Source organism: Diadema setosum, chromosome 2, assembly GCF_964275005.1.
Source record: "Diadema setosum chromosome 2, eeDiaSeto1, whole genome shotgun sequence".
Classification (NCBI taxonomy): Eukaryota; Metazoa; Echinodermata; class Echinoidea; order Diadematoida; family Diadematidae; genus Diadema; species Diadema setosum.
Window position 1 is genome coordinate 31,989,843 of NC_092686.1, and position 72,089 is coordinate 32,061,931.

Genomic DNA, 72,089 nt, shown 5'->3' on the forward strand with positions numbered 1-72,089 from the left:
TAGCGAATTAAGCATACTAAATTTTAAAAAAAAATTATGATAACATATGACATACAGACATGGAAAATTGGTTATCATTACAAATATTGAGTGGAACTACCTCTTCACATTGACATTCCTTCACCACCCCCCCCCCCCAAAAAAAAAAATATATGAAGGCAGATTTATAGGTTCTACATGTAATATACAAAGTACCTTACATATTTTACCCTATGACATGCAAACACTTCCTAAATGTAACCTATCTGGTTGGTGGCATACATGAAGGTACCTGCATAATCTCGTCACAGCCAGCATTTTAAATGTCTGTTAGCTGTGCGCACTCAATTCATTGTCACTGTATGTGTTGCAACTACACATTCTTTGTGTGTTGTTCTCTACATGGTCAACAATTGCACACAAGTGACAACATGACCATGTGTGTGCAATAAATTTTTGCCGTTTTTCTTTAGTTGATTGTTCTATTCCCCTTTTTAATAAAGCAATATATAATATGCAGTGCAAAACTTCGTTTTGATGCTAATCAATGTTTCCTCTTTTCTGGAATCATCTCTTTAAAAAATGTTTCAATTATATACCATACAAAAAAAAATAAAATAAAATAAAAGGTCACCACCCCTGCTCATGCGGTTTGTCACCTAATGCATGACTTAACATGAACACGTACAGTACTTTAATAAAAAAAGATTCACATAGCAAAATCTTGGAAAATAGAGATGTATTACTGCCAAAACACAAAAAAGGAAGCAAACAAGGATTTTGGTACCAGATGATGTTGGCTACCCACGTATATCTTATCATGGCAAGTGGCAATGTTAGAAATATGTTAAAAGACAAAGAGAATTAAAAATATCAATAAATCATACATAAGTAGTTAAAAGAACAAATGCAAAGATTCAGCTGAGGTTGCATTGCACTCCAAGTTAGTATCATATCAAAAATAAAAAATAAAAGATAAAATAAAATAACTTTTAGGTGCCCATTCTGTTGATTTATTAAAGAGTTGGTCACAGCCATACATAAATATTTCTATTATCATCATCATTATTATCATTTTTAGGGAAATTCAGAGGAAATCAACTTGACAACCATGCAGGGTACAAGCCTCAGTCTCAGTTTACTGGATTGTAATATACATATATGTTTGTATATATACATTTTTTTCTTGTTTTTATCTGAGAATCTTTGTGGTTGGCATAATGTTTCCATATAAATACATATATGCATTTCTGAGATTTCTGCTTCATGATCAGAATTAGGATTGCAAATAAGTTGCTTTCTGTCTATTGTACTTTTTCGGTCTGTGCATAGACAAATACATGTATTATGATTAAGCTTTCTGGGCAAAACTATTTCACGAGGTCATCACATAATATCATTATGTGAATGTAAACACAAAAGTTGTGAGGAGATGAAAATACATAGGTAAACAAAATACAGAGTAAAATATTCACACATTAAATGCATAATCACTTACTATAAACTTTCTCCATTCATACATCCACATATGTACCTTTGAAGAATACAAGGTTTTTAAGAACACAAATTACAGAAATGACTATCACCACTGCAGGACCATACCTCATGCTGACAGGTTAGGGATGTAATATTGCTCTGAACCAACCATTCAAACCATTATTTTGATAGTTTGTCTCAAATACATTATTTGTTTTGAATATTTTATAGAGCTTTCAGAACCAAGTAGAGCTACAGACAGTTTAGTTTATGCTGCATTTTGTCTTACTATATTGTGGACTCTGTATTTCAGGCAGATAACTTTTCAGACTCTTGATTAAACTGAAGATAAAATTCTCATAGGGTTCGTTCTGATAAGAAGTGTAGAAAAAAATGCTGCTGTAAATCCTTAGTGAACTAAAGTGAATGAAGATGTGTAACCTAATTTCAGCCAATCATTATCACAACAGGCAAGCGCATTAAATTGTATTTCAACTACAAAGATTAATCATTAGCACAGGCAAGTTGTTACGCATAAATGGCAATTAATAAGTGGTGCAACGCAGCATAATGATAACACTTTCACTGGGGGGGTTTAGTTTGTGTTCCTTAGTGAAAGTGATCTTCATGTTATACCTTTTGTTTGTTTGTATTTCTTTAAATTCATCTGTCATGAGTCAGTTCCTTGCTTCTCAAGAACTGCATCATGATCTATCACTTCAAATAACAGATTTTAATTCGTGGTATATGATGAGTGGGACGTTGGGTTTCCCATAACCCAGCTATGAAGCACTCTTGTTCGCCTGCAAGACAACAAGTAATAATGTTAATGATGATAGTAATGATGATAATAATAATATTAATAATAATAATAACAGCACATGATTATAGCAATAAGAATATGGTATCATATATATCTGTATGTTTTTGAATTCTGTACAAAGCCTTAATAAAGGCAATAAAAGACCAAGTGATTTTTTTTTTCAATCAACGTGAGATGAGTTGAAGACGGAAAAGATGCTGGCAACACGGATGCTATCCACAGCAGTTCCAACCGTCAACCCTTCTCGTATTCAACGACAGCTTGCTCGTCTCGCCCGTTGCCAGGGACGACTCGCCACCGTGGCGACGCTTGAGTTCCTGGCCTAGTTTCCAGAAGGTCTCATCAATGTTTGTGGAGTCCTTGGCAGACGTTTCTATACAGTCTACCATCGCGTGGTGACTGGCCAGCGCTTTGGCGTCCTCATAGTCCACCTCCCGTATGTGTTCCAAGTCCTTCTTGTTACCTGCACGAGAACCCACGGTTAGATACCAGGTAATCATCAAAATCTTCATGTTTTCACCGAATGAAACAATGCTATTGGGATTATGAGCAACAGAAATATTGGATATATACAGATTAATTCATGTATCATACACTAATGGTGCTAAAGTTGATAGACCCAGGGCCCTGTTTTATGAAGAGTTAAAATTGATTATACAGTTGATTTCAACTGTATGTCTATGTCAGCCTGTGTGGCAAGGAAATTTAAAATCGATTTTATTTTTTGATAAAACGGGGCCAAGGTGAATCACATTGATGATGATGGTTAGCATTATCACAAAAAAACCCTATTCTTGATCATTGATTTGTTGTCATCCTAATTATCAATTGACATTTTAGATACAACTGGCAAAGGCAATTCAAGAAGTTCTCAGATAGTTTGGATTAGAACGTACCTCACATAAAATACCACTGCCTTCAACAATTTTTGTGAGGGAAGCATGCAATCTATGTGCATCTCACAACTGCCTTCACACTTAGCTTTCTGAATAAAGAGTCTGTATTTGACTCACGGCAGAGCAGAGCTTTACATCACTCCCTACCACTATCATTATTTCATTTGATAACTGGTGTATGGTGGCAACTTTACATTGTGGACTCTGCTTACATGACATCTCATCTTGTCCCATTCATTTTTTTTTTTTTTTTACCATACTGCATGACGACAAAGCATATCAAGTACTGTACTGGCTTTGTATCAGTCTGACTGAGCTCTTTAATCATTTGTTTATCCATGCAACTAAATCGTCCCAGCCTAAATTGAAACATTCGAAGATCGTTTCTTTTGCAACATTCTTCAAGACCATCTATGCTCAATTTCCATAACTTTCACAAGATTCACTGTTTGTTAATCATTACATACCAACATTCAGCTAGATTGCAAGTAGTACACATCTATATAGATGTGTCATAGCAATCTAGCTGAATGCTCCCTTGGAATCTGCAGTTGTCCCTTACATCCTCACCTAATAAAACACAGACCACACTGCCACCCGCATACTTCTGAACATCTTCGATCCATCTTGGGACGTTGCTGAACGTTTCCTTCTTTGTGATATCATAGGCTATGATGACTCCATTTGCACTCCGGTAGTAGCTTTGCGTTATTGTCCGAAATCTCTCCTGACCTGCAGTGTCCCACACCTGGAGCTACATTGGCAAAACATACCATTGTACAGGAACGCATTAAAGGCCTGTTGAAGCAGTTGCAGTACAAATTCCGTAAATTAAATCCCCAAATCCACCTTTAACCTCAAACAAATTTATTAGACCAAAGCACAACCACACAATTTGTAATCAGTACACAAATTATAAGGAATCATCCATTATCTGTTGCAAGTACTTGTACATAACATAGATTACATAAAATTCATGATATACACGTAATACACATAATATGCAGGATAAAAGTTTAATCATCTTGATAATTTGAAACAAACCATCAACGTAGCAAAAGGACTGGAAAATTAATATGAATTGATGTGTGACGATAACGTAAAGCAAGCTGGCCATGGCATATTTTGACCATTAACATTAACACTGTCCAAAATTTGACCGCCAACTACGTATAGACCACTCTCTAGATAAAACCTATGCTTTTTGTGTGCTGTTGTGTTGAACTTTGTCACTGGAGGTCAACCCTTGGTGTGAGCTTTTAAAAACAATTTCATTTGTTGCACCACACCATACCATGCCATAGTAGCGTTCGTCATTCAGCACTAGATGGCGCTCTTGCGTATCTTGTATGTACATCGTTTTCTACACTCGCAGTGTGTGCAATTTCTGAGCCCATTTGCGACGATCGCTAGCTGTAGCAGTTATGACGGGTGCATTGATATCATTCTTTTCAAAAGTAATATGGCCATACTGCAAACAACATGTTCAAATCACAAACCTGCACTACTTTTGCCATCCTGTACGTGGGTTTGCGTCTGCTACCTACCGCTAGTAGCCCGAGGAGGACGATCTGTTCGGCATGCTAAGTCGAAATTTCGCACTTATTTGTCGTGACCTTTGGTGTATTTTGTACTTAATCCACATTATGGCAGTATCGAAATTTCACTTTTTTCAAAATTGAAATGTTTTCTTATTTTTTAAAAGGAAAATTTATCGAGCGCAAGTTAGCGCATGTGGCAAGAACGGTACATGAAATGAACCTTGCAATGCCTGTTTCAGTGAAATTGGCTGCCCGATCGGAGCCCGTGAAGAGCTTCGCGCTTGCAGCCGCGGGAGTCGCTAAGGGTGTTGTGTGATTTACGACTGCCCACAGATGACGCGCGCTGGCTCAGCTCTCTACTTACAATGATCGGCGAATCGAAGCCGCTCGCTACTGCAATGGGAAAATCGCAAACGCGAAAAGTTATTAAAATGCAAGATTTTAACAAGAAAACGAAAAAAATCGGCTGATTTCAACACTTTTCATGTCTATATTAGGTATCAATCTACGGATAATTGATCTCATTTCATGGCTTGGTGTACATCTGATTTTTATATGAAAAACGCTAGCCATAGGCATAGCCATGTAGGGGTTGTCCTAAATTTAATTTACATTTATTTTTATACTTTCTTCTTACCTCATCTAAAGCTTCAGACTACAATTCACGTAAACCACATTTTACAGCGATAACAACGTTCTGCTATGCTACCCCAGTGTGAGTGATGGCAATATCATATGACATCAATGACTCACTCGTGACTGAAACATGGCCACACATACAGTTAGCTGTCAGTGCAGTGTAGGAGTCGCGTTTAGAAATCAACAGTCCCACATATTCATTCTTGTGTTTGTTATACCAACCTTAACTTTCTTGCCATCTATATTCAATGTTTTCATCGTAAAATCGACGCCTATGGTGCTGTGCTGCTTCTCGAGGAAAGTCCCAGACTTGAAGCGTTGCACCACACATGTTTTGCCGACTCCTGCGTCTCCAATTAACACAATCTTGAACAGGTAATCAAAAGTCTCGTCTGAGCTATCGACGTAAGACATTGCTGCTGATGTTGGCTTGTTATGGATTGGTAGACACGACATCAGCCACACGGCGGGTGCACTCCGATACAAACACAGCAGCTCACGACACAGGTGTAGATTCGAACACTGGTCCTGTATTGTGTCCGCTTTTTATGACCACATTTCTCTGCCTCACCAACTGCCTAAACGTTCGGCGCTTGACAGCGGAAAAATAAACGAGCTTTATCCGTGATATACTTGCACAGGACAACGGAAAAGTAGGATCACATGCGTGTTTTTATGCATATGCGATTTCATGAAAATGAGATGAGGTGACCCGCGGCCGTATGCCGTATCGTGCGTGTGTGGTTGGTACGTACTGGAGCAGTAATGCCGTCGCGCCTCGGATGATGGCTGCGACTCGTGATTGCATGCAGAACACACTGCGTGCCTTTATTATGCGTACACAATTCCACGTAGGCTGCTAGCGCATCGGTAACTTATGGGTGGAGCAATGCCATTTTCTTTTAAAGAATGTAGGTCTATGTTTGCGTTAGTGAAGCACCTATTCAAGGTGACTCAAGGCCTGAAACAGGGAAAAGACCGTATTCAAGGTGACTCAAGGCCTGAAATAGGGAAAAGACTTTTACGCGATTATCAGGCAGTGGCCAAGTAGAAAAACGCGTCGTGTCAAATCCTTGATCCGGGCCACATCATCACTGTCGAGGTCGCGAGCGAGGGAGCTTCCCCTTGAACCCCACCCACCCTGCACCCGGGGGGCCCCCACTCGACGGTCGACTGTGTATTTTGCTGCTGTTATGAGCGTTTTTCAAATGCTGATTTTCACGGTCACATTAAATGTAGTCAACATTCTGCGCTAACTGGTCAGCTGATTGCGCCGGTGACACGACATTTCATATCAATGCTCCTGATTGCTCCAATGTTATTTTCTCCAAGGACTTTATGTTAGGGTTAAGGTTTAGGGTTGTGGCTTAATGAGGATTAGGATTAGGGTAGGGGTTATGTTTGTGGGTAGAATTTATGTTTGGCTTAGCGTGCAGGTATTTCAGATAGGAGCATGGTTGTCTCATGAGCAAGTGTCATGGAACCGATTGCGCAATATCGAGCATGACCTAAATAAAAAAAAAATATATATATATATATATATATATATATACATATATATATATATATATATATATATATATATATATATATATATATATATATATATATATATATATATATATATTACATGTGCAATGAGTAGTTATGAGTAGTTGAATTAGTGAAACTGCACACGCAATTAGCAAGATAGAAAATATGATATAAAGTTGGTCATAAGAAAGTGTGTCAGCATGCATAAAAGACGTACAATTCCCAGAACATAATGAAATGGAGCACAGAATCGGAACGCTGATGGAGAAACGGGCACAGATAAACACAAATGTAAAATGTGTTGTCGCGGCCTATGCATAGGCCCAACATAACAACACAGCTGGGGAAAAAAAATAGAAAATAGAGGAGAGATAACAAAATAATCATAGCCAACTTCAAGAAATCTTGATAGACTGTGGAAAGCGGGAGCACACACGGATGTGACACCATCGGCAGGGGAAAATATACATTGTGACATTCCTCCCGAGTCCTGCCTGACTCCTCCTCAGGGCCTCACGCCCACTTCCCCCTCGCCCCCCACTGATGCCGAGAGAGGGTTAAGTTCTTTACACTGCGGGAATAGTGGGTATCCGCCTGCAGCTCTCCTCCCAGCAAGCTTGGCTTCCCCATCATGCCCCCCCCCCCCCGCGCCTTCAATTGGCATCCATACGTATCGAAAACGTATAATACGTTGAACAGAGATGTTGTCTTGCATTATTTTGCTGTCGATTTGTCTAGTTATTCTCACTCTTGTTGTTGTTGTTGTTGTTGTTGTTGTTGTTGTTGTTGTTGTTGTTGTTGTTTGATTGAATGACTGAACGGCGTTTTACAGTCAGAGTGAAATGTAAACCAAAAACATTGTTATTTTGGTCTTTTACAGTTGCCCGCTAAGTGTTCACTTGCTCTTGTGCCGGTGAGATTTGTGTTTGAGCGTATATGTTTTATTTAATTCTCGCGTGTTCCGTGTCCTACATTATTCACTTATTTTCAGTCATTTACTCATTCAATCCGCTTGTTTATCAATTTTTTATTCATGTATAATCATTCATCCAATTACTATGGGTCTCTTTGCTCTTAATTCTCTCTTCGCTGCTCACTACATCCCTTGCTGAATTCCTATTATTTGTATCATAATAATAGGCCTACATCAGATAAAGGAGCCTGCATGGGATAGTGTGCCAATAGTTTTCACATTTTGCAGTCCATTAAGCAAGATTTATCTCAGGAAATAATGATATACCTGAATGTATGAATTGTTTTCAGTATTCTAGATTTAGGAGTCTTAGACCCCGTTTACAGTGCGAGGCCGGGCTCGGCCGCGGCTCGGCCGCGGCCGAGACCGGCCTCAATTGCGCGGCCGAGCCTCGCAATTTTGTCCGTTTACACTGCTGGGCTCGGCCGCGCTTTTGATTCAAACCTTTCAATATTTTGTCGTAGTGGCGCTCTGCTTGTAAACAAATGCAATTTGGTATTGTCTGGTTTTCAGACCCTTTGCCAAATGAATTCCGTGGCGACGAAGTCGCCGTTCGGGCAAAGGCCTTTGCCGAAGGAAAGAATCCTTTGCAGGACAAAACCACCTTAAACTATACTAGTTTTCGACGTTGAGGGGGTTAATATCCTGAATAGCGAAAGATACAGGCAGAGGGTTTGGAAGCCAGACTAAAATTGGCCGCGCAATTGGCCGCGCATTTGGCCCAGTTTGCGTTTACACCAAGAAAAGGCCGGGCTCGGCCGCGGCTCGGCCGCGGCCGAGACCACCTCCAGAGCGAGGCCAAATGCGAGGCCAATTTTGGCCTCGCATTTGGCCTTTTGCGCGTTTACACTGAAGCGGGGCTGGGCACGGCCGCGGCCGAGCCGCGGCTGAGCCTCGCACTGTAAACGGGGTCCTAGACCCCGTTTACAGTGCGAGGCTCGGCCGCGACCGAGCCGCGGCCGAGCCCAGCCCCGCTTCAGTGTAAACGCGCAAAAGGCCAAATGCGAGGCCAAAATTGGCCTCGCATTTGGCCTCGCTCTGGAGGTGGTCTCGGCCGCGGCCAAGCCGCGGCCGAGCCCGGCCTCTTCTTGGTGTAAACGCAAACTGGGCCAAATGCGCGGCCAATTGCGCGGCCAATTTTAGTCTGGCTTCCAAACCCTCTGCCTGTATCTTTCGCTATTCAGGATATTAACCCCCTCAACGTCGAAAACTAGTATAGTTTAAGGTGGTTTTGTCCTGCAAAGGATTTTTTTTCCTTCGGCAAAGGCCTTTGCCCGAACGGCGACTTCGTCGCCACGGAATTCATTTGGCAAAGGGTCTGAAAACCAGACAATACCAAATTGCGTTTGTTTACAAGCAGAGCGCCACTACGACAAAATATTGAAAGGTTTGAATCAAAAGCGCGGCCGAGCCCAGCAGTGTAAACGGACAAAATTGCGAGGCTCGGCCGCGCAATTGAGGCCGGACTCGGCCGCGGCCGAGCCGCGGCCGAGCCCGGCCCCGCACTGTAAACGGGGTCTCTATCTACGGGGTCGGTGACTCCTATATGAAAGCTCTTTATAGGCCCTTATAACTGGCCTCTGCGTTACTTTTCACATTAATTGCTTTCAATTCATACAATGATTTTTTTAAAGGTTAACCACAGACACTCAAACTGTAACCAAACATTAACATCAGGAGAATGCATCAAAATTAACCAGAAGCACTGATTTCGTGATTGAAGAAGAAGAAGAAGAAGAAAACAACAACAACATAAGTTTTTGAGATAGCATGATGAAATTATTCAAATGGATTTTGTCCAGTTGATTTAATACTTACCAGGTTTACTTTGAATCTGCAGTAAGTTCCGATATTAATCAATGCTTGGATACAATCAATATGTTCTTTTAAGATTAGGCGTGCAGTCTATCTGGGGCCCGTGGAAGGGCTCACAGACAGTGCATACAATCCACTTTTTGGCGCTAAACAAAAAAAAAAAAAAAAAAAAAAAACCCAAAAAAACAAAGAGAGAGAGAGAGAGAGAGAGAGAGAGAGAAATGATCCAAAATTAAAACAAGCCCATTTTATCCGATTTCGTACGGACTACGGAGTGTCTTCTAAGGATATTGCATAGCTGGTTTTCATCCCTGTTTTAGATATTCTCCATAGGTTGTTTTGTTGTTCTTTGTGTGTTTTTTTTTTTGATTGTTGTTGTTGTTGTTGTTGTTTTGTGTTTTTTTTTTTTTTTTACTCTGCGCGACCAGTAAACACTCAAGGCAACATCAGTACACTAACCGTTATGGTTGAGTCGTATATTTAACCAAGGAGGTTCAAAGAGATCGATTGGGTTCCAACTGGCTATTATAGGGTCATTCTTCGCTAAGTGTATATTTCTGGCCTTACAAATTATTGAAAGAAAAAGTGTCTCATAAATGAAAAATCTTTCATAAGGTGGGAAAATCACAATGAATGTTGATTTCATTTAATACGGACACAATCTTTATGGGGTGTTTCCTAATTTAAAATACCTTTCAATTCTTAGTGTTGCAGTAATAAACATATGCAAAATGTGACGTGACGGAGATGACATTTTGTAATTTATTCTAATATGGCATAAACAAATTTAAGGATATATATTTAATGCAACTGAAAAAAAAAACAGTAGCGGTGGTTAGGACTTCCAGTACGAGTAACACCATACATTTTTAATATCACTTTATTGTTATTTTGTACTGAAGAAAAAATTCCCTCAACGTGATCTTCGTCACTTTTCGTGACGGAGATGACGTGACGGAGATAACGGGTATAACAATTAATGGCCTCATCATCTTCCTAATCCATTCACCTGCCGTAAGAACCGTGTGTACTGGGAGTAGAGGGTATGATTTTCTCTCCCGTTATGCCACCAAAATTATAAATTAATTTGATTTGATATGTAATCTTAAGCGTTCGGAGATGACGCTGAATAAGGGTACGGCCTGACTTTTGTCACAAATTTCAAACAAATTGTAACTTTCTTGATTAAAGTAGGAGAAAAACCAGGTGAGTTCTTCAACTTCAGCATGTAACTGTCGTGTATAGCACTAAAATCGATACTTATAGGGTACTCGACATTTTTTCGTTAATGGCGCCCTAAATGTTCGTGACGGAGATGACGCAAAATGGCGGGACACACAATTTTGACTTATTAATTTATTTTTTTCTTAAATCGTTTGATATTGATATATCTTATGCTGATAACTTAATAGTACGCTGTGAAATGATTAAGCATTTAACAACGTTTCAACATGCTTCCATCTTGAAATGCGACATAATTTGTAGTATCAGTGGGACATGGGGTTTTCAGTGGTATACGGATACGGGAAAATTGAAATAATAGGTCAGGATAAACAATTCATCCCTTTTTGTATGTTATTTTAATTATATGAATGTAAGTTATTGCAAACAGAACAGAAAGTAATGAAATGACCTTTTATTTTTGTATATTACCTTTAAACTCGCGGGACACAGAAATATACACTTAGCGAAGAATGACCCTATCATTATTCAAACAGCCGTTAGTTTCCTATGGAAGAACAACGAATTCTACTTGTGCATTTGCGCCTTTGATGATCGTTTTGATGCCACTATTTCTCTGAACAATCATGAATGATGAACAGCGATGATTTTTTTTTTTTTACTTTAACATACAGTGTAGATTTATTTTGCTTGTTAATCAATTAACTCGTTGAAGACGAACTGATTTAATAACTCGCAATTTCCATTAACCTGTAAGCCCGAGAATACCCGGGACTACAGTCTTCAACGGGTTACATGAAATGAAACTTCACCTGTATACTAATGATAAAGCGTATCAAAGAGAAGTAAATCCCGTCTAAAAACATTCGTAAAAGTGTAAATCGGCATGTTATGTTGGAAAGTCTTTGGACTTGTACCCTCCTTCACGGAAAGCCAATTCGATCACTTTCCGATCACTTTCCGACAAATGAAACTGATATGAATATGATATGTCATATTATATACATGTGTATAGTTCTTCATGAATTGATATATCAAATTAGTGTTCAGACATGTCACAGTTGAATAATTTTGATTTCTATTTCAGCGACATTTGCTCAGTTTCTATTCGCGCATACCCGTGTCTTTATTAGTGTGTGCCGCTCGACTCAGCTTTTATGTAGGTACATTGCACGAGTAGGGACGGCGAAAAGTAATTACCATTATAAAAGACATATTTTCCTTTTAGAGAGTGGCTGTATGGTCATTATGCAATAGGACGTGAATCCATTTGTCTTCCTATCTGTGGGGCAAATCCAGTTTAGCACACATGCTTCAAATATTTTTGAGCGGCGGCATCGATGGAATCAAAGGGCGTATTACTGTTGAGGCTCCATCTCTCAAACCTCCTTGATATAACCCAAAGCAAGTTTCTATAATAATATAATCAGGTGTGCATGCACCAATGATTCTAACAGCCACACGTCTAGCTCTAAGATTATATAGATGCATGAATGTGTTTAAAATACACATGTACACATGTACTTCACTATTCTTCTCACACTCTTTTTCTGTAGATATCAAAGTATATGGGAACTTTGTACCGCGAGTGCCTCCAAACTTAATTGCGATTAGAATTCTAACGTTGGTTGTTAATCTTCTGACATATAACCCGATAGTAAGCAGACGGGTGTCGGGGTGTCCCGAGTAGGGGAAATTTTGAGAAGAGATAACAAAATGTTCCACAGTTTAGGAACAAAACTTTTTAAAGATTCTAAACCGTAAGAGAATGATTATGCATGAAATTGAAACTACATTGTACAAGTAACTTTCCAAAACTGCACAAGGTGATGTGAGAATTCTGTGCACACCCCCTCCCAGATACGAGCCTGATCTAATCTTATTTAAATTTCTTCATTTTCTCCTGTCTCACCCAACTTTTATCCAAAAGGAAATCTACATTTCATATTTGCACCCATCAATGTTGGCCAAAATGACTATGACTATTGTAAAATCAGCCGAGGTGATGATGGTGTCATTGCATAAAACCTCTTCCATTAATTTTAACATAGTAATATACAGAACATGTGTGTGTGTTTGTTTTGTTTTTTATATTTGATCAAGCATAACAACTCACCTTCTAAAAAGAAGTTATTATTCTTTAATCATAAAAACTATGTAAAATAAAACTTGATAAAATGTGAGTGCAGACCTGCGTGTGGCAAATTTGTGAAGGGATACATTATTTCATTTAAATGCTATCTCTTCTTGTGACAGATATGTCTGTGCTTTGAAAACAGGAAAGTATAAGATTGTGTATTTTTATTGTTTGTCTACTTCTATTCAAGAGGGAATATTCTCTGGTGTAAGTTTCACTCACATAGTTTCACTCACAGTTTCACTTATTACTATATTTCACTTATTATTCTTTAATCATAAAAACTATGTAAAATAAAACTTGATAAAATGTGAGTACAGGCCTGTGTGTGGCAAAGTTGTGAAGGGATACATTATTTCATTTAAATGCTATCTCTTCTTGTGACAGATATGTCTGTGCTTTGAAAACAGGAAAGTATAAGATTGTGTATTTTTATTGTTTGTCTACTTCTATTCAAGAGGGAATATTCACTGGTGTAAGTTTCACTCACATATTTTCACTCACACAGTTTCACTCCATGTGCATCACAGATTAACTCCATTTTCTCACTTTGGGCCTCCATTGCACCCATGAAATCAATAACTCTGTCCTATAAGGACTGTCTGCATTTATTGTATTTTTTTTTTCAAACTTCATGTACATTATGTTTGTCTCTCACACCATGCACACAAAGCACTGCTCTTTGTATCCATATAAACACAAAACCAAACATGATACAAGTATGAAATATATGAAATGTTTGTGGTTACCAAGAACTCTTCTTGTTTTATTTCACCCCTCATAATTGTTTCACACGAGATTACATGAAGACAAGACTCACATGATTATTGACTTCTTGCAAGTTCAATATTTAGCCAGTTATAAGGTTTTGACTTTACCCTGTATAAATGTTTGAAGTATGCTCAGGTTGAAAGAATGTTAAAACACATGTCATATCAAACCAGCAAAACATACAATGAAATTATTACAATTCATACTGTAGAAAAGAAAAAACATAAATAAAAAAGCAGACAGCGTAATTCAGTGTCATATTAGCAGAATCACTGACTCCTTCATGTTGGGTAAAGCACATGGATAATAAATCTTTATTTCAGTTCTCATTTTCAGACCCAAGCTGGACAATGCAGAAACACTATGCAAGTTTTGACTTAAAATAATGATTTTTTTTTTCTTCAAATGATATGTTTTTCCTACAAAGACTTCTACGATAATCATCAGTGACTCAAACTCTTGAAAACAATTCAATGAAGAAAAAGGACCACATTGAAATGAATAAGCAACAAGTTGCCTACTAAAAGCCATCACTTCCTATTCTCAGGCAACACATCAGAGTAAAATTGATCAGGGCAACTAGTGATAAAGTGATATCTTTAATTGGCTTGTGCTCAGTGCAGCTTGAAAAGTTGTACTCTACCACCTTCCTGAATATTTTCTCTTCACATTGTATCCTCTCCTGCAAGTATTCCACACAATACTGAAAAGCCGTGCCATTTCTGCAACAATGACCTTGATGGCAAGTACAGTTCGACCTCTCCTATCTGGCCTTCCCTTATCCAGATCTCTCTATTATCCGCATGCAATGTCGACATGTTTTTTTTTTTTTTTTTTTTTTTTTTTGTTCAATCTAATAATTATGGGGAAAAGGAAGATTTCAAACTCATAGCAAAATTCCTACCCAAACTCACATGAATTACATATTATTTACAACTTAATTAACAAACATTCACATCTAATTTTCATTTATATAACATGCATACAGACGTTCACTACCCCAAATCACTGCTAGAACACCGACAGAAAACTTTTCATTAAATGAGGTGATGGTACGGGCAATCGTTCTTTGGCAGTTGCGCATGTATTAATATTGAGTTTCCAATATCCGGCCAAATCCCTTATTCGGATGAGCACCAGTCCCGACATCTCTAGATAGGAGAGGTCAGACTGTGTACAGAAACTAACTGGTAGTGGGAATTATATGCTGAGTGCCACGGCCCTCATGTATGCTGTACCGTGTAGTTATGAAAGTTTTGAAAGGAGAAGTCTTATTTTTATCACTTTATAATGACATCCAATCAAAAGAAAAATCTTTAACACTTTCACAATGCGCTACCATTATAAAGCTTGAACTGTTTCCACATAGAGCTGTTTGAAGACATTTGGGAACTATGGAGATGAGACCTTAGGAGAAGTTTCCTTTCAGTGGAAAACCCCAAGAGATGTATGATGTACAATTAGATGGGCAGTTAAGTAAATCCAACAGACATCAAAAGATGTCATTCATGACAAGGCAGGAACACTGCCAAGATTATATCATGCTGCAACACAACCTTTCTGATCATTGCAGCAGCTTCTCTGCATTAAAAAAAAAACATATACAAAGGTAATGAAACATGGAGCATTCAAGACTGTAGTGAGAACAGCATACCAAAGACAGAAATGAAAATAAGTTTTGCAAGATTGCATAAAAAAAAGTAAGTTAACAGTCACACTGCTGAAGAATAACGTCATGTTTGCTACTGCTGATATTCCAAAAGGCTTCTACGACTACAGTTTTCGCACATTTTTGCTATGAGTACTCAATTATACTTCAGTCTATTCTTGCTGCTTATATTCCTGTTGTGTGTTCAATATTTTGGCAGACTGTGATCACACATTTCACCTGAATCATACCATGGCCTTCAATAACAAAGAGGTCCTCAGGATTAGAAACTGGGTTTTCATTATATCAGGCACTTGTCATATCAGCTGCCAAAAACTATACAAAAAAACAAAAACGAAACAAAACAAAGATGTTGGTTTCAATGAGACCAGGGCAAGAGTTGGTTACTGTTAAATTAGAAATGTTTGCGTGCATTTTAATTTTGCAAATTTTGCAAGACGCAAGATTTGCAAAATTAAAAATGTACACAAAAGTCCTTGTCAATACTACATGCATGAAATGCCAGTGGTAATTTAAACATAGAGTGTATTTCATGATGCAAAGAAGGCCATCAGCTCCACTTCGCGACAATTTCATGCTACGAAAATATCTTGCTTTAAAGTTTGCAGGTTTTCTGTAGGTCTCTTGACACTGAGTTTGCACTGGATCTTATTTTCACTTCACCAGTGCGGGATATGATCCTGTTTTCTCTCTTTCATATTACCTCATAAGGATAAATGATTACATTTTTGACCTTTGAACTTTACTCCCTTTGGTCAGTGGGGGGTCTTCCATTTGCACAGAGTCGATTGAATATTGATGAGAGAATCAACATATCTCACTCTGCTCACCAGAAGAGTGAAATGACAAAAAAGGAAGAAGAAAATAAAGAACATGACACATTGGTCATAAGATGAAAAACATATTTAAACAAAAGACAAATTATGTAAATTTTGTTTTAGTTTCAGTTTCCAGGTGAAAGCATGATGCAAATGTGAGATGTCATGCTTGCCAGAAAAAGAATTTTTGTCCCTGTTGGATATCAAAACAAATCTGACAGCTATCCTTGTGTGGTTGCCGCCAGCTTTAAATGACTTGGTGATAATGTCTCGAATTGGACTTTCAATTTCTGCGGCCACCTAGTCGCTAGCCGCGATGACCGTTTCATACCAGCACTGCACCTGCCTTGAGCAGTGAGCATTTAATTGCACATGTACCATCACATGTCAGGTGTAACAACATTGGGTAAGTATTTAAAACCTTAAATACCACACACCAAGTGGATTGCAAGATCTTCAACCCATAATAATATCCTCTGCATGACCCTCTCTTGTGCCCAACTTCAGGAATATTCATGCATGCCATATGCATTATTTTAGTAAGTATGAAGTTCCATCACAGAGGGCAATGACCTCGCTCTGTCTGACAAGTTCCTTTGAAGAGAACTTTCAGCAGTCAGTTGAGTGAGTTGCTTCCTTAGGGTGGGATTTCACGGAGCACGCGAACGATTTGCGAAGGACGCGAATGACAAAATCCAACATTCCGAAAAGTATTTCTCCGAATGTTTTCCGACAATGAACCCGAAAACTATTCTTGCGCAATTTGTGCGAAGTTTCCACGACATATGTGCGAATGTCGTGTGTATCATTGCTAAAGTACAGCATGTTACGAACACGAAGAACACGCGACGGAAATGCGAACAACGAAAATTTTTCAATAATCATGGGAGAAAATGTACCCAAGGAGAGGTGGAAGCTGTCTTGAGTTGAATTTTTTTCTTTCCTCTCTTTCTCCTTTCTTTTTCTCTCATTTCTCTATCGTGTGCTTGCCTACATTTTTTTTTCCTACGACGTATCTCCACTAGTAAAGCATTTGATCGGGGTTTTTTTTGCAGTTCCTCCAATACATAATCTCTATAGTTCGTATGAAATTTTACATACTTTAGATTAATTTCAAGTGTATTCTGCGATTTTTTTTTTTTTGTATATCAAACATTTATTTCTCTTTGCTAGTCTTCAATTTCTTTTGTTACTATAGTTGTTAATAATTGCTTGATGTTTAGATGTATGCTACGATTTTTATTTGTAGAAAACGTATAGGTCATACATCCCCCAACGTGCGCTAAACGTTCGCGAGAATGTCTCAAAAGGCACGCGAACAGTTTGCGATTACGTCGTAAAATGATCGGAAAATCTTCGCAGATTTCGCGTAACATACGCGAGACATTCTCCAAAGTTTCGGAGTCTGTTTGGGGTTTCACGAACATTTTGCGAACATCGCGCGTGTCTTGCGAAGGTCTTGCGCATAGACCGAGGCTTTAAAGACACTTTCGAGAACAATTCACGAGCAAATCACGACCAAGTGCGCGGAAAAGGTTCGCAACAAATTTCAAACTTTCTTGAAATTCTCGCCGAAGTAAAAACGACATTCGCGAACAATTGACGACGCTTCCGAACCCTCACGTTTGTTTGGCGATCGTTTGCAGACTAAAATGCGAATGCTGGATCTTGCCATTCGCGTCCTTCGCAAATCGTTCGCGTGCTCCGTGAAATCCTACCCTTACAAGCATTGATTGCTCATTCAGCTGTCACATTCATCAAATAAATTCACATCAATTCAAATAAAGCATAAATCATCTTTGTGAGACTTCATGAATATTTATCACATGCCAGAGACTTCATAAATATTCATCACATGTTGGAGACTTCATGAATATTCATCACATGCTGTATACACATTATTTCAACTGGTATCAAGTTTGGTCACATGGGGCTATGACCTCACTCCATCTGGTGAGCTCTTTAGCAAAGCTTTCCACTGTGGTCTCTGAGGAGTTGTGCACTTTGCTCCAGGAGGATATGAACACAGCTGCAATCACATCAAATCATACTGAATCACACCAATCTCTCCATGAGGAGGGCTCGACATGAATATTCAATGCATGAAGAACATGCATATATGCATTGTTTCAGCTGGCATCAATTTCCGTCAAAGAGGGCGACAACCTCGCTCTGTCTGGCAAGCTCCTTTGCAAGCTTGCCGCTGTGGTCTCTGAGGATTTGTGCACCGTGCTCTAGGAGGACTCGAACACAGCTGCAATGTTGGCACCCAGCAGCAATGTGGAGGGCTGGAAAAAACATTCAAACACATAGTGCGGTACTGATGAATAGATGGCACATTTCTACAAGCCTTAGCTTCAGTTATTGTAAAACCATAAATTTTTGCATTCTTATGAATGAAACTTTCACAGATTTCGCGAGGAGCCAAGATCCGCAAAAGTAAAATACACACAAAAGTCTTTGCCTACACAATGCACTGAATGTTATTACAATGCCGTACACCATCATTGTCGACAATTTGAGAAAAATTCATGCCGCGAAAAAGGTCATCGGCTCTGATTCACAAAAAATTCATGCCATCGATGTTTCTGGTTTTACATTAGCATTCACTGAAACAGAAACCTCTTGGAAGTCTAGATGCAGAAATGTTGATCACGAAAATTCAAATACTTTATGGATCATTTGAACTACCAAAGTGAAGTCAAAATTGTAACAACTTGTAAAAGATTATGCATGTAATGATGTACCAAGAAATGGGTACATAGGACTCACACTTTCTTGAATTTATCAAAGATATGTTTGTTAGACTTTGATTTATGAAATTTTGATTTTTTTTGTTGTAGTTGTTGATTGTGGGAATTTTTGTTTTTCTTTTGCCTTTACTGTTCCTCTGTCTGAGATGCCTTTTTATTTCATGTGGTTAGGACAATTAGGCAGAATTACATAAGTTACATTTCTGGTCATTTCCATATACTGTTCTAAGCATTAAGGTTCAAATCAGGCCACTGTCAGAGTTATCTTTAAAAACAAAACAAAAACAAAAAATGCAGAGAAGGAAAAAAAGTCCACTGTATAGAATGTATGGGCAGCAGAGTAACAAAAGAAATGCAAGGTCAACAAATTATCATATGAAGTAAAGGACAAGTTCACCTTCATAAACATAAGGATTGAGAGAATGTAGCAATATTAGTAGAACACATCATTGAAAATTTGAGGAAAATTGGACAATCGATGCAAAAGTTATGAATTGTTGAAGTTTTTGTGCAGTCACCGCTGGATGAGAAGACTACTGCAGCGTATGATGTCACATGAGTACAACAATATAAGGAAAATATAAAGAGAATTTCACAAAATATCATCTTTTGAAAAAAGTACACATTCCCTTGACTCTTTACTGACATATGTTATGGGTAATATTATTCCCCCTGCCTTTAGAAAGAGGCAAGTCAAGTGCTCTTTTATTATGTGAAAAAAGTGAAAATATGTTGAATTTTCTTTACATTTTCTTTATACTGTTGTACGCATATGACATCACAAGCCGTAGTAGTCTCCTCATCCAGCAGCTCCAAAACAAAAATTTTAAAAATTCATAACTTTTGCATCGATTGTCTAATTTTCCTCAAACTTTCAGTAATGTGTTCTACTAATATTGCTGCATTCTCTCAATCCTTATGTTTATGAAGGTGAACTTGTCCTGTAAAGACAAAATGCTGAAAATGTGGCCTTGTGATAGTAATGTCATTTGCTTCAAGAGCTCTAAGATCAAGGTTTGTCATACACAAGTATTCTTGTCTTTATGGAGGTGAAAAAGCATAACATTTTCAAAATTCCTTGGACCAAGTCACATGGCATGATTTGATGGAAATTTTAGGATGGCAATATTCACAAAATAAATGTTTGAATTGGGCAGTACAACTTACGTGTTCTACCTTTGCTGTCAACCACATTAGCATCTGCCCCAAGTGAGAGAAGATCTTCAATGAGTTGGTCTTGCCCTTCCTGCCGGCATTAATGAAGAAAGTGTAATTTATGTAACCATGGAAACCATTGTCCATAATTGCAGTTTCGACACCACTGTCTTTATCTGCAGTTTGGAAATATTGTACATATGTGTGCAAGTACTAGTTTGTCTGCTGTGATGCAAAACCACCACCAAAAAAACAAAAAAACAAAACAAAACAAAAAACCTACATAATGATTGAAATACATACCTTTGCTGCAAGATGCATAGGAGTGTGACCCCCGGGAGATGTGAGCGTGTCCACTGCCACATGGTGTTGCCGGACAAGGAAGTTCAGTGACCTCTGGTTTCCTGCCTGAGCGACCAGATGGATTGCTTGCCGTCCAAGAATATCCGTTTTGGTGAGGCTGGCCTGGGAAACATGTAAACAGAAACAGGACTTGGCAATATAAGAAACTGAAAGTCAACACCTACTCCATTTGCCACAAGCATGTTCATTCATATAGCCCCCCTCTCCCTCCGGGGAAAAAATGGTCATTAATATACAATTAAAAGAATAAACAGACAAGGTAACCACACCAACAAAATAAACAGACTCAGTTTGTGTTATCCGAATGTGTCCTGAGCAGGCACCATGAAATAGAAGCTCATTGCACAGTTGGTAGCATATTTCAATTTTGTAAGAAACTGATACGACAACTCACAGATTACCACTTAAAAATCTTGAAAGTTTAATGTCTACAATGTCGTAGGACTAACTCTTCAAATGCAATTTATATCAACGTCAAAATTGTGTCTTGTCAATATATTGCCAAACATGAAGATGGTGAGAAGAATGGCACTTGGAAAGGTTAAGGGTCATGAGTGTTCGCCATTCAACTTTGGACACTGCAACAGCAAGAGAAATCTCCTACTCACCCTGTGTCTGTCGATGAGGATCTGCGCAACGTCGACATAGCCAGCCCGGAGGGCATCCATGAGGGGAGTGCTGCCACAGCTATCCTGCTGGTCCACCAGATATCCACATCTCTCCAGCATTAGCACCACTGCTTCCAAGCGCCCATGCAATGCTGGTATCCGCAGGATAGAGACAGAGAACATGTCGTACTATGTCATTTGTGTTGATGAGGCCTCAATCAAGATCAAGCGACAGCTGAGGATGGAGGTCACCTGTACTTTTGTTACTCCCTTTTCAGTTGTGAGAGTGTCAATCCTCCTCTTCTTTCTCTCATGATTATGAAATGATGTATTTCCAAAATCAAACAATCTGAGCTAGAGGATCATACTTTGTAACATTCCCCTTTCATCAATGTATAAAAACATGTATCATGTGTTCATGTTTGTTGGTCTCTTCGATTAAAATGCAGAAACTAAAGTTTGTTTGATTTCTACAACTCTTTTTGTCTGATTTCACAGTACTTATTCAAGTTAATTCAATCATTCACTACATTAAAGGATACTACATTGTCTTCGATGAATGAAAATGTGGTACTTGATACCATATCATTAACTTTAGTGTGATTGAACTAGGATACACTGGAATTGACACATACATTACTGTCATAAAACTATCACACTAGATTTGATGGAAAAGTGCAAAAAAAAAAAAAGGAAAAGAAAAAGAAGTAAGTTACAGATCATCCATGTACACAGAAACTGATTTTATTGAAAAGTAAAATTGAGCATATTTGATCATAGCTGATATCATAAATATTTCAATGTGTTTGCATGCAGAAAACTAAAATTGTATGAAAGTGCCAGAAATGATAAGTGTTATTGAGTGGACTACTACTAATTACTGAGCTAGCATGGAAAAATTATTCCCAAGATACATTGTATACAAGTGACCCCCTCATCAAAAAGACTTTGTACTCAAATAAACAAGAAAACTGAGGCTTCACATTGCAGTACAATAAGAATAATAGATTTTGCATTGTGAACATTTTTACATGGCGACATCAAACTAGTGCAAAAATAGAATCATGTCATTTGTTTGTTTGTTTTTTGCTTGTCATATATACTTTTCTTCTTCTTTTTTTTTTGGATCTTGATTCCACAGAATCAAAATAATGTGAAATTCATCTAACCAGGCCGAGCAGGAAAGGTTACTTGTGCATAAATTTCTGTGTTTACAGAAGCAGCTAAAAAAATGATAAGGAACATCTTGGTATTTGCTCACAAGAGTTTTGTCCATCATAATGAAAGCGGACTGTGTTTCACGCATGCACAGAGACTTAAAGGCATATCACAGTAATACTCTAATTGCAAATACACTTTCTTGCATACACCTCTGAGGCTGACGTATATTTATCATTCACTGGCTAATTTTTCTCACCCGCTGTGTGCAGTGGTGTGCGACCATTTTTGCTAGTGGTATCCCACAAGTTGCTGCTGTGGTTGAGAAGGATGTTCAGAATGTCAACGTGGCCCTCTCTGCAATGCACCGTGTACAAAATCAGGAAGCAGAACTATTGAATGACAGCTGTGGACACGAACATTTTCACCACACCAATCAGGGTGACACTTGAAGATTCATCATGATTTTCTTATTACCCATGCTACCCCCCCCCCCAAAAAAAAAACAAAAAAAAAAACATCAACAACAACAACAACACATTTCTAGAGTAACAACAAGTACAGTGGAAATGAGTCTTGGTATCACTGAAAGAACAATATCCTGTTTTTTTACAATGGAACAAGGGGGAGCTGTGGTATAAGGCCTGATGGAGTGTTCCAGATTCTTCAGCAAGAATTCCTGAAGCAATAATTGCCCTTAGGAGGGTGTCTTACAAATATTCCTAATAACAAACTGTACTGTCGGGATGGTCATAACGGTAAAGCTGCCAGGAGCAGTAATACCAATGATGATGAGACTGCCCTGCAAAATGACAATGTCATCTTCATCGTTTTTATTACATTACACCACATTCTATTTTTAAGGTTGGCACGGCAACGAGAGCATCAACTGATCAATCATGACGTGCCAAAAGTTTTTGAACTTCCATTAAAAAATAACAAAAAAATCACTGCCCCTCAGGATTACCTGCTTGCGATGTGAAAGGCATTCCAGCCATCTTTGTTGCGCAGTCTTGGATCGGCGCCACCACAGAGCAAACGCTCCACAACCTCCAGACTGTCCTTTGTGCAGGCGAGATGGAGAGGAGTCCTGGGTTGTAGGGATGAGATGCAAATATTTAAGAAGGATGAGAACAAGGCACGCATATTAAAGCCCGTCTGCACTAGTCATTATTTTGATGCCAGAACTTTTTTTGTAAAGAGCGCCATCTATCAAAACTTCCGGTGGCCGGGTTACATCCACGGAACTCTAGTCAAAACTCTAGTTCTGTGGTTACATCGTTATTTTATACTGTGGCTGCGCTGATCGCCGCCTGCCGGTCAGCGCACGATCTCACAGCAGCTTGTGCGCATACGCAGAGCCGAGAAAACACACACAAGCAGTGCATAATTATGGAGGGGTACCGAGAGCCCAGCCCGGCCCGCCCGGCGCGGCCTCGATCTTTCGGCCGATCGCGAGGGAACGGGTTACTTGTCGCGAGAGAGATCCACGACAATCCACTCACTCAGCCCAATGACCTACTCACCAGCGTAGCGAGCAGAAAAACATCGCTGGGCGGTGAATTACTAGTACTGTAATGTGGCCGTCGGTTTCTTCGTCGGGCCAGCGAGCTGGGATTTGTAACTTCTGAACTATAATTATTCGCCTGATTATGGGTTGGTCAATTACGATGACATGTGATTAGTGATCGCATTTAGTTTGTTGGTTGTCAATTCCAGCTCGTAAATAAACGTAGCACAGCATGAACACGTATTGTACCAACGATCAATCACATTTCCACGAAAATTTATCACCCACCTCGATCTCCGCGGTATCCTATCTCCGGCCCTGTGTAGGCGATACACCGATAACGGTTTCGCTATACCTCACTTTCCCGTACGTTTTGCATAGTTGATTTTGTGTTGTTTATTTTTTCATTACATGTACAGTTGTATATCATAATCAATGTCAAGGCCATACGGCTACAACTGTACAAATGCTTGTAAACATGAATCAAATGCTTGTAAACATGAATCACATGCATAAATATGAATATGTCAATAAATAAAAAAAAATAAACAGTCCAGGAACCAAAACAGTAAAGATCGAGAAGGACGACTAAAACCCGTGTCCATGAATGTTACTGAAGATGGTCGATAGTAGGTGGTTGAAGATAGTAGGTCCTTATAATAATGATGATAGTAACAATGAGGATGATAATGGTGATAATAATAAGAATAAGAATAGTAGTAGTATTAGTAGTACAAGTAATTGTATCAGCAGAAGCAGTAGTAGTATAGTAGTGACAATAATAATAATGATACAGTAATAATAATAATGATAAATTACTTCATGAAGCATTGAAATCCAATCTGCAAAATGCTCTTAATCAGTCTTGTCACAGAATAACAAATCTAATGGACAAGTATTTCAGAAATGGCAACTCTGCAACATACATAAAACCAGGCCTCAGTGGATTCCATCTCCCTGTTAAAAACAAACCTCTTGAAATTTGCGCAGCAAAGGCTACCAAATAATATAGAAATTGTCCGAAAGAAGCAAGTGAAAGGCTTGCATAGAAACTCATTATGAAGGAGTCCTTGGGACCATGGAAATTACAGTATATCCAGCGAAATTGAAGGTTTACACAGAAAATGTTTTCAGCTGAATAACTTATGAAAGCATCGCACCAAGGAACAACATTTTAGGTATTTTTATACCGAGATATAGGAGATTCAGGTGTATTACTCTTTATCTTTTGCCAAACACACATCTCCAGAAGGATCAGACCACAAAGGACTTAGTTAGGCCAGTAGGCAGGTGCATATTGCCAATTCTGAATTTGTACCCTTGCAAAACTTTTCATCCGTGAGCACTAATGATTCGTAATGAATTCAACTTTATAATTTCGTCCCTTTGCACACTGACTACTTATAGTACCATCCAAAGATAATGTTGCAGAAAATTTGATTCAAAAGACGGAATCCATGCACATGCAGGTGCAGGGTTATAACTTGGTTTATCCCGAAGCTCAGACAAACATTACATGAGCCCTGTCTATAGCTTTAGGGTTGCTAGGGAATCCATGATTGTAGAAGTGAACTCAATACGAACGTTTATTGAGCCGTCACTAAGGTTTTGTCATTACTAACAAATAACCAAAAGGCATGTACACCCCACATGACGCCAGTAATGATGTTCAGCAAATATAATCAGTACTGATTTTCAAGACAGTAATCGTCTTAGTCGTCTTAGCAAAAAGTCACATGAACTGTCATCACTCGCGGAAGAAAAAATGTCCATAAATTTTAATACGTGTACACAACTAAAATTGTCTACTGCTTGTGACAGGATAAATTTCGGAATGTATACCGTGTTATTAGTGTACTGCATATTGTATGCAAACTTCTGCAACAAAGGATCTCCATAGCAACCCTTTGCGAGCAACCAATTCTAACCCTGTATTCTATCTTTTGGATCCAAATGTTTTTGACACAGGTTGAATAGTCTCTGTCACGGTGCAGGTAAGGAAATGTTCATAAATTTGAATACATTATGGAAATGGTCTGTTCGAATACAACTGTACGTTACAAAATGCTCTGCTGTCGTGCGGGTTGGCAAATAAAACGCCTAAATTCCCTCTACAGATCAATTAGCAAATTCTCAATAACCTCAAAATAAAAATAAAGTGGTCATATCGTATCGATAAATGTATCTTTTTGTGACCTGTATAGTCGGATGTCGTTCGCAATGTTTCTACATGAAATGCGGGCTACTTGTGATTAGGAATTCTGACCTTAGTGTGGTAACTGAAATAGTCGAGCAAGACATGGCTTAGTGTTCAAATTTCATGCATTTTTCCAATGATTTCTAGACCAATTCGAGAGCTTGTTCCAGCTCATAAGGTGTTTTCTCCAACATTCAGGAGGAATTTCAGTCAGAACTCTGAATCCAACTATTTTTGACAGGTTCTCTGAGCTGTTTCTGCCACTAAGCAGGGACGAAAATATAACTTGAAATTCACTACAAAACTGGTCTAGTACGCTATGCAGGTGAGTGGAACAAAGTGGAACACAAGATTTGTGAGTATTGATGTCGGACTCAGAAACGAAGTCGCGTTTCCTTCTTTACCAGAGTTAGTTGCATAAATCTCAGGACACCTAGGACAGAAAAAGAAACGAGTGATTGTTTCCTTCTTTGCTCTTTGTGTTTATTGCGAAACTGTTTCAATACACATGTATAGTACCATGGTTATCATGTACAAATGCTAAAGGGATAGGATTAGCTTGTGCTAATGTGAAAACCAACCACAGAGAAAAATATATTATCAAAACGAGATCTGTAGGAAATACACCAAACACTCACTACCACAGTTAATGTATGTGTAGGCATAATGACAACACACCAACTTACATTATATATTTCTTTCACCATCCACTGCACAGGGATTTTGACAAGGGTGAGCACATCCCGTTTGCATGTAAATCTTGCACATATTCTGTCTTGTATATTTTGGGGGATAAGAGGCTTTGCCATTTTCAACCTTCAAATCCATGATGATGTCGAGTTGCGAACTTCACAGTCTACATCAAACCAACAGTTTATCATGGAGGTAGGAGATAGACCGCCATGTGTTGATATAGAGAAGCATCCCACCTCACGAACTATAAACCCTGTTCTGTCAATGAGGATGTGCATATCATATTCATATATGTTTTGCTGGCAGAATGTGCATACAAACGTTTTAGCATAGGGATGGGGTGAAACAAAGTCTAAATAACTAGTTACCGCAAGATGGAGGCATAATAAGTAGCTTTGCAGACAATAAAAATACAAAGAAAATGTTTAGAAATATCTCCATCCAATACATACTTGTATACACATTATCGGTAAAATGTCTTGTACAATTTTTTTTTCCACATGTAGTTTTATACATGTATCAGCCACAAAGGAAGTTCGTCATCTCTGGCGTGTTCTGTTAGATTTACTCACCTATTCAGCATTTTACAATATCACTAGTGTCTTGAAATGAACATAATGTCTCATACAGTAATTGATACCTGCATATAAGTGCATAAAGAATCACTCATGCGTAATAGATAGTAGGCCTACAACAAAGGGATACTTCACTATGTTACATGTACTATGAGCACACATCTCATAGAATAATCGTAAGACCTAACCAAACTAAGAGCAACCAGTGTCGTCTATTGAAAGTATGTTGCAAGATCCAAGATACAAGGAAAATGGTTGTGGAAGGAGTATAAAGTTCGACCCTATAACCATCTCGGTACCCTTTGACCTCCTGATAACCTACATAGTGCCCGTTAGCAGATGAGTACTGTACTCGGTTCTAATGGCCCAGACAGAACAGGAGGGAACCACTCTTCGATTGCCAGCGCCCAATTTGTCGTGCTGCCAATGGACGTACAATGTATGTGCGATATGACGCGTGACGGTATGATCTGTTGCCCCTGTCTGCGGCCCAGGCGTGCTGGTTCTCCAGGTTGTGGCGAACGATGTCGAGTACAGCTGGGTCCAAACAAAGGCGACGGAATCGTGCAGAGAGCGAGTGACACTGCATGTTAGCTTTTCTGCAACATTTTTTCTCTACGTCATGCGCCATCTCCCTGCACCGCCCACATTTGCACCATGGAGGCACGGCTTCTGGCTCTGGCTCTCGTGGCGGCTGTGGTGGTGGATGAACAAACTGCTGGAAGAAATCTTCGAATAATCCAGCTGTCCTTTTCAAGTTCGTGATGGCCAGCTCATTGACTTGATCCCTGGTGAGCGCCTCCACCTTGGCCTACGCATGAGAGACAGAAATAAATAAGAAAAATAATGAAACAAATTCTGCCTACAGCTGTACATCAAAAGTACTGTAACACAAAATGCGCATGCATTAATTCATTGACTGTTGATTGTTTGTTTTTGTTTGCATGTTGGTTGACTAGACATCATAACATTCAATGGTAATAGATGATATTATCATGTATTAAGACTTGTTGCTGCAATAAAGGATGCCCATATGGCGACCCTAAAAGCTTGTTCGAGCTCATGCGATGCTTGTCCGAGCTTCGGGAGCAAGTAGGAGCATAAAACCATATTGTGTCTCTTGTGTCCAGTATTGTTTGTTGCAGGTTCTAGAATTGTTGTCAATGCTAATGAACGGGTTTCTCATGTATTCAGATTGTATTTTTGTAAACAAATAATGACAACCCAACAAACTTTGTCCGCGCTCATGTGAAGTTTGTAACAGCGTCGTGAACAAGGAAGATTATATATTCTGACTGTCTGTGACAAGTTCTTCGAATTGTTGTCAATGAGCGCATGGAAGGAAACAAGTATAATTGTGTAAATCTGGATACAGTACGAAAATGGTTTATGGAGCAGATTGCAAGTTTCTCCTCCAAATTCAATACGGTCTGTGGGAAAACCAAACCACGTCTTATCAAACCCCACAAGCCACAGGCGATTAAATTACCACTATAAAACATTGTCTTTGGACTTATATGCTCTAGGCGTCACATTAGTACAGTATGATGGTTTTATGGCAAATTGTACGTTTCTAAAATATTTTATGCTGAGTATATAGGTTCAGGTACATAATTTTGTCAGTCAACTTAATCAATATTTGTGAGTCAAATCATGTAGAAAATCTTTCATTGTACCAATATATCTTCCATATTGTAATTCATTTAGCAATGCATCAGATTTTCTTGAGGTAACCCTGAATCTTTGGTCATTACTAAACTACAAGATACAATGTAACACGACATATCAATTTATCATATGCAGCTCTGATTGGGATTTCCGATACTTGGCTTAGAAAATTGATTCTGTCTCCTAAATTTGATTTGGAATTGACGAAATTGTGCTAACTAAACTGTGTTGCAACCTTTCCAAATTCATACCGAAATCGAACAACTGATGAGCCCTACATGTACAAAACTTGTACACTGTATATGTGGCTTCATAACAAACTTCCAGCTTCAAAAAGTCTACTATTTTTCAAGTGCATCCACGATTTCCCTGCAAACACATGTCAAGGTAACCAGAACTATTTCTGCTATTCCTGTTACCATACTCTAAAGGTACAGTAGTTAGGTGAAGATTCGATGAACAGAAGTAAATGGGAGGCTTCTTATTTTAATGTCCTATTGACTTCACAGCAGCAAATCTTTATCAATGCTTCAGAGTAACTAAATGTATGTAAACAGGATTGAAGAGAAAAAAGAGCAACAAACGCTTCTCTCCCTGTCTCCTCTTTCCCCTGCCATGAACAATTCAGAAAAAAAATACCCCCCCCCCTCCTTTTTCCCCTAGCGTGAATGACGAGAAAGAAAATCCGCAAGACTTCCTCGAATTCTTGAAGTTCTTTTCTGTCTCTTTTTTTCCCCTCGCACATGAAAGATGCAAAACACACACAGACCCAAGACAGAGACCACTACCATCAGAAAAACAAAAACACCAACTACTAGTAAAGAGACAGAAGTGCTAGACAGGGTTGGGGCCTGGGAAGGGCTACCGACAAAGGAACACGGCGCGCACAAGCATTCTTTCGTGAGATCGTATTACAACTGGCACCTAGCCTTTTGTCAAGGCCCTCTCGCTGTAATGGGCGAGCGAAGCGAGCCCAGCCGAGCGCGCCAGCGCAACCCCACTCAGCTGGGCTCTCTTCACCATACAGCGAGAGGGCCTTGACAAAAGGCTAACTGGCACCTGGTCATGGCCTGGGAACAGCGCCAAGAGTATAGTCTTGTCACAGACCCCAATTATTAGACCTGGTAACATGGTACCCAATAGGGTTACAGCTCGTTATTCCAAAGGTTTGTCATTCCGAAGGCTCTTCAGTCCGCAGATTCGTTATTCCGAAGATTTGTTTTTCCAAATATCATTTCGGATTAACAAATCTTTGGAATAACGCCACAAATGTTCAGATTGATGAACCTTTTTCATTTTCGGATTAACGAACCTCTAGGTATTGGGAATATGTGTGTTTCGGAGTAACGAACCTTCGGAATAATGAACCTTCAGAATATCTAACATTCATTATGTTTGTTTGAGGTATATGTACATTGTACATTGCTCTAGTTTATTGAGATTTGCTACATCCACCTTTGAAGTTTTACCCAATTTTACCCAAAGTCTAATCAAGTGATTATCCCACCTTGCTTCACCCTTGTGCAAAGTTTAGTGAAATTTGCTTGATCCAGTCTTGAGTTTTAATATCACACAGTGAATTTTTAGAATTTGACCTTGACCTTTGACTCTTGCCAATTTTACACAAAATGTTATCAAGTTAGTGCCCTATCATATTTTACCCTTGTGCCAAGTTTGCTGAAATTTGCTCAATACAGTCTTGAGTTATTGCATAAACTGTTTTAGATGACCTTCACTTTTGACCTACGACCAATTTCTAATCAAGTGATTGCCCAATCATACTTCATAGTCGGACTATGTTTGGTCAAATTCCGCTCAGTATTACTCAAGTTATCGCGTATACTAAAGTAGACAGACAGACCTACAACCCAAAAATATCATGCCTCAAGCACCCATCGGACAGAGGAATAAAAAGGATTCATGGTCAAATTTGTGGGCATTTTATTGTCAATAAGCCTGTGCATAACAATGATAAATTTTAGTTTGATACTCACCTGACTTGGTTCAGGAGGGTCTTAGAGTTGATCGGTGAAAACAACACTCCTCTGCGCAGAGGAGCTCTCCTAGGAGCTGTAAACACAAACAAAGCATACTTAATTAACCACATACATGTAATGCAACAAAGTCATAATTACTTTCAATTATACTAATGACATATATTTTCCGAATGAGTGTCAGTAAATGACATTTTCATGTCGAGTCGAGTACAAAATTTTACAGTTTGATCCTAGATTTTTAGAGTCCTAGTTATCAACGAGCAAGGTAGCACAACACTCCTAGAAAGAACACATCAGTATGTATTATGGTCAAGAAAATTCTCAGGGATACGTGAAAAAAAAATGTACCCAAAAATATTTATATGCTAATTGGCTGAAAAAAAGTGCAGATATAGGGTGTTGCAAATGCTCTTTTACACACAATTTGTGATCACGATATTGTCTTTTTAATATGGATGGGAATAACATATTGAAAAGGCAATCATTGTACAGTGCATTTACCATGAAAAGTATGATGTGTGGCAACCAGCAGCAATGACCTTGAGTATAATACAGTGTACTTCTCAAAAAGTAAAGGTTACAAACATTCTTTTACAACAAACTCCTAAAATTGAATGGTAATTGGTCAATGGGTATACACTGTAGGACACACTGTGTAGAGTATAGAGTACACATGTATTGTTCCTTTACAATGTAGCTGAGGGATTACACTCTTATCAAAGCAATGGTTTTAAGAGTTTTAATAAAATCATTTGATTTGTATACCGGTATACGAAATAAAAACATTTTTTCTGAATAACTCACAAACTAAACATCGTCTGGTATACTAAAGGCAGTATTCTGACCAAAGAAAACATGTTTTTTTTTTTTATGTTTTCTCTGAGAGGAACATTTGGATCAGTTGGATGGCCATTTGCATTCTTTCATTCCTTATTCAGAACATTGCTTCCAATGCACAAGTTATTTCAGCTGGCATTTTTCCTCTGAGATACGAGGCCGAAGATATCTTGGGCTGCAGAACTTAAAATAACACTAATTTTGCTGATGGTAAACTTCCACTTCAGCAGAACATTTCTGGAAAGAAATAACAGGAACAATGAGTACCGGTATATAACTTGATGTTTCCAGCAGGATACATCCTAAATACTGCATGCTATTTTATGGGTAAAATCAGCAAAAGACTCAAGAAGTCAGATGAATTCCCAGCACTGTTTGTTACAAGGTATCCAGAAATTGGCCAATCATGAGCTATTTTCCATGTTTGGTGTTAGATATCAGCATATCTATCCAAATCAAAATAACTCATCCCAATGTCATGACTGCTTTAGTTGACCAATAAAGGTCTTGAGTTTGAACTTACTTAGTAACTGTAAGTCACCTTTTTTTTTTTTTTTTCGTATCACCGAACAGATGATAAGGAGGTTTGTGTATGAATACATTACACTATTTATGTACTGTGTCTTCAGAGGCAACCATCTACTATTAGCCACTCAGGAAAAACAAACTGTATGGGGGAGGGCTATTGACAGGCTTAATGAATATTCCAGAATAGTCGGCATCTCTGGGTTTATAGGATATTTTTGTTATCCATCCCGACAGGATTATGCTGTAAGAACAAACAATGATCACAAAATAAATTTCGGACCCTATCAATACTACAATGTACGCTTCAAGAAATCTCACTTGAAGTATCTACCGGCTGGCCCAATTCTTGAGTCCTTGGGAGTTCGAGACGTATCTGGACAGAGCTTCCTGCAGGTAGATCTTCAGCAGTAGTTGCTCTGAAAAACATATGAACTGACAGCTTGTACTACACAATATAACCAAAGACATCTAACTTTGAAGAAAAATTAAATCTCATTGTTATTCCACACAATGTATTTCCATTGGCACAAAATTCCAAGAGTGCCTTGAAACATTGACATCGCCTTAGGGCTCTGTTAGACACTGTAGCTGACCTCTGCGTGTAAAATACCTTTTTAATCAACCTGCAGAGTATGCAAAGAGTAAGGTTTCCATGCAATCAAAATCGTCCAGTGGACATTATGGATTCTGAGGTGATTGACAATGCACTACATATTTCAGAGGAGCACAACCTCAAAGAAGACAATGCTGTACAATGTTTGTCAGCAACTGCAGAGGTGGAGATGGTTTCTGTCTGTGATGTTGTGCTATCAGCTGCAGAGGCTACAAGTAAGTCAGATTATTCTGATGACCGAGAACTAACACAAAGATGATGCACAGGGGCAAATAAGTTTATACATCGTGTATACTTTATGCCCAACATCAAGGTAAATCAAGGTAAGAGCAGTGCAGCATAAAACATAATGTTAGTTGGATACCATGCATACAAATGTACTGTACCCCATACTTTTCATATCACATTAGTGAATATTATATGAGAGGTTTCAGCAGCACACTAAAAACATGTAGTCTGTCCCCTTTATTACCAATCATGCAGCAATGACCATGTTGAAGAAAGATGAAAATCCCAATAGGTTACTGTAAAAGATTTCTGTGAAACAATACACCATACTGCATGGCCCGGTAGCCTACTGAGATGGTATGACAGTGCGCTAGAGTAGCGTGCGACTGTGCTTTCGTACCAGTAAAGGTGGATGAGACATGGAATTCTTTCATTTCATAAACTAGTGTAAAATGCAATTTCAATTTAAGCGATTTCCATGAATTCCAAACCACTGTTCACGCATCTTTGGGGGCAGATCTACATAATGATCATAATATTGGCTACCCTTTCATGGTATACCAGACATATTGCATTCAGCTTGACGAATATTACACTCGTCCATCGTGCAATATTCATCTGGCTTCACATAATTGATCAGGTATACCACTCAAGGATAGCCAATTACTCCGCTACAAAGCTATCTTGACATCAAGAAATCAGTATTTCTACTACACTGTATATTGATATTATGATGGCAAAGAAAAGGTGCTGAATTTGATGGGAGTGTACATTGGCGTGTACACGTAGGGTCTGTACAGTGTAAATGTATGAAATAGCAGTTTTGCATGTGTGACAATTATACATTGTACAAATGTGCCTGTACCTTCCTTTTGTTCTGGCCTTGTATTTCCAATAATGCCCACAAATCAAATCAATTTATTCTGATATACTCTCTTTGACCTTGGCCATTTGACGTAAAAAACACCCAAATTTTCTCATTTTAAATCTTAGTAAAATTGGTGTCCAGTTACTGAGCCCCAACTGTCCTTAGTTGTTATATTATACAACCTACCGAAACAGGGAACTACAACTGTAACCATACTCGAAAAAGTACAGTACAGGTACGTACATGTATGAAAGGCATAATGAATTTAATGTCTACGTCTTTCATACAGTCCAGCTCGCAATGCAACGCGCTGGCAACTAGGTGCAAGTGAGCTCACAAAATCTGACCAACGATAGATTGTGCAATCCTGCAGCCAGGGCCTCCAGTCAGTCCAAGGGTTTGAATACCAAATCTTATTTTTGTAACCAGTGGAGGTGTTGCCTGCAGGATTGTGCGATAAGTGGTAACCCATATCCCATGGAGGCACAGGCTGCAGGTCTGCGCAATCTATTGCCGGTCACCATGTGAGTTCAATTGCACCCAGTTGTCTGCAACGTTGCATGCAAGCTGCCCTGTATAAGACTGTCGCTACAACTGTACATGTAGTCAAGCATTTTATTACCATAAGGTTTTGTACGACCAAAAATTATTTTCAATAGCTGATTTAGATATACTACACGACGTGCAGAAAAATATTCCTTCAAATTTCATGCTCTTTATTGAGTTTTCATGAAGTCCAACACAATGAGTGATGAAAGCTCCAGATGCGTTATCTCTCGCACATAAATCTTTGCTAGTACTAAGATAACTAGACGGTAAGAGTTACAGATCTAACGTTAGTACTACAGTCAGCACTAGTAGTCTAGTAGTGACTAGTAGTACCAGAGCAAATGTACACGCGGTTCCTAGTCCTACTGTAGATCTAGGCCTACAAGTATAGACTGGTAGACTCAATGTACAGCTGATGTGCTGTCCCCCTGAATATTACCACACATGTGAGAAATGACACCAATCTCGAGATTGCAATTGGAAAACAGATAACATATCTTGAATTGATCATGATTTCCCTTCCTAGAAATTTTGACAATTTGTTGAGGCTGGGTTAGTGAGGAACAATAAGCTAAAAATGAAAACGTTCATATACGGCTCGGCCCTAACACGTTAGTGATAATTTACATGTATGGCTGGGTCTACTATAACTATACACAGCCCAGTCGCCGCTGTACATACGTAGCGTATTAACAGCGTCTGGTCGGGCTAGGTCTACTACTGTGACCGTACACGTTCACTAATTGACTTAATCAGGCCTAGGTCTAGTCATTGAGTCATCATAGTACTTTTTGTCGTAAGTTGGACGTCAGTATCTATTGTGATAATCATTAAAAAAAAAAAATGTGAATAAGGCTGTTTTAAATTGTGTCATCGTTCATCGCGATAGTTGCATGATCAACGCTGCGGTACAACTGTACCGGTAATTCAAGTAGGCCTAACGGTAACGTTATCGTTACATGGATTTGGAAGGTTATAAATTCAGCGTTCAGTGAATGTCATTTGCAACTGAATAAAAAATAGGTACAATTATATATCATACAAGTTGAGTTTCACCCACCTTGGCTTATCTCAGAGGCTTCTGACTCAGTCTGAGTGCATGTAGAAACTTGCACAACGGGTTGATCCCGCAATCCTGGCACACAGTGCTGATGCCCAGTGCGAGTGGTGGACATCCAGCAGATGACCAGCAAAGTCATCCTGTGTTGAATGGCTTGATGGGCCGTGAAGGGCAACGTTTATCTTGTTCATTTCTTGCCGATAAACAGCTCGCACCTCCTCCCACTGGATCCAGCATTTACCAAGTCGTATCCGCGACATAATGGCACGCAGATTGAAGTTCGACACAAAGATCAGAATAAACGATCTGAGTGTTGAAGACAGTGTTTGCTAGCACCGAACAGATCGCGAAGTGATTTACGTGACAACGTACGCATAACCATGGGATACCATCGATCATGGTATACATACTATGCACTGGACTGCGCATAATGCGGGATCGAAGCAAGCCGCTGCGCTGAGAGGCCATCCCCTACGGGAACCTGGTGGTCTGTGTGTTAAGTCTATGGGGATTTCAGAATTCAGTGTGGAAGGGGTTAATTGCTGCACGCCGCTTGGCATTATGGGGGAAATGCTGGGCACCACAGAGAAAAATGAGCCTTATGATGGCGCTAGACATGTTTCTTGCCAGTGCAGACGCACTTTAAGCTACAAAGAACCAACTGATCAGGGTATTAAAGGATACCACTCCATCTAGAAGATGTACCAGACACATACTGAGACATTTTCATTACAACCATAACAACAAAATAATATGTTGTATTTTGCAAGTTTAGAAATTAACAGCTCACCAAAATATCAAAAAAAAAAAATGTAAATGTGCTGTATATCATTTCAAAGGCTGGATATCACTAACTTTTCTTCCAAACAAGAAAATGCTGATTTCTCTTTATATCACTGAGGTTCTTGATCATGAATTTAACCCATTTGCAGAGTTTCATACAGTATTAACATGTGTATAAATACAAGTTCAGTTTCTTCCTACCAATCGGCTCTCTTCAGAGGATCAACATGCACCTTCTGTTGGAGAAGAAAGTCCACACACTCCACATGACCCATTGCCGAGGACTCGTGCAGGGCCCGCTTTCCGTCCAGATTAGCGCTCTCCAGGTCGACGCCCGCATCCCTGAGGTATTCCAGGATCGCAAGGCGCCCATGGCGGGCTGCCAGGTGGAGGGCACGGTCCCCTGACCTAGGGTTGGCTGCCTCCGAGAGCTCACCCGACACTCGGCTGTCCTCCACTGCTGCCGAGGCACAGAGTTTGACAACCTGTGCCAAGTCTCCCTTCTGAATGGCCGTATGGAGGCGCTCCATGTCCCTCCTCATCTACACACAATCAGAGAACTTGGTTGCCATGACAATGGGGATCTGCAACCTGGAAGACGAGCCAGAGGTGATGAAATTGTAGATAGTAACTATAGATATGGTAAATAAAAAAAGAAAGGTCAATGTTGTGACTAAATATTTTGCCTAATGAAGATGCTTACATAGTTGTTTTGTATTTCTGCCCACATTTTGTTGAATGCAAAATTTCAGGCTTTTATTCATACATCATTTGTGTCTACAAGGTACCTCAAGACTGATTTTCTGAGTCACAGGTGCACTGGGTTGCTCATAGAATATCCTCTCTTGACTTGTAAACAAAGTGTCACAAAATTTCATGTTTTTTGTACAGACACAATTCCTTCTTGACATTTTCTGAGATACTCTTGAAAACAGAGGAAGTGAATCTGTTTAGAAGCACATTTAAAGAAAAATAAACAGCATCCCTTGTCCATAGGTGTATAAGTTTAGGGAATTCTAATTGAGTGATGTTTACTTTTCAGGAATAGCTTTCTCACCATATGTGTGCAACCTCTTGAGCAGTTATGTGACATTCATATAATATCTGAGCATGATCTGAGTGATCGATCTCAATTTACACACTTGAAAAGTATCAGTTATTCAACTTAAATGTTATTTAACTTATACAACTTGTCATATTCTCCCCTGGGTCTATCCTCTTTAAAAGGGCACTTAATCACTTTCACCTGTATTGGTGACATGGTGTCATTAGCACAGATTCATTACAGAAGACTTTCTCTCACTGAGTGTGTGTACAGTTGTATTAAATTTAAGAAAAAGAGACAATGGGGATTCACAGTATTCATTGCATCCATGGTGGACATTTTGAATTTCATGTGAAGACATGCTTGTGAACTAATTACGTGTGTGATATTTCTGTGGTTGTTGTTGTTATGAGATTAGGCGCCATAAACACTTTGTAAAATTTGAAAGACAAAAATTAATCTTGTGTATAACTGATTTTCAAGGAAATTAATTTTGCCACTTCGGGAAATTCATCCTAAAAGAAGTGAAATACTTGAACAAATCTACCAAATATTGATATAAAGCTGAAATTATGTGACTACTTTCACTTGAGAATTGCTTTTGTTAAAATGCACTCTTGCAGGGGGAAAAACTCACACACCCTGCATTGTAACAACTACATAATGTTCTGACAGCTCGGCTTCAATGATATCTGAAGGCATGTTGCTGTGCAAGTACAAGTACAGCACCAGACTGTTTGCATTATATTAAAGAGATAGTATAGTATTGGTTGAGGTGAGGATTAAGCATTTAACGTTTTGCGAGATATTTAGAAACCACTCTATGAAATGTTAAAGAGCATACAATTCCAAGGGAAACTGAAAGTTTATGTTTGATGAGAATCAGTTTTGAAATGACTGAGATATCCAAAAACAAGGTAAAACAAAGAGATCCTAATAAAAGTCATGGGCTGTCACATTCTCTTAGGATCGCTTTTCTGGATATATCAGCCATTTCAAGACCAATGTCTATCAAATAAACTGTGGATTCCTTTAAGAGTTACATGCTCTTTCATATTTTGTAAGAGGTTTCTCATTGTCTCATAAACACACATACACACAAAAGTTGGAAACCTGCAGCTCCATCTAAACAAAAACTGTACCATCATCCCTTTAATCTGACACTTTCTCCCTTTAAACTGAGCTCCAGTGTGGCATCATGTGCCCTAAATGAGCAATAGGCCAAAGAGAGAGTATGGACAATATGTCCAAGAATGGAGGATGATGAGGAAATCAGGTGTTCAACTGCATTGTTGTTGATTTTTTTTAATGATATGGGTCTTGTGACCACTTCATCGGAAAGCCTTCTCCCACACTCATCGATCCACCAATCTCAAGCACTTTTACTTTCGATTGCAATTACCCGGTACGCTAATCCACATTGATTACATTTGAAGCAGACTACAGTATACATGTGAAACCGAGCTTTGATGAGTAGTTAGAGGTTAAACAACCTGTATCAATATGCTTGGCTGACTCAATGCAGCTCTACTATGCATGTGGTGGACGGTGTGTTCTGGAGACTGCTCTCACTGGATTTCTTGTTTTACATCAGTTAAAACGCCTGGATTACCCGTGGACATTTAATTCCTGAACATGGCCAACAGTCAAATAGTCCTTGCGAAGTGTAAATTCACGAGTGCTCTGGTGATGTGTTTGGTGAGTACTCTAGGGGTGTGGTTCTCCTTCACACCACACATCCCGCTTCAAAAGATGCCTGAAGACAACTATCTCTACATCGTGGGGCAGATCATCCTCAGCGCATCCATTTTCGTCATCAGCCTGATCTCCATGTGGCTCCTCTGGCACAAGGCAAAACTGCACAGGGAGCAGACCATCTTCTGGCCACTGGAGTGCCACCACTGTGCACGGATTCTCGTCTCCTGCAGCCAACATACAGCTGCACCATCAAGGATGCAATCGATTGGCAGTCAAGGACTCGCGCACCCTTCTCCAAGCTACGGTTCCTGTGAGCAGTCCCACTCAAGACCTGGTCCCAACAGTAGGTACTGTTCTCCAGTTGGTACTGCCAGCAGCTGCTTCTCCCGAACTCCTGAAACCCAGTCTCTGCCATCATCTTGTTCAGGACAGAGAAAATCCTGTGCCTCCCATGCATCTGCCGCTTTAACTCTCAATATCGGTCATTTTGAATCCGAGTGGGCAGAAACATCACTAACACATCCTGCTGAATTGCAACATTTACCACATCCAACCACAGTTGATAGACACAAGTGCACCTCAGAAATGCTTCTCAATGGACAAAGACCATCTCACGTGAAATGCTCCAAGGAACTTGCCACGAATTCACTGGTGGGACCAACAAAAGATTCTACATTGATGACTTGTACAAAACCACATCTAACATCCGATACAGTGCCTTGCAATAAAGATTTGGCACATGATCGGATAACTCCAAGAACATCAGACCATCCCCTGTTTTTTCCTCAGCATAAATCAATTCTTTCTGTCTTTAAGATATTTGGTTTCCTGTGCATTGTATGCGTTGGGTGTGACTTTGTGGAGATGTGCATCTGTTTTTCTGAGGGCAGTGGCCCCATGGATAACCTGGTCATCCAAGCTCTCCTTGATGCCTGCTACATTTTGTCCATCTGTACAACCATAATTTTCTTGACCAAACTTCACGATGCAGTATTCACAGACAAGCCACTCCTGTGTTATTTTCTTGCGGTGGCATTCAGCTTGTATTTCTGGTCAGCCTTGCGACGTCTGAACTTCCTGTTTGCCTACAAGTTTCTTGACCCACCTCCACATCCCTTATATCCGTGCCAACACAACAGCACCCATGCAAAGTCTTTTGCCAGTATAAGACAATTTGCACGACCCCTCTACGTTGAATTTGGCATCAATGGAGCAGCTATCATCTTTCCTAAATGGCTGTTAGCAATACCTGCATCACTTACTTCCAACAGCAGAGAAGTGGTGTTCGAGTTAATCGAAGACCAAAATGCTTGTGTCCGTGAGAGACTTTCCTTGTGCTTGAAAGGCCGTCCCCACCACCAACAATCAGGGTCCAGAAGCAACAGAGGAAACAAGATTTATTTGAAGTATGTCATCGCCGTGTTAGCCGTCACACTACTAGGGGCAATCATCTGGTGGCAAATCACCATCAATAATCAGAACTTCCTCACAATTACCCTTGTAGATTTAGTCTCCATTTCCTACACCTTGCCATTCATTTTGCTGTGCACCTACCACATTCGCATTACAAAGTGCTTCCCTGAATTTCGACCGAAGAGTGGCATCTCACATGAACGCGGTCTCCTCGAGGGACACGATTTAATGCTCTTACTCTGCTCATGTGGAATCTACTTCTTTTACCTCCTGAGTTTCATCTGTACAGTCAGCCTTCTCATAGAAAGACATCAAAGTCTGTCAGTGCAAACAATTACCCAATATACTTTTGTTGCCATCACTTCGGTTACTTCACTTGCCAGAGTTTTCCTGATGACCTTCTTCCTGATAGTGGTCCAACGCCAAGACCTGCGAGAGGCTCCGCAAAGAAAGTGGGCCGCTGTGTGCTTGATCTACACAATGGTGTTGAATATGGGCAATTGGGTTGGAGACAGCTTATACAATAGTGTCCTGTCCATTTTTAAGGAGTACTTTGGGATATCAGAGGGGGGTGTGATAGGGTTTCTCCTGGAACCCCTCTTCTCTCTGTATGACTTGCATGCAGCAGTAATAGCCTACGAAGCCTATAAATCTCTCTAAGTGAACAGAGGATGAATGCCGAAAAACTATGTCATGAAGAAAACGGCGAGTCAGGGGTCACCTCTACACTACTTAGCATTGCAATGGAACACTTATGCCTATTTATTAATGGCACAGAATTAGTACAATCTACTACGATATCCTATCTACTTTCTCCTAATCCTTCATTCGGCTCCCCCGCCCCCCCCCCAAAAAAAAAGAGATCAATAATGAATATGATGTAGTGAAAAAAAGGAAATTTTTGACACCACTCGCGAATGTGGTCAACTCAGTGCAGATCATACCTATATGGCTAGAGGATAAAATGCTACTGAGGTCATATTCATCATTTAGACATTGTAGATCTCTATATTTTGGTCTGAGAATTCACTTTGACCTGCTCTGACATCAGATAAAATTTGACCAAATGCGACTTAGGCTTAAAATGCAAACTTCAAAGAATGCATTTTCACAATTTCATTTAAAAATCACAATTTATGTGGGCATGAAATCATCTTTCATATTACATTGGAGGTTCAACCCTTCACCTACAAAAAAAAAAAGGGTCATTGTGCATGTCTGAATTAGGAATTTACAACAAAACAGAGAAAGCAAAGTAGAGGTTTCTGTTAAAGAAAAAAATAATAATAAAGGAAGTGCTCACAGAACAACTCAGTGGTCTCTTTTATCATCCCGCATGATCATTTCTGGGAATTTTCCTTCTTTACTTTTACCTTCAAGGAAAGTTTAATTTCTACATTCTGTTCTGGCAGAATATGTCTCAGGCCACAAAATTTACCTGAGAGTTTACCCATGAGATCAAACAGTTGGGGTACAGTCAGTCTGAGAATGAATAACTTTCGATGTGTAAAGTACAACTGCAACATTCTGGACCTTTTTTTTTTCATTGACACTCTGGACCTTGTGCATTTATCTACTGGTAATGTTGATGAAACATACACATCATTTATTGTTTGATTTAACTCTACTTAACCCATTGAAAACTGGTCCTGAGTACACTCAGGTAAGTGTCTATTGGAAATGTGTGTTACAGCATTATCATAGCATGTTATATCCCTCAGGTATGACATAAAACAGATGTCCCATGTGTGAGAGTATCACAATCCATGCATGTAAAAGATCCCACTTCATAAGTTAGTTGTAAAGAGCAGGGTGACTGGGTGCTAAACCTGGTAAAGTGGACCAACCAAAATACTAGTAAAAAAATCACCAGACTAGTCAATTAGTACAAGTAAGAAAATACACCATACCATGGATTGTACTCCCACCTACAGAAGAGAAGACCTTCTGCTGTGCAATTTATTGCCATCATTCATTGTGTTCTGTCTGTGCATTATCAACAACAGTAAAAGGTGTTGATGACTAGTTAAGATGATAATTTTGACTCTCTCATCAAACATTGCAAGACTTATCACATAACACTGAATGTGTTTGTTTTTGTTGAAATGGGAGGCACCTGTATGAACATTTCTGGCAATTTGGGAAGATACCTTGTGAATATATCTGGTTTAAAGAGGAAATCAAGTCCAAATATAGGTTAGTCTGACAAAAAAGAGCAAAATATTACGAGTTAAGATGATCATTTTGACTATCTCATCAAACATTACAAGACTTATCACATAACACTGAATGTGTTTGTTTTTGTTATAATGGGAGGCACCTGTATGAACACTTACCTGACAATTTGGGAAGATACCTTGTGAATATCTGTGGTTTAAAGGGGAAATCAAGTCCAAACATCAGTTAGTCTGATAACAAAGAGTAAAATATTCAACAGAAAAGTTTTGATCAAAATCAGCTGAAAATAAGGAAGTTATGACATTTCAAAGTCTCTCTAAGTTTTGAGGAAACAGTTCTTTACAGGCAATATGAATATGCATATATGGCAAAAGAGCATGTCATCCCCTCACAACTTGCCACAGAGTTTGTTCACAAAATTTTGAAATTTCCAGTTTTTCATTCAAACACAATTACGCCTGAAGCTCAAATCCTGATATATCTAACTGATCACTATTCTGAAGTTATTCAATCAGGAATAATATCATGTTTCAAACTTCAATGACAGAAACATTGAATTTTTGTCATTTTTTGTACATGATCAACATAAAATTGTGAGGGCATGACATGGTCAGCTCACTCATGTGCATAGCATTGCAATATTCATATTTTCATCATTTCTAATTTTAATTAATTAATTATGCAAATTAAGCTCAAGATGATATTTTAGCCTAATTAAAAGCATTGAGAGTCTAATTTTTGATCTGTAAATCTGTTTTAGCATATTCAACAATTGTACATCACAAAAACTTCCAAAACTCATTTCAATTCTTATGTATTTTATTGTTTTCAGAATTTCTTATATATTTGTTTGTTTTCAACTTTTGTTTTTTCTTTGTTTTTTATTGTAAATTGTCACTGACCACTTTTCTACCATAATTAGCACAAAATTAATCAATGAAAGTGATTAATTGTAAAAATAATGAGGTTTTTATGACTTTCATGACAGAGCACTGTTTTCCATAGGAAATGTACACAAAATCACAAAATTGTGCCCGTTTTGGGGCGACATTCCGTTACAAAAATGGGCGTGGCTTCGCAAAAGTATGCGCGGACGTTGCAAATTTGGTCTCAAAAGTTGCGCAAGACTTGAACGAAGAAAGTCAAGAAGCCTCGCGATAAGGCCTTCTCGCGTTACAGAATTATAGCGCGAAACGTCGAGGAAGGGCGGATTCCACCCCCCCCGGCCCTTTTAGGGTTAAAATTTCATAACTTCCTTACTTTTCATCCGATTTCAGTCAAATTTTCACAGTTAAACTTGGAAGATTTCACTCTTTTTTAGCAGACTACCTTACTTTTGGACTGGATTTCCCCTTTATTACTTACATTGCTGCTCTCCTCCTACAGAAACTTGTTTAAAATCAAATCCTGTAGACCCTATGCATGCCATTGTGCTGGCTCTCACTAGAATATATGTGATGGCACTGGTTTAACAGCACATGATTTGCAATTATCACAAAGCACAGCAGTGGTAATTTCATTACAAAGAAAATGAAACTAAACAGAGTTGGTGGCAGGCATAGCGCATAGGACTGAAGAACTCTTTGCAACTCCCTCTCTGTCCCACCTCCCTACTGCTTAAAGTTAAATGGAAATAATATCTTCTTTTTTGTGTGTATGATTGTATGGACTCTTATACCTTGATACACTATAAACATACCCACTTACTGTTAACAATTCCTGCTTGGAGAACAATCAGAGTTTCACTTTCCTTATTCTGTGATCCCTGTACTTTATGACCATGAGTTAAGGATACTTGGTTTGATTGTGAAATAATTTATGTCACCTCCCTTCCCTGTGTGTCTTTCCATGGTGTATGTAATGTCTTTGTTTATATTAACAATTTATACTACAGAGATTTTAGCACAGAATGAAAAAAAAAATCATATTGTTTCATATTCAGCTGTAGTATTTTCTTCTTTTACAAACTATGTTTTGTATACATATATATGTGGAAGAAATAGCTAAAATAAAATTGCATCAAAACTTCACTTGATTCTTTGCTGTGGTACATTATACAGTAAACAAGAGACCCTGGGAGGTTTGTGCTTATCTGAGTATCACAGCGCACAAGCCATGCATGATGCAATAAAATGCTATGTAAAGAAATCTCTTGCTGGGCGTGCACAAGCTCAATCTGAAAATCCCACAGAATGCATGGCTTGGGCGCTGTCTGCGCCGAATGCTACGGGACACTTGCACGAAAGATGCCCAAAGACTGGTGTACAGAGGAATTCATAAAGAAAGTACACCTGTAATACCTACAAAGTGATTATTCTGCTGACAAATTTCAGTACCCACCTACCTTATCAGTGTGGAATATCAATTTGGATAGTGTGCACAAGATCAGGTTCGTTCTGATTTTATTTTTCTCTATACAAATATTTGTAAAATGATATCAGACTTCAGTTTCATGGGGCTGAATACCCGCTGATGCGTGCATGGAGAGCTGAGAGCCCCAGAAAAAAACACAGAAAATTTCAAGTCAGACCAGGCCGATAGGTGCGGCAGCCCTGCATTGATCGAACCTGCTGCCGTTCCTCAGTGGGTCGCTGCATATCGGTTGATTAAAACTTGATTTTTGTCAAAATGAACGGACAGAATTTCTTTTGTTCTTTTCATCATGGAGGGTGGAGATGTGTGTGTAACAAAAGAAAAAAAATCACTACTGTGTGAACATGCGACAATTTATATGTCAGATGTAAGATGGATGAGAAGTGAAGAGGAGGTCTCATGAGCATCACGGGCCGAGGGCCTCATTTAATAGCACTCCAGTGCAGGGGTGCTCATGTGGGGAGAGGAGTCCCCGATCCCCCTCATCAATGTTGCCAGCGCCGGCAATGCTTTTTGGTATAATTTTAGATGTTTCAGCATCTGACATTATGCTAGGCATAATTTGGCTGTTTTTAGCATAATTCTGGCATAATTTTTACAGAAAGGAAATCTTCAGGTGGTTTTTGTACTGTGGTACCTCTTTTTGGTTGGTTTGGTTGATTTTTGGACGAAATTGACACTAAAAAGTTGTTAAGATGTATCTTTGTGGTTTTTTGTTTTGTTTTTTTCAGTTGGGAGCACAGAAGTTGAGGCCTTTTTTTTTTCTTTTTTTTTTTTTTTGCTTTTTAATGTCAGCTGATTGGGCACTAGAATCTAGGATAATTCGTAAAATATGAGGCCTTTCTTCTTTTTCTTTTTTTTGGCTTGTTGGCTAATTGGCCACCACAAATTGTAGCAAAAAATGGGAGGACAATTGGGCACCACAATTAAATTTTAATTCTATTGTATTGGTGTCTTGCTTGACAGCCGATCGGGCACCATAATTTGTAGCAACAAAAAAAAAAAAAAAAAAAAAAAAATTATGAGCGAGGACCTTTTTTCAAATGTTTTTATTTTTTAAATTTTTTTTTGCTTGTCAGCTGATGAGGCACCACAATTGGTTGACTTGATGTGACATAATTTCATGACAATTAAGCATATTTTTAGGCCGCTTCAAGCACAAATTTTCGCTGGTTTTCGCCGGCCACACTGGCAGTCACTGGCACTGCACTGCCTCATCGACATGAGCGAATTTCCCATACTGAGTAAATTTACAAGACAACACAGACACAGAGACAGCAATTCATGCCATATTTTTCTTTTCATCTTGTGCGTCTGTTAACCAAAATAATCGGAAAACTCGCAGGTTAAGTAAATGGAATAACAGCGTACGCCTCCCTCAAATGGCAATGCAATTCCATGGGGCCATGCATCATTGCATTGCCATTTATTGGCAATGCATAAAAAGTAAAGAAAGCAAATATCGTACACCTATTCCTATTCATGGGACTAAGTGATGCATTGTCCGCTGTACTCATCTTCAGTAATAACAACATCTAGTACCTGTACCGTCTCCATTTTCCATTTTTCATTATATGAAACACATATCAGATCTAACTGGCTAATGCCTCAGCTCACCTACTAAAATTCTTGCAATCTTGTTTCCATGTAGTTTCGTGACTGCACTTCCACAGTGTACGAGTAGCCGTAGTGGATCGCGGATGCCGGATGGATGGATATACAGTTACACACCACTCAGAGCTTGCTACAGTATCGATTCCATGTTGTGGTGGTGGTGGTGGTGGTGGGGGGGGGGGGGGGGGGGGGGCAGGGGCGGAGCGGTGTATGGAGGGGCACTAAGAATGTGTGTGATGGGAGGTGGGGGAGGGGGAGCTATTTTAGGCTTGGGATGGGGCCGGGGCACTGGGCCGGGGATCCGACAAAGAGCTCATCTGCAGCTTGAAAGTTTGGAAGTCAGGTTTACTATATTAAGGGGCCTACTCAACAACAACAACAACAACAACAACAACACCAACACCAACACCAACAACAACAACAACAACAACAACAACAACAACAACAACAACAACAACAACAACAACAACAACAACAACCCTAAGACAAGGAAAGATATAGGCCCTATAGTGTATTAAGACCTCCTAATCCAAACCAGTTCAATGATTTCCTCAATGAATTTTCAGGATACTACTCCAATACTTCTGTCCCTACACTGGGGGAGCATTCCTCCCCATCTCCCGCATTTTCTAAAATTCAGAATGCCTTTTGTGTTTTTTTTTTCTTTTTCACCCTATTATATCCATAAATTTCATTAATCATATTTTGTAATGTTGACATGATTATGCATATCTTATGTTAACAGGGGTATTTATTTTGCTGGAGATCGAAAAATGAATGAATGAATGAATGAATGAATGATTGAATGAATGATATTTTCAATTTAAAAAGTGAGAAAATAGATATCTAGGGAGCGAGGGGAGGGAGATAAGCCCTTCCGCACTGTAGAGCTTTTTCATTTTAATTAGAATTGAAATTAGAATTTTTAATGGTGTTCTGTGCACATCGTAGCATGCACATTCGATGGAGCTTGGAAAGTGTTCAATCAAAAAATCGAGTGAAACGATACTTAATTTTTATTATTTTTGTTTAAGTTACAAGGAAAAGCTCAAACAAACTACTTTCTGTAATATTTTGACATGATTTTCTCATTTACTGAGAAAATCATCTGAAAAACGATGTCTATAAGCAAAGCAGCGACCCCTAGCAGCAAGCTAGGGGAGGGTGTGGCAGTGGTATACGCTCTCCCGTACGAGGGACCTTAAATTACATTTTTTGAGGTAAAATTTAACGATCTGACGCACACTTTTGGTGGAATGCACACTTTTGTTAAAATGTTTATGTATGTTGTTTGATGTAATTTATATGTTTTTTAATGTGATGCATTATAATTTAGCCTTCGGGCTACTACTTTGCATGTTTGTTCTAATAAACCGTTATCAAATCAAATCAAATCAATATTTGGGAAATTTTCATTTAAAAAGTGAGAAAATTGATATTAAGGGAAATGTGAATAGGTAAACCATTGTACATCTGTCACCTCTTGTTCCGCGTGGTCGTCTTATGTGTTACAAGTCTATGGAGGTGGATATAGTGCTCATCGGCAATGACGGATGTACGACCACGATGATGGATGAGGGGCAGCAATATTCTACTTTTCAATTCATTTCAATTCAATAATTTATCTTTTTCCATTAAAAAAAAGAAAATACGTGATAACGCGGCATAATGCCGCTTTATTCTTTTTTTTCTCAACTGAAACATAGCTTTGTACTTTTTTTTTGTTGCTAGTATGCATTATTTTGTTTATCCGTATCATTTATCTTTTGCAAAGTCGAATGTTTATGATGTAATTCCAGATTTATTATGTGTTATGTTTTGTTGGAAAAAAGAGGAATGAAAATAAATGAATTGAATTGAAAAAAAAAATTGTGTCTATTCGACTTTCATCCAGTTGGGAAGGACAGTTCATTGAACACAATATGAATTATATGCACAAATTTTATTAACCAAAAAAAAAAAAAAAAGAACAATGCACACTTTGCCATTGTAAGAAAAAAAGAAGAAATAATCACAACGATGGAAAAGAGTGTTCCACTAAAAATCTAAGTTTGTGTAGGACGTAGAACACTCAAAAGAAAATAAACGGCATCACCAATATCCCAATATAACGTATTTATGTTAAATTCCTCAATGTACCACAGTACATTTGGTCATTGTGATGCTGATACAAGCATACATACACGCATACTATCAATAGTACTCAGTGGCGTATCTAGGGAAAACGGCGCCCGGGACAAGCACGAAAATTGCGCCCCTAATTTCTGAAAAAGTGTTCAACCCCAACCCCATCCCGGTAGGGACTTTAAACAAAGTCCACATGATGCTTTTTCAAGCACTTAAAAGGGACCTTTTGAGGGTGACTTAAATGTAATAAATTTTGATAGATTTTGGCGAGCGAGCGCAGCGAGCGAGCCGAAAATTTTTGTATTTCAGCTTACAAAACATGGAATTCTTGTCATTTTTTGCTTACCAAATCTTACAATTCTAATCAAGATATAGTGACGGCCTTATAGATAACGATTTATACCAAAAAACTGAGGACTTTAAAAAATACTCTAAATTAGTGCGCGCGAGTGAGCTGAAATTTGTAAATGTCCTCGTCATCATCACGTATTGTTCTTATCTTTTTTTTTTTGGCATTGTGTGGGGATGTGTGTGCATGTGTGCATGTGTGTATGTTGTCTCGCAAATGGCCTTGTTTGTTTTGTTGTTTTTTCATAGAGAAACAGTGAAATATGTCCCGTTTTGTGTCTTAAGCAAATGATCTTTATGTTCCCGTTTCGCGGACTTGTGCGAGAATATGTGTTTAAAAAAAACGGATTTCGTTTCCTTGATTTTAGAGAGTTACAATGTGAAATTTGATATTAGTTTGCACAATGGTGGTGATAATGCATTTTGTTATTTATGTAGTGTAAGTTTGACGTTATTGTGTACAATGTTTGTGTAAAAAGCAGTTTGTTTTTGTATGATGTTTTGATTCTGTGAACATTTCTGTCTCTATGATATGGAATGGTACGAAATTCGAATAAAGAATTATCAAAAAAAAAAAATGTGCAGGTGGGGGGCAGATCGGTTCAAACCCACACCCGACCCCCTCCCCTCTGTTAGCCTATTGAATAGGTCCCTAGTTCTTCTGGAACCTATTTTGCTTTTTTTTTTTTTTCGTTTATATAGGTCTGGGTTTTTTTCGGGTGTCCCCCAATTTTTTAAACATCTTTTTAATGGGCGACATTGATTGTGAATTAAATTTTTCAGTTTGTTTTGCTTTGTTTGTCTGTTTGTTTGTTTGTTTGTTTGTTTGTTTGTTTGTTTTTGTTTGTTTTTGTTTGTTTGTTTTCAGCAAGGATGCGACCACGGACCAGGATTCAACCTCAAAATCTCCGGGCTGCGTCAATAATCCATCAGAGACTCGTTACGTAACTAACTGGCCATACTAAATTTACTGGTGGCCAGCTGTGCTACAGCTTTCTCTCAATGTTATGACTATGTGATATGAGGGGAAGGTCAGGAGCATGTTCAACCAAGTTCCATGACCTTTGCTCCTGCAACAATAATTTATTGCTCCCATGAAATATAAGATTAGGCCTATGCACGCTATAAGCCAAACATAAATCTTCACACAACCCTAACCCTATAGGAGAAAATAAGACCGGCCGGAGCAATCGTGTTGCAGCAAATCTTTGGGTTTTCGGAGAAACATGGAGATAACACTTGAATCTGTTCATGTTACTCCCTTTTGTTGCAAGAAAAGAAAAGAAAAAAACCAACAAAAAAAATTAGAAATAAGAAATTAGAAATACATTAACCGAGAAAAACAACAAGAGAAGCCAATCATAAACGTGTAAGAGTTTGTTTGCTTGTCTCAGTGTTTGTTTTTATGATCGAAAAGACACAATTTCGATAGCAGGAAAGAAAAGGAAAATACAAAAAGGAATCAAGAACATGATATCAAATACTAGTAAACTATTCCTAAATGTCCAGTGTAAGTATGTATACAATGAACTGTTCTGGCAACATTTTAGTTTTGGTATCACAACAACAATGACAGCATAATTATGTTGATGTTGATGTTGTTGTTGTTGTTGTTGTTGTTGTTGTTGTTGTTGTTGTTGTTGTTGTTGATGATGATGTTGTTGTTTCCATTTATTGGTACACCTTCCAAGCGAAATGGGCAAACACTGATGAATTAAATGCATTTCCTATTCATATCGTGTTTGCTCGACGAGCACTTGCACTCGACTCGTATCGCGATCGCGAATCGTCGGATCAAGATCGTGTAACCTCTGTTGACCCGCAGAATCCAGGCCCAGCCGATACCCGTGATTGTCTGCCCTGTTGACACGACTGAAATAGGCTTCTTTTGCTGGATTGCTTGAATTCGTGAGTTTAATTGCGCCTGGATTGTATTTTCTGTGCTGAAAGAAGTGTCATTGTCCTCGTAATGCCAAAGCAGATCCTCAAATTCCACGCAATTGTAATTTTTGTGCAGCCACGAATGCCAGTTTCATACGTCCGACAGTATTCGAATAGTCCCACCTATCGTTTTTGCTGTAACGTTTTAGTTTCGAATGTTTCGAATGACATGACATGACCTGATAAGATGTGATGAGTAATTTATGATTTACTATTGATAGTCTCTCAACTGAAGCTACGTCCTAGGGTAACAGTAACTCAGTCGCAGATAGGTCGTCAAAGTTCATCTTCCATTTGCTCTGTTTATCCTACCTAACTCTGTTTGTTATTCTGAATTGAATTTGCAACTCGTGAAAAATTTGCCTCTATTTAATTTATTAAGTTAAGCAAGTTAAGTATCAGTCTTCATGGTCTTGTCTAAATTAATTTTCAGTCGAGACGACAGACATGTAGAAAAATTTAACAAGATAGGTTTAGATCTGGTAGACCACATTCTATATTGTGTAATTTAGCTGAAATATACCTGAATGTTACAAAAGAAGGGAAAAATAAAAGGACATAACAGAAACTTTAATCAGCGCTTAAAATTTCAGTATTTTATTACTCAGCTCAGACTGTGGACATAAAATTATAAGTTAAATTTTTCAAAGCTGGATGTCGCACATCAAATCTTGGAGATTTTTTTCTTTCTTTCTCTAGGCATAATCTCCAGAGTAAGTCTTATTTTTCTCTGTTCATTGGCACTATTGGTGAGATTTCATTTGCCTGCATGGATTGCATTGAACTGTATCCTTCAAAAGAGACGGCAAACCTTCAAAGTTAGTCTTCTCCATCCAGGCACTGACTAAGAAAGTGCCACTATCTGGTATGTGGTGATCAGAAATGGCTTTTGATTGCAGCTCATGCTCATTAGTTTGTTTTGAACTCTTTGTAGAAAAGGAAAGGCATGGACACGGATCAAGGGGGAAACAACAATGGATCAGCGGAGACAGACGAGACGACATCAACCAACAATCCAGCCGATCCGTGCAAGTCCCCGTCCCAAAGTCTTCAGACAGATGGTATGCAGGAGACCCCAGGACAAGAGGATAGAGGAGTCTCAGAGGATGGAGTATCTGGCGAGAACAAGGAATCTCTGACTGAATCTGAACATGTGGGAGATAAAGGAATGGCATCCGTCGATATTGAGCCAAATTTGACCGAAGGAGAAACTCGTATATCAGCAGGGGCAGAGACTGAGACCGAGAACCCAGCAGAGCCAGCGGACCAGCCTGAAAATTATAATCCTAAGAGTGTGGAGAATGATTTGGTGCACACAGATGAAAAAATCAGTGATGGGCAAGTGGCTGGCATTAATGAGGATGCTGAAGTGAGCAGCATTGATGCTAGTTCTGCAGAAGTGGAACAAGGTGAAAAGGCGACAGCATCTCATTCACTTGAATGCAAAGATGACAATTCTGGAAATACAATCAGTGGAAGTGATGATGTCATAAAATCTGTAACAAAAGAGGGTGACAATAAGGCAGGGAATGGCAGTTCAGAGGAACATGCTGCCATCCCTGAACTTGACAAAATAGCAGCAAAAGACCCTGCCAAGGTGCAGGTAATACCAGTCAAAGTTGACAAGCAGAGTACGAAACATTCCGCTGATGCTGACACTCCGAGTAAAGAGAGAGGCGGCAAGTCCTACTCTGCCCAGAGATCTGGTAGCAGGGGAGGAAAACGGAACGAGGAAGAAGCAAAGAAGGCCGAGGACAAGAACAAAACTGGCAAGGCAGCTCCCGAGGCTAAAGGAAGCGATGGAAGAGCGGTGAGGGAGGAAAACAGGCGTGGACAGAGGAAAGGCAATGATGGGAAGGAGAAAGACAGAAGCAGAGACCCCGTTCCAGAGCAAGGGGGTCAAAGGTCTCGGGACAGGGACAAGGATAGAGATCGGGAAAGGGAGAAAGGAAGGGAAAAACAGAGAGGGGACCAGAACAGGGAGAAGGTGGCAGATCGCAGGTAGGCTGATCCTTGATCTACGCAGCCATATTCAGGCAGTGAGAAAGCTCCAGTGAAGATTTGCACAACAACAATGTTCAGTGCCCTGCTGAAAAGTTCAAGTTATTTCAGAAGAGAGTTTACTTTTACTGGTGTAGAATATATATGCTTTGCATAAGTTAGTTAGTACTTTACGATCACTATTTAATATGAATGTGAAGTGGTTCTCATGTGTCATTATGTGGCACATGAATGGCTATCTGTGACATGCACAAGTCAGATCTATGTTTTTCAGTATGCCTCATACAAGAGTATCAATCAAATATAACATCTAAGTGATATAATCAAATATGTGTCACAGTTAAAAGGAAATGGAACCCAAATGTTGTGGATTGAGTGAAAGCAGCAATATTAGCAGGACACATTTCAGTAAAGTTTGAAGAAAATTTGAAATCCATTTAAAAGTTATGAATTTGTAAAATTTTGGTGCTGCCATTGCTGAATGAGAAGACTACGACAGTGCTCATGACATCAAAGCAGGATGATTTAAAGAAAGAGAGTTCCACAAAATTAAATTTCATGTTGAAAAGTACACATTCCCTCAACTTGTTACTGTCACATATTAAAGGTGATATCATTCCCCTGCATTTTGAAAGAGGTAAGTCAAGTGCTCTCTCATTATTGCAAGAAACATGAAAATATGTTGAATTCTCTTTATATTTTCTTTGTGCCGTTGTCCTGCGGTGACATCACAAACTGCTGTAGTCTACTTGTCCAGCGATGGCAGCACCAAAATTTAGACATTCATAACTTTAGAAAGGATTGACCGATTTTCCCAAAACGTATTGATTTGTTCTAACTATTTGTGCATTCACTCAATCCTCAGATGTACAGTGTACTCCTGTTATAAAGAAGTCCTTGGGACCGGTGGACAATGGTTATCTTTTGTTATATCGAAATTTCATTATAACCGAACTGTATATTGTTACTATAGACATATATAGATTATAATTTTAGGACCTGAATTCTGATATCATTATAAGGAGAATTTTGTTATAACCATGTTCATTGTAACAGGAGTACCGGTGGATGGTGGTTTTCTTCTGCTGTACCGGTATCGAAATTTCATTAAAACTGAACAGTGTAGTGTGAAAAAATATACAGATGATAATTTGGGGACCTGAATTTGATTTCATTGTAACAATAATTTCGTTATAACTTTGTTTGTTATATGGGAGTGCACTGTAACGTGGGTTTCATTCTCTTTCTATATCATTTTCATTTCAGGAGAGAGACAGATTCGAGAGGATCTAAGAGGAAGGAGGAGGATCACCACCATAAGTCCAAGTCAAGAGAAGACCGGATGAAGGAAGAGGAGGAGAAAAGGAAAAAGGAGGAGGAAGCTAAGAAGATTGAAAATGAGAAGAAAAAAGAAGAAGAAAGGATACGACTTGAAGAAGAGAAGAAAAAGAAGGAGGAGGAACAGGTGAATTTCTCTTGGAGTATATGCAAGATTATTTGATGTAATGTTCATTTTGTCATTTATATGAGCAATGCAAAGTCATTGTACATGCATGTAATGATGTAAGAGCTTAAGATAAGGAAATTATGTGGATGGCAATGAAAGTGATGACGATGATGATGATGTTAGTGGTAATACCTTGACATCATTCCAACTTTTGCAGATTCGTATAGTAGATATTTCTGGGTTTCTGCAAGCTGTTTGAGTAATGCTCTATGCTAAAGATAATAAGAGAAATTGTTTTGGTTTGTATTTTTCACTGTATTCCTATGATTTTGTGTCAAAACAGGATATGTTCTATCCCTGCTTCTCAACCAGTGGGCCATGAAGCTCTGGCAGGCAGGTCTCAATGTCAGCCAAAAGAGAGATGAGAAAAAAAAAAATGAGATTAGTATTCAGTCTTAATGGGCCTCAAAAAACAACAACAACAACAACACACATGAAAGAGCCAAAATGGGCCTTACAGTGTTAAATGATGGTGCATCACTGTAATCCTAAGTTTTCATGGAATGAAAACTGCTAGATATATGTGATAGGAGAAGAGGTGGGTGATTGGATAGTCACACAAAGAAGAGAACAATCAAAAGCAGTGAACATTGGTAATGACAAGCTTTCTACCATTCCCTCCCCCTGCATGATATTCTGTAGATTTAAATCTGATTTCAATTTTTTTTTCTCAAGTCTATACACATTTTGCTTTTTCCATGTATCAAAATCGCCTGAAATCACCTGAAAATTTGATTTCTGATTTTTTCATCAAACCTCAGTATCATTCCTGCCCCCCCCCCCAAAAAAAAAAACCCAAACAAACAAACAAAAGAAACAAATAGAAGAAAATTGGCATACATTCTGGGCAGTAAGGGGTCAGATTTATTTTCAAGTCAGGACGTGTGTTCTTTCTTTTATATCGAAAGTAAAGAAACTATAAGTTGCATGATATAAAAGTGATTCTAATGCTCATTTGATTCTGTTGTGAAATCTTAGAAAAGAATGGAGGAAGAAGCTGCCAGGCGAAGAGAGGAGGAAGAAGAGGTGAGTTGTTTGCTTTTCTTTTCATCATGTTCTCAGAAACTTATCCTACATATACTTCAATCTTACATAACAATTTTCTGTTTATTTCTATAAGTTTGGGCTTTGTAGATGTCTGATATACAATGTACTGGCACCATCTTTGAAGGAAAATATGATCCATAATTAAATATGAAGCAGTAAGACAAAGCAGAAAAAGAAATACATGTGTAATTGAATTTTGAATTAAGTTTGATTTATAATCAATAATATTATGACCATTTGCCTGTCATATACTGCCGCCAAAAAAAAAAAGTAATTCTCAAGCAACTGCAGAGAATTGTGGTGATCATGTGACTGCAGTGAGACATAATAGAATGTGAGATTTATGCACAAAATGTTGTATATTTCTTGTACTCAAAAGAAACATTCTCTTCATGATTCTGTTCAAGGTGAAACCACAGGCAATATGTTCTTGTGCATGTCCAAGACATGTCCAATAAACAAGGAGAATTTTCTCTAGGACATGATAAAGTCATATGACCAAGGTCGCGCATGAGAAATTTATGTAAAATGCCTTTGTACATGTGACTATGAATTTCTGTTTGTATGATTCACTTCCCTTGTAGTTGCTTTAATGTGTGTGTGTATATATGTATTTATATTAGAGGATGGCATAAATACGAGCAAATAATACCTTGAATCCCTTGTTCTAACCTTGTATGCTTTTGCTATGTAGAAATTGGCACGAGAAACGCATGCTGAGGCGTTGGAGAGGAAGGAAACCAAAATGGCCACCAGGACCAAGAACCTTGGAGCATCCTCAAACTGGCCCGATGAGGATTTCTTTGTGAAGCTGGACTCGAGTCTCAAGAAGAACACTGCCTTCATTAGGAAACTGGTGGGTTTTATGTGTGGTTGGGGGGAGGTGGGAGGAGGTACAGACAATAGTGAGTTTGTCAATCTGAAATATATTTGCCTTATTATATTCATATTGTTTACAATCAGAAGGATGTATGGCTTGTAGGGGTTATAGTCTCCTTATTATCAAATTACATTCTGTGAAACAGTCAAACCAGTTTTTGAAAATCACCCAAGGGCATCAAAACAGGTGTTGGGGACAGGTGGTCCAAAAAAATAGGTCTCACTGCAAGTAAATTGTGGCATTTGCTCTTTCTGATCTGTTCTGATTTTACTCCAGTTTGTACTGTAGTTAAGAGAGTCATCTCTGACGTAGTCAGGAATTGTATTTTAAGATTTCAGTTTAGGATATGTAGAAGTATGTGCTATATTTTGTTTTTATGTCAGCTGATATGACAATAAGGAGACAATTACGTCCAGTGAAAACTAGAAGGTCACTATTAGGTTTTAAGATTTGAGCATAAATAATAAAGAAAAAAAAAATGTATGTTTATGAAATTAAAAGTTATTTCAACAAAAGTGGGTAAATTTACAAGCATTGTTCTAAATATTTGGTAAAATAGCACCCTTGTGGTTTGGATTTGTAACATTCTACTGAAAATGAAAATAATTTGAAATTGCTCCATAATGTAGACAAGATTGAGTTCTACAATGTGATACCAATTACTCAAACCCCAGCCCCCACCCCCCCCCCCCATTGCGATAATGGCCTTCTGATTCTCAGCCGACTATTAACTCTTTATGTGCCACGTTCGCATGTCCGGCTCAGTCGACGGCGTGCCAACTTCGCATATTCTGCTCAACAAACAAAGCCGCCAAAACCGATCGATAAATCGCTAATCACTGCTAATCCCGCGGCACAATGAAAGCATTTTTCGTGCTTTTGTTCCTCTCATATAAGGCTTGCATTCTATGTGGTGATTGACTATCAAGCGGTGTTCCCAACTAAATTTGCTCGTACATTCTAAGTTTCTGTCACGGTTTTATGTGCAAAAGTCATGCCTTTACAGTAATGTAGCAACTGGTCATTCGAAAGAGAAATTGAAAATAGATTCGTCATACAATTTATATCGAAACAAAGTTTGCATTCCTCTTTAACTTTGCCTACATCATGCCCATCCTAACAGAAATCTGTAGAGGTTATACAAATTAGAAAAACAGAATTCTTTCTCAAAGCATGACTACCTTCGTGCCTCGGAATAACGTGGCACACAGGGGGTTTCCACCACGGCACATAAAGAGTTAAGTGTTTTACAACTGAAACCATGCTCTGTATCTCCTCCGCTATTTGGCAGAAAATGCTGACGGAGCAGCAGAGGGACTCGCTGGCCAAGGAGTTCCAGGGGCTGAACCTGACCAAGTACGTCGGGGAGGCGGCCATCGCGTTCTGCGAGGCCAAGCTGAAGATGGCGGACATCGGCTGCGCCATCTACCTCTGCTCCCTGTTCCACCAGCGTTACAGCGAGTTCTCCACGCAGCTCCTGCAGGGCATACAGAGGGCGCTACCACCACCGGTCAAGAAAGAGGACAAGGATGCCAAACAACCGGTAAACTTTATTAGAGTACAAGCTCATCTGTATTGGAAATTCAACTGAAATTGGTGTTTTTGATCTCAATACAAGATACCTCAGGAATTTTCAGCTGTCAACGGTACAGCTTCATCAGCGCAATGACCCATCTTCGTCTTGGATCACGTGACAATCGATCAGCGGGTAATGAAGATAGAGGTTCTAGACGGGGAACCTTGATACTTCAAAAGGGGAGTTAAGGAAGCAATCTACATTAGGGCCTACCAACCTTCTCTCAACAAAGACGGGAGGTGCTACAGACTTCTCAAAGTCTATGACCTGCTTATTGACCGTCACATGATCAAGACGAAGATGGGTCATTCCGCTGATGAAGGCTGTAATGTTGACAGCTAAAAATTCTGCAGGTAAATATCTTGTATTGAGATCAAAAGTCCTTAAACACCGATTTCAGTTCAACCGGTAAACTTGAAATGGTATTCATTGTCGTCTTTAGCATCAATATCTGTATCTGCTCTTCCTGCATGCAACCAATCGACGAGATAGGAAATACGTTATAAAGCAGTGAACATATCCCTTTCATACAAAACATGCAAGGTGGTCGTAAAAATTGAGTTTTTATATATCTTGTTTTGTTTTCATTTCAATTTCATCGAACAAAGCTGAAATGAGGGTGTTAATGAACAATAGACTGTATGTGATTCTAATATTGGGATGATTAAATCACAATGTACACATGTCTGAATGAGTATGGGAAGTTGTTGCAAGGTCTATCACCTCATTTAAAGTTTGTTTCAGCGGAAAAGGTTTACCAGACTCTCGCTTTGTTTTGCCTGTTCGTTCACAGATCATCTTTGACAGCAAGATCAGGGTTGAGCTGCGTTTCCTAGCAGAGGTGAGATTTTTTTTTTTTTTCTTAATATGAAATGCAAATGTTTTCCAGGTGCATAATTGTTTTTTTTTTTTTCAATGCCAACATTAATTAAAGATAATAACAAGTTTTGGTACCTCAAAAGCTTCCCTGAATTTCCTTGTCTTGGTTTGTGTTTCAGGTTAAAGTACGTTGTCTGTGAGAATTACTCGCCCCAAAGTGCTCTCATGTCTTAGTAATCATGCAATAATGGTTTCGTACCAGAGCCGACGCTGTCCAGCGTCGATAAATATTGTACGAAACCACTGACTGCGACCAGCAGCGTGCAGCCCATTGTACGCATAGCTAACTGCGACCAGCAGCCCCATACGCATAGCGTAATGGGGCTTCGCATTGTAGCATTCAGGATCGTGACAGAATTAGTATCGCGGGTAAATGTCAACTTAAAATCCAAAAATTTCTTCGATTTGAAGACTTACCAATTAAGTTGAAGTATTGAAAACAGGCTTCGAACAACGTTTGGTTCTGCCAATAGTCCCTTTCTGTTCGAATTGATGACTGAATGTGACTCGGTCGAGAGGACCTTGGGAGAGGTACATACACTGGCTACCATGGCCAGCGCATGCGCACACAAACATCTTATCCGTTCATGGATTTGAAATTTGTGTGCATGTGATGTGTTCGCATGCACTGGCTGTAGTATTCAGTGTACTGTATGTAGCTCTCCTAAGGTCCTGTCGACCGAGTCACATTCAGTCATCAATTCGAACAGAAAGGGACTATAGGCAGAACCAAACGTTGCCCGAAGCCTGTTTTCAATACTTCAAGTTAATTGGTAAGTCTTCAAATTGAAGAATTTATGGGATTTTAAGTTGACATTTACCCTGCGATACTAAATCTGTCATGATCCTGAATGCTGCAATGCGAAGCCCGATTACGCTATGCGTATGGGACTGCTGGTCGCTATGCGTATGGGGCTGCTGATCGTAGTTAATTGAATGATTACTAAGACATGAGAGCACTTTGGGGCGAGTAAGTCTCACAGTGTTAGTTATATGAAAGGTACTTTAACCTGAAACACAAACTAAGACAAGGAAATTCAGGGACACTTTTGAGGTACCAAAACTTTTTATTATCTTTAAGTGGTACAGTGTATTCTCCTCATATCAAGTGCATTGGCAGTACTCATTTGTTAAGTCTGATTTCAAGCGAAAATAGTTTTGCACATCTTTTGCTGTGTATGTATGTATATATGCACGTATGTGTTGAATTTGTGTGCGTGCATGTTTGTGTGCCTATTGAGACTATAGCAAATTAGAAACTGTGAGTCAAAAGTGATTATTACAAACAGAGATATCGTACTTCAAAGGGAAGTGTGGTAGTGTTCCTTTTCATTGAACAACTGGGACCATATTGGCATAAAACCATTTCACAGTTACAGTCTGAGCATGTGCAGATAAAGGTCAATGCCCGTCTTCTCTTGAGATTGACATGTAACTGAGGTATTTAAAAACTGGAGAGATTTTCATGAAACTATTATAGATATTTTATGCAATGAACCAGATGCATATTGAAATGTACAGGTAAATGTGTATTCTTTTCAACCAGAATAACAAAATAACTTTCATGCAGCACTTACAATGTTACCATTTTCTGCTTGGCTGTATTCAATTGCTCTTTGAAAGGACTATTAATATATTTTGTTAAGATTGTTGGTTTCAGAGATCACAATGCAGACTAGTGCTAACTGTGATCACAATGCAGACTAGTGCTAACTGTGAACTGGCTTATTCTAAAACATCATACGATGAAGTGGATTTCTTTAATAATCACATGCAGCTCATAGTCGGTGGTATCTTCACTGAGAAGGAAGGGGTGCCGCTGTTGAACAACCTGCTCTCTTCCATCATGAAGGCTGACAAGGAGAACCACAACAACATCAGCATCATCATCAGCTTCACCAAGCACTGCGGAGAGGACTATGCTGGCATTGTTCCCAGAAAACAGAGGTACTTCAAGCATCTTTCATTTTACTTTATCATTCATTTGATTCTTCGATCATGTTTTAACCCTAAGGAGGCCGGGTGGGGGGCAGGAGGCCCCCCCCCCCCCCCCTCAATGTTCCGTGTGATGTATCGCCATTGCATAAAGCTATCACTGCGCTGTTTCATGACTTTTTTTTTTTTTTCGAGTCTCCCGCATCTTTTGACACCAAATTTGCAACACCCAGGCACATGATTTCGAAGTTACGCATAAATATGTACATGCATGTCAGACCAAAAATTGCTCAAAAACGTGAATTAATGTACGATTTCAATGCAAACTGTGCTTACAGACAAATCTCATACAAGCATGATTATCTTGGGGTTATATCGATTAAAATCAATTAATAACATATTTTCATGTTTGGAACAATGTCACGGACAAATTTCATCGAAAAACAATGAAAAACAAAAAGTACAAAAACAGAGAAATACATAAGAAATGCAAAAAACAATAAAATACTGAAGAAACTTTTCTGATTGCACAATTGTTATTCTTTTACCTTTGCTTAGAACATGAGAAAGAATAGTTACACAAAAAATGTGCCTTTATTGAGTTTCATTTAGTGATTTATAGCAAATAGTCTGATTTCATGAATCATTATGCATAGATTAGCATAATTTAGCATAAATAATAATTTTCTGAAAAAAAAAATCAACTTTGTAATATTTGAGATTACGTCACATGTAATGTGTGTGCCGATTCCGTTGTGATCGCGCGGTTGGCGGCCAAAATCTGGAGGGGGTGGGGGCCTGGCAGGCCCCCCCCCCCCAACCCCCCACCCCATGATGGCAATTTGCTTCAGTCTTAGTTGACTTTCATCACTGTACCCCTAGTATCTATTCAAATGTTGGCTCATACATACAGTTGTGAATCTTAATTACCAAGTGCTTGTCTATTTATCAATTCATTCATCCAAGCACTAATACCCCTGTTTAGCCCTTATTTGACTTTTTTGCATGCATCCATGAGTTTACTTTTACAGTCTCAGGACATTTATTTCCTCAACGTACAAGTAATTTTTTTCTCTCTTTTTCATTCCTTCAAACCAAAATTATGCAATACCCAAGAGTCATTGAGTATGACCTCTGCTAGTTTATCTTACATTGTGAAATAAGTTAACTGGTCATTCATTTAATTTCTTATTTTCCCTTTTTCTAATTGTTCGTCTCATCATTATTGCTATTATTACTGGTATGGTGATGATGATGATCATGATGATGATCATCATCATTATCATCATCGTCGTCATCATCATCACGCTGACAGTGATGTTGCTATAGGAATCACTTTGCCCTCTTTCTAAAGATTCATTCTTTGACTTTGACATCATATCCTTGCAGACTGCTGGCCGAGAAGTTCCAGCTGGGCGTGGTGACGCCCGAGGTATTCTCAAGCCAGCTGCAGACGGCCTATCGCAACCTCCTCAAGGACCACTATGGCTCTCTGGCCAAGTTCCTCCAGCGACAGCACAAGGACCTCCAGAACATGGAGAGGCAGAACAGGCGGACGCTGCAGGTGAGTTTGACTTGTGTCAATTCACTTCCACTCACTTCACACTGTTGCTGTTCCGCATTTTGAGATGGTCCTTAGTTTAGGCAAGAGTTGTTGCTGTAGCAGCACGGAAAAAAAAGTTTATAGCACTATTGTAGGACTTGGTGGGTTAAAGAACCAAGACTGAGCATCATGTTGACCAGAGACATTTTGGTTAAAAAAAAAAAAAAAGGTTCTGTGATGCACTTTAACATTTTCCCCGATAAGAATTGTTTGGTTCAGTGTCTGTGGAAGTTCTGTAGATTTTTTTTGCTTTTAAAAAAAAATGTAGTTTTATTTGATTAGTACCGCCAATCAAAGGATTGGCCGTGTTTGTAGTTGTCTTTCCAGATTAAGAATCTGTTTATATTGAGAGTATTCTTAATTGCTTTCTGTTTCAGTCTAATGTTGAAATGGTCTTTTCAAACAGAACAAAGGTGAGCTGAGTGAAGAAAGGAGAAAGAAACTTGAAGAGAAGCAGACAGCATACCAGAAGCTCCTTATGAATACCTCAAATTTTGCTGTAAGTCATCAGTCTACATTTATCATTTTTTCATCTTGACAAATCATCTTCATGCTTTGTTTTTGCCATTGCTTGAAAGTCAAGCAGCATATTTATAATGGACCCTACCTATTTTGATCAGTTTTTTTAATTTCGTGGCTTGCTATCAGAGGTAATAAACTTCTGTCCTTGACATGTATGTCCTCAAAGTTAGACAAGTTTGAGAAAAATGTATTTAAATGATGGCACACTTACAATATTCAATAGAATAGCCACTGACTGCAACTTTTAAATATATAAAAAATATAAATGCAAATACATATGAATACATATAGAATATTATGAGATGTATAGGATCCAAGTTTGGTTTCCAGTATACAAATAATGACTGCTATGAGAGGCACAGTTAAAATTATGGGCCCAAGGTGATGTCAAAACCATAACTATGCCCTCAGCTTCGCTTCGGGCATAGTTATGGTTTTCACATCACCGAGGGCCTACATATTTTAGCTGTGCCCAGAATATCAAGCTGTCATTATTTGTTATATATACCGAAAATATAGATTCCGAAATATATATACCAAAAATATAGATTCTAGTCTCTTTTACAGCACTTATAATCAACGCTGATCGACAGCGCGGCAGTCGTATCATTGGTGCGTACATATGAGTGATCTATGTGTACGGCGTTGCGACTGTCTCCAAACCTATTTACAGTTGATTCTATGCCCTGGGCACAGTAAATCATGACGTCATTTTGATCAAGAATGGGGCACAGCTATTTTCATGACTCCACTTTTAACCAGTCAGATGAGAGGAATCTATATATGAGGTATATAATTTAACATGTTACCCGTGGGATAAGATGATTCTCCATAGACTGACTATGGGGCACACCCATGTCCAGTAAGCACGGTTGGTTAAATGAAATGGAAACCAGAGATATGAAGATATGCCTCAGATACTCCATTTCATGTAGCTCCACTTTGCGAGCAGAAGTCCATTAACATTGTTTGTGGAGTTAAACAGAGTTTGCGGAGTTGATGCCATTATTCTGCATAGTTGATGATATAGCAACCGTACAAGTCCAAAGAGATAAATGCAAGGGAGTGATTTAGTTTCTGCAGAGCAGAACACAAATGTCCCTTCCAGCAGTTGAATAGATGACTCATCTCTGCTAAAGCGTGATCATTTCTTTCTATTTCTTCCACAGGATCTGATAGATGAAGACATGCCGGACTTGCCAGTGGAAGGTGAGTGTTGTTGATGGTGCCCACAATGACCCCTTGATTGCACTGTGTACATATCAATCACATACAGGTCCAGTGCATATGAGAAAAAATTTGCACCATTGCGCAAGTTAGCAGCTCTTTGAAGATTGCGCAATATGAAAGTTGAAGTGAGCTCTAAATAACAGTTTTCATCTTACAATGAAGAATGGTGCTAGAATTTTCTAGAAAAATGATTGCAGAAAAAAAAAAAATCCTCAGCGAGAAGAACAGGGTAACCAGTCTCTCGCTTTGTTTTGTGTTTTCAAGGTTTCTTATTGACGAAAGTTCAAATTCTTGTCACCAGCATAAGCTAGGAAAGCCATGCAGAGGGGATTATCAAGGTGTTCAAGCAAAGCATGTCTTTTTATGAAGGCTTCCCTTACAGTATCTCCATCCTGAATAGTGTACTTTTGCAGAGTTCATTTCATTTCATTTTTTTTCTCTCTCCAGAACTGAGCAAAGATGAACTGGACATCCTGACCATCGACATGATGGGGTCCGACGGTCAGCTGAGTGAGTTTGACTGGGCGAACTCGCTTTGGGAAGACGAGGATACGAGGACGTTCCACGAGAATCTCATCAACCTCCGATCCATGGTGCCTGCAGTAAGTCTCCCTGTAATAGGAGCATGGTGGATGAAATCAAAGCCTGGAATTCCTCAAAGCTGACTCACTATATTCAGAGGTTTAGACCATGATCAAGACATGACCAACGATTCAATTCTTTTTAGCTTATTTTAGTTCAAATTGCACATGTATCCGCATATCTTTGTGTATTAGTCGAAGATAAGTTTTTACATCGCTGTTTGTGGGCAATTTTGATAAATTATGTATGGTACCAGAGTTTAGTATACACAAATGTGCGTAACAATGTATTTCTCAAAGGGGCTAGGCTGGATTCAGCTTGCCAAAGGGTTGCACGAGGTGTCATGCAGCGATAAATCTAAGCTCCTGCTGTATACTCTATCATTCTCAAAATTTTATCATTTGCTGGTAGGTTATTTTAATACCCATGGCAAATTCTTCTGCTGTAAAATTTACTGCATTTTCTTCCTTCAGGAACATAGATTTAAGACAATGTTTCTGTTTTGTTGGAATATCTGATGGAAATATCACCCATGTAACTGACTCTTTCTCCCATTTAAGTGGTATGAATAGCGTGCCTTGGAAATTTTTCCTGTAACACTGTCCTGTTTGAAGTGGTGTTCAGTTTATCTGAATTCTGATAAAACAGTGGCAAATATTGCCTGTTCAGGAATCAGAAGAGAAGCATATGAAAAGTGCACTTGCAGTTTCAAACAGATATTGTAAAAGTGGATATTTCATGTGAGTAATTTTTGCACTAGCTCCTGGAAGTGTGAAATGTGCAAAAATTTCAACACCGTGGAAATTTCCACCTTTACAGTAGCAGGTATTATGCTATCTTTTTACATTGTTTTGAATTTCATTATTACATTTTTTATTACTCTCAAAGGCAATCTAATCATTGTTTATATGTGTCTTTCATAGATCTTGTTCAAGGATGCAGACCAGAGGTCAGTGAATAGACCAGGAGACAAAGAAGATGAGAAATTGGAGAAACTTGAAGATGGTGAGTTAGGAAAGAACAGTTGAAAATGACCAAACAGAGAAGTTCCTGGGAAAGCTGAATTTCTCTCCTCATGTGGAGAGAGGAGTTTTTGATATTATGTGTTACTGAGTGTTCTGCCTGAAAGTCTGTTCAAGGTGGCATAGACTCCCATTTGTTTTTCACCGTCTATGTTGCACGTGCCTGTTTATTTCAGTGAAATTACAAAACCTCAAGTAGCTGGTTGTATTCAATGGTACACAAAACTGAATATGACAGAAAATCTGTCAAGCCGTTAGCACTGAGGGGCAAGCTATGTATGTGAAGATACAGGTAGACCGACTACGTAGGTAGCAGATCCTATTTTGTTATACCTCGTCTTGTTGACAGCTATGGGCATCCAAATAGTTTTCATCAAATTTTTTTCTAGAGAAATGAATACCACCCCCCCCAAAAAAAACAACAACAAAACAACAACAGCAAAACAAGAACAACAAAACAAATGTCCACATTATACTGTATGAGCTTTTTCTGACTTTGCCAGTTTGTTTGGTGATTGCCAATTCCATTTTGTCAACTGTGTATCTGATCTCTGATCTCTGACCCCCAGACATCAAGGCTCTGGAGATAGCGACTGATGAGGAGGAGACGGTGGAAGAGGGAGACCAGGATGCAGCAGGGGAGGAGGAGCAGGAGCAAGCCACCGAGACGAAACAGGAGGAAGAGATGGCGCTGGAAGAGATAGACCCTGCCGAAGGGGATGAAGGTCAGAAAATTTGAGTAGTGCTTTAAAAAAAAAAAAAACTATATATACAAGTTGTTTAGATAAAATCAATGTGAAATGAGGGACTGTGCACTTTATTTTGTAACTCTTTTGTAGCGTAGATGCTTCCTCCGAAGCACTGACTTTCCAAAGGGCTTTGCTATTATTATTATCATCATCCAGGCACATACCAAGTATCCATTCTTGTTCCTAGGTCAAGACATTGAGCAAGACACCTTGTTCAAAAATGTTTGGATTTAGCAGGATTAGAATTGACGGTTTCATTATGAAGATTTCAGACCTTAATCCACTGCACATGGATTCCCAGTTGTGTCATGGACAAGACAAATGCCATAGGACTTTCTCCTCTAAAACTATAGTGTGGACACTCACCAGGACTTCTCCCAGTGTCTCCACAAGCTTTCGGGACCGGGGACAAAATTTGGATGGGAGAGTGACCTTAGCACGTAATTGATAGTGCTCAGCTGTATTCATCAAGTGTGCACATGCGCGAACCCTGCTGTCAAGTGACAGGGCTTGCCTCAAACCCTGATTGCCCCCGCAGCTTGGGGACAGTCGATCATAGTGCGGACGGTCAGTTGTAAAAAGTTAAAATCTCTCCTGACTCTCCCCAGTGTGTGGGACCTAGAGTGAACATGGGGCAAGAAAGATCCAAAATTCTATACACGCTTCTCTATAGCATTTTCCTTCATCTTTTTTTTTCAGATGCCGACGAGGGAGAACAGATCAGCAATGCCACCCTCAAGATGTTGATGGATGCATACATCAACAGCCTCCCACAGTGTGTCAACAGAGACCATATAGACAAGGTCAGTGGACTTCTTGTTAGGTAGAAGTAAATGTGTAGACTTGTGATGACTTTTAAAGCCCATTCATTCATTCATGAACAGCGATGAAGATCTTGGGAAGCCATGAGTCTCTTGAAGCTGCTGAAAGGATGTAGGAAAGTGGAATGATAGCATATTTCAAGTGAGTTACTGTAATTAAATCATGTGAGAAAAATACTATATCTTCATCTTCATGAGTAGCCATCAGCTATGAGATGACTTAGGCGTAAACAGTACCTTCCCATAACTTTTGTGGTATGATGTATTTGGTATGACCATTATGGTTGAGGATATTCCTAAAATTTATTCAGGCTTAATTAAATTCAATCTCTGTTTTCTGAATCACAACATACTTGTTCTTTAGCAATTGACATTTGCATGTGACTAAATGGACATTTGATGCTCTACTGTAAAGGCTCCTGTTCTCCTAAGATTCCCTTCATCTTATCCTGGAGTCTCAAGTTGGAGACGTAATTTCTGGTTTTGAAGTCCTTATCATGCAGTTGTGCTCCATTGATATCTTACATGCACAGCAAATTAGCCCAGCAAATTTGTTTTTAATCTGATCCTGATATTCTGACCATCAGGCTGCTGTTGACTTCTGCTTGAATCTGAACACAAAGGCCAACAGGAAGAAGCTGGCCAAAGCTCTCTTCAACGTCCCGAGAACAAGGTGGGTTCAATGGTGCCTTCAAATCTACAATCATTTCAAGTTTTCCACAGGGGAATTACATAGTTTGGTACATCTGTTTTTGTATGATGGAAAAGATTAGAAGATTAGAGAACACCTGAAGGATGATGACATCATAAGGCAAAAGCCACTGATGTTAACGGTTGACTCAACTTTTATCAGTTTCCTGCATACTGCTTTGTTTGAATTTGTTTGATATTGATGTAACAGTATAAACAGTAGTGTAGTTTAAAAAGCAGCCTGCTATCTGTTTTATTAGCAAGATCAAAGCATGTACATTGATATTCCCTTCATATGTCTCACATCTAAGAACTGTGCATTGAGTCATATTCAGGAGTGATTAAATGAAATACTAACAACATATAGTAATTCTGATAGCTAATACTTCTCTGATTTTTTCTTTAATACTAGTAATACATGCACATACACCTACACACTAAAAATAATGTTGCTTCTAAGTAGTGATTCATGCACAGAACTTCAGAAAGAGACACACATCGCATTTACATCAATTACCACACATCCTTTTTTTTCTTTCTTTCCTTTTTTCTTCTTTTTTTTTTTTTCTTGTGCTCCAGGCTGGACCTGCTGCCGTTCTATTCCCGGCTGGTAGCAACACTATATGTGTGTATGCCTGACATAGCAGAAGACTTGGTGGAGAGACTCAAGAATGAATTCAGGTGGCATGTGAGTATTGATTATACTTGTCCCGTTCTGATGTCCTGCCTCATATCTCAACTGGTCTGCCCTATATCATTTCCCAAAGATGCTGTTCTTACATCACTTTTGTGAGGTCTAGTTATTTGATTCATTGTTCTTGAGGAATTTGCGTGAGTTTTGGAAAGTTCTTTGATGGTAGTACAAATTGTAGTTTGATTAAGGCTTTGAAATGTATCTTCAGTACAAGATATAGGCTGTGTGTTTTATTTTTTTATGTTTTCTTGACAATCACCAGGTGAGGAAGAAGGATCAAATGATGGTGGAGTCCAAGATTAAAGTGGCAAGGTTCATAGGTAAGGGTCATCTTACTTTGTGCTGTGGAATATGTCGGTCAGTGACTGACCAGTTGATGTAGAGTGGTGTCAAGGGTAGCACATTGATGGCGAGGAAAAAGAGCTTCAGATCACTATAAAGCAAGATATTAGATTGGTCCTTTTTCGCCTGTTATTGTTTTTAATGCCCAGACAGCTGTTTTACAAATTCTTTTCTACCAATTCACTGATCATGCTGTTGCCAAGCAATCATGTTTAATATCATTTTCCCGTAAACAGAAAAAAGAGAATAGTCCATACACTTAAATGTGTTCTTACTTAAAGGAAACCAAAACCCAAAGAGCAATGTGGATAGAGTGAAAGGTGCAACATTATTAGAACACATCAGTGAAAGTTTGAGAAAAATCGGACAATCGATGCAAAAGTTATTAACTTTTATTAAAGTTTTGGTGTTGGAACCACTGGATGAGGAGACTACTAAAGGTTATGACATCATGTGTGGACAACAATATAAAGAAAATATAAAGAGAATTCCACAAAAATTCATTTTTCATAAAAAAAATATAGCGCCCTCGTCGTCGTCGTCGGAAGGCTTTACTCATTCTGGTCGTCAAAAATCTACAGAAAATACATTTTTCGTGATTTTCTACGAGGATTGATCTGCTCATACCAACAAATTTGGCTACTCAAGGTTTGAGTTCAATAAACTGAAAGACAAAAACAACGGGGAAGGTGTCATGAGAGAGTAAGCACATCATAGGAGTGCGTAGCGACTTGAAGTAGCGTGCGACGAACTGTTTGCCCCTTGGCCCCACGTACTTCAACTTATGTTGGCGGTTGTGATACTCGTATGACATGGCTATGGCTATGGCAGCAGATGGTGAGGAGGATGTTGTGGATGTTGTCGATGCTGATAGTGATAGAGGCCAGAATACTTCTGAACCAGTCATTATAAATGAACTGCTTTGTTTCATTCAAAATCATCTGAAACGCACAACCAGGGCAAAGATTGCCGAGTGTGTGGCGAGAGGTTTCAGCCCGGACGAAATCGTTAAAGCAAGAGACATTCTATCGAATGATGTGAACCAAAAGAGAATAACGAAACTGAAGAACAGGCGTAAAGCCAACAAGAGTGAGCAGACAGCTGATGATATTGTTGGAGCAATGATTGAGCTTGACCAGATGGGTATAGAGACTAATTTTGTTGCCAAGAATCTGTTTGTAATTCCTAAGTGTGATCCCAAGGAATTAGATCCCTTTGCCACCCTGCAGAGACTGATTGAGCTGGAGGAGAGAATGACGACAATGGGGGCCTCTGTAAGAGCACATGATGAGGCTATCAGGCATTTACAAAAGGGAGAAAAGGAAAGTGTGGTGGTAAAGAACTATTCTCCCTCGTATGCTGAGCTTGCAAAGAAGAATGCAAATGGAAGACAAGCTTCTGTGAAAGGGACTGATGTACAAGTATCATTGACGAACAAGAAACCTGCCGTGCAGATGAACACAAGGACTGCCAGTTCGTCGCAGGTGCAGGCCACACTGTCATCTGTGCCTGTACTGGAGAAGGTGTCCAGCGTCAAGTCTGATGGAGGTACCGACAATGCAACAGGGCCATGGCGCACAGTTCAGCACTCGAAGCAGCGGTCAACAGGAAACCAGTCCAGAGAGGTAAACAGCAGTCAGCGTCAGAAGCGTAGGATTCATGGAACCGTCAAGGGTGATGTCATATATGGTGCACCTCTGCCAAAGCGAGATTTTTTCATCTCACGCGTAGCGAAAACAACCTCTGATGATCAAATGCTGAGATACATAAAGAGCAAAGGTATTGACACAGCTGAAATAGTTTGTAAGTCAAATATGGAGGCAGCTTTCAAGTCATACAAGCTGTCAGTTTCTGTGGATGAAAAGGACAAAGTCATGGAGGAAAGTATATGGCCCTATGGTATCTGCGTACAGAGATGGAGAGAAAGGGCAAGAGAGAGACCTGGGTGAACATCATCGAAAATGGAAGTGAATCACAAACTGTCACTTATCACCTATAATTGCCAATGTGCAAATGACTCCAAACTTCCTTTTTTAAAGGAGATTTTTAAGCATGGTGATTTTCTTTTATTACAGGAACATGGTTTGTATGAATCACAGTTTCCCTGGTTTGATAAAATAGACGATGAAAATGGTGTAGGGAAACATGGGGTTAGTGCAATGAATGAAGAAATTTTGTTGTCGGGAAGACCTCATGGAGGAACAGCTATAATCTGGAAACAAAGTACTAAGTTGAAAGTGGAACCTGTAAGATTGGATTCAATTAGTAAGAGAATGGCTGCAGTTATTATAACCTTTGAAGATATGAAGAGAATGTTATTATTCAATGTATACATGCCGTGTGATGATAGGTCACAGTATGGTAACTTACGGCAGTACCAGGAAATTTTAAATGATATTGAGATTTGTTTGGAAGGAACCAATGTTGACTATGTCTGTATTGGTGGTGATTTTAACACTGATATCTCCAGAGATACTTATCAAACTAGATTATTTTTAACATTTTTCAATGATAATTTTAAAGTTTGCACACAAGATGAGTGTTGTATGTTTGATTACACCTACAGAAGTAAAGGGACTAATGCTACATCATTGATTGATCATTTCATTACAACTGAAAATCTAGCAGAGTCTGTTCAAGAATACGAATGTATTGACACAGTACATAATTTTTCTGATCATGTGGCTGTGAGATGTTTACTAGATCTGAACGTCTCTGAGGCTGCTGAGAATCAATCTAGTCCAGGTCCCCTAGGAGAAAAGGAGGTTGTGTGTAACTGGAAATATGCCAAAAAGGAAGACATCAATAGGTATGAATCAATACTAAGAGGCTTGTTAGAGAAGATTGATGTCCCCTTATGTGCTATTCATTGCAGTG

General features: G+C 39.0%; 3 protein-coding genes and 1 long non-coding RNA gene across 4 annotated transcripts in view; 1 reads left to right on the forward strand and 3 right to left on the reverse strand.

The window, feature by feature from the left end:
- Positions 1 to 2,394: 2,394 nt before the first annotated feature.
- Positions 2,395 to 6,067, reverse strand: LOC140241814 (ras-related protein Rab-43-like). Its single transcript, XM_072321572.1, has 3 exons — positions 5,577 to 6,067; positions 3,745 to 3,928; positions 2,395 to 2,741 (listed from the first exon to the last, which is right to left on the reverse strand). Exons 1-3 carry the CDS (start codon positions 5,808 to 5,810, stop codon positions 2,491 to 2,493), a joined length of 669 nt encoding a protein of 222 aa, XP_072177673.1. The 5' UTR covers positions 5,811 to 6,067; the 3' UTR covers positions 2,395 to 2,490.
- Positions 6,068 to 18,086: 12,019 nt separating this feature from the next.
- LOC140241832 (uncharacterized) lies at positions 18,087 to 36,960 on the reverse strand. Its single transcript, XM_072321589.1, has 7 exons — positions 36,597 to 36,960; positions 23,257 to 23,379; positions 22,549 to 22,646; positions 21,132 to 21,283; positions 20,464 to 20,625; positions 20,173 to 20,251; positions 18,087 to 18,540 (listed from the first exon to the last, which is right to left on the reverse strand). The coding sequence occupies exons 1-7, from the start codon at positions 36,935 to 36,937 to the stop codon at positions 18,392 to 18,394; spliced, it is 1,104 nt and encodes a 367-aa protein (XP_072177690.1). The 5' UTR covers positions 36,938 to 36,960; the 3' UTR covers positions 18,087 to 18,391.
- Positions 28,016 to 32,775, reverse strand: LOC140241825 (uncharacterized). The gene is made up of 3 exons (XR_011902108.1): positions 32,613 to 32,775; positions 30,927 to 31,002; positions 28,016 to 28,075 (listed from the first exon to the last, which is right to left on the reverse strand). It is a non-coding gene; the product is annotated as an uncharacterized lncRNA (long non-coding RNA).
- A 14,056-nt stretch (positions 36,961 to 51,016) lies between the features above and the next one.
- Positions 51,017 to 72,089, forward strand: part of LOC140246269 (regulator of nonsense transcripts 2-like) — a 47,960-nt gene continuing 26,887 nt past the window's right edge. The window contains exons 1-18 of the mRNA XM_072325730.1: positions 51,017 to 51,099; positions 52,067 to 53,133; positions 54,400 to 54,598; positions 55,619 to 55,666; positions 56,382 to 56,543; positions 57,859 to 58,110; positions 58,937 to 58,984; positions 60,800 to 60,969; positions 62,347 to 62,521; positions 62,967 to 63,059; positions 64,252 to 64,291; positions 64,760 to 64,914; positions 65,818 to 65,899; positions 66,486 to 66,641; positions 67,365 to 67,468; positions 68,074 to 68,159; positions 68,756 to 68,864; positions 69,133 to 69,190. Coding sequence (XP_072181831.1) covers positions 52,079 to 53,133; positions 54,400 to 54,598; positions 55,619 to 55,666; positions 56,382 to 56,543; positions 57,859 to 58,110; positions 58,937 to 58,984; positions 60,800 to 60,969; positions 62,347 to 62,521; positions 62,967 to 63,059; positions 64,252 to 64,291; positions 64,760 to 64,914; positions 65,818 to 65,899; positions 66,486 to 66,641; positions 67,365 to 67,468; positions 68,074 to 68,159; positions 68,756 to 68,864; positions 69,133 to 69,190 — 2,992 coding nt within the window. The 5' untranslated portion in view covers positions 51,017 to 51,099; positions 52,067 to 52,078. The remainder of the gene's footprint in view (positions 51,100 to 52,066; positions 53,134 to 54,399; positions 54,599 to 55,618; positions 55,667 to 56,381; positions 56,544 to 57,858; positions 58,111 to 58,936; positions 58,985 to 60,799; positions 60,970 to 62,346; positions 62,522 to 62,966; positions 63,060 to 64,251; positions 64,292 to 64,759; positions 64,915 to 65,817; positions 65,900 to 66,485; positions 66,642 to 67,364; positions 67,469 to 68,073; positions 68,160 to 68,755; positions 68,865 to 69,132; positions 69,191 to 72,089) is intronic.

What these genes read in the sequence shown, in the direction of transcription:
- LOC140241814 (XM_072321572.1), bottom strand. Translation starts at nt 5,810, where the DNA reads ATGTCGTGTCTACCAATCCATAACAAGCCAACATCAGCAGCAATGTCT. An exon ending in TAGATGGCAAGAAAGTTAAG is followed by an intron (nt 3,929 to 5,576) that starts GTTGGTATAACA and finishes TTGCCAATGTAG; the next exon opens with CTCCAGGTGTGGGACACTGC. An exon ending in TGTGGTCTGTGTTTTATTAG is followed by an intron (nt 2,742 to 3,744) that starts GTGAGGATGTAA and finishes GTTCTCGTGCAG; the next exon opens with GTAACAAGAAGGACTTGGAA.
- LOC140241832 (XM_072321589.1), bottom strand. Translation starts at nt 36,937, where the DNA reads ATGAGGAGGGACATGGAGCGCCTCCATACGGCCATTCAGAAGGGAGAC. An exon ending in GCCTTTCACATCGCAAGCAG is followed by an intron (nt 22,647 to 23,256) that starts GTAATCCTGAGG and finishes GGTGCATTGCAG; the next exon opens with AGAGGGCCACGTTGACATTC. An exon ending in TGACAGCAAAGGTAGAACAC is followed by an intron (nt 18,541 to 20,172) that starts GTAAGTTGTACT and finishes TGTTTTTTCCAG; the next exon opens with CCCTCCACATTGCTGCTGGG.